Source organism: Leptosomus discolor, chromosome Z, assembly GCF_034619465.1.
Source record: "Leptosomus discolor isolate bLepDis1 chromosome Z, bLepDis1.hap2, whole genome shotgun sequence".
Classification (NCBI taxonomy): Eukaryota; Metazoa; Chordata; class Aves; order Leptosomiformes; family Leptosomidae; genus Leptosomus; species Leptosomus discolor.
Genome location: NC_141419.1, coordinates 48,760,772 through 48,821,191, shown reverse-complemented (window position 1 = coordinate 48,821,191; position 60,420 = coordinate 48,760,772). Strand labels below are relative to the sequence as shown.

The 60,420-nt window shown below is 40.6% G+C and overlaps 2 protein-coding genes across 4 annotated transcripts; both read left to right on the top strand.

Moving 5' to 3' along the window:
* The first annotated feature begins 4,437 nt into the window (after positions 1 to 4,437).
* Positions 4,438 to 33,871, top strand: FSD1L (fibronectin type III and SPRY domain containing 1 like). 2 transcript variants are annotated; one of them, XM_086479496.1, is made up of 14 exons: positions 4,438 to 4,452; positions 8,881 to 8,976; positions 9,902 to 10,033; positions 13,356 to 13,457; positions 16,377 to 16,399; positions 18,812 to 18,933; positions 22,242 to 22,451; positions 22,770 to 22,868; positions 24,631 to 24,757; positions 26,786 to 26,818; positions 30,741 to 30,838; positions 31,314 to 31,565; positions 31,886 to 31,974; positions 33,752 to 33,871. In XM_086479496.1, the coding sequence occupies exons 1-14, from the start codon at positions 4,438 to 4,440 to the stop codon at positions 33,869 to 33,871; spliced, it is 1,518 nt and encodes a 505-aa protein (XP_086335622.1). The 2 variants fall into 2 exon arrangements, with proteins under 2 accessions (XP_086335622.1, XP_086335621.1); XM_086479495.1 differs by lacking the exon at positions 26,786 to 26,818.
* Positions 33,872 to 43,058: 9,187 nt separating this feature from the next.
* Positions 43,059 to 59,646, top strand: FKTN (fukutin). Of its 2 annotated transcripts, none has more exons than XM_086479228.1 (9): positions 43,059 to 43,163; positions 44,450 to 44,509; positions 47,353 to 47,556; positions 49,213 to 49,490; positions 50,938 to 51,070; positions 52,640 to 52,769; positions 53,928 to 54,061; positions 54,996 to 55,123; positions 59,083 to 59,646. In XM_086479228.1, the coding sequence occupies exons 1-9, from the start codon at positions 43,059 to 43,061 to the stop codon at positions 59,294 to 59,296; spliced, it is 1,386 nt and encodes a 461-aa protein (XP_086335354.1). In that variant the 3' UTR covers positions 59,297 to 59,646. The 2 variants fall into 2 exon arrangements, with proteins under 2 accessions (XP_086335354.1, XP_086335356.1); XM_086479230.1 differs by having other exon boundaries at positions 54,996 to 55,147; positions 59,076 to 59,141.
* Positions 59,647 to 60,420: the final 774 nt, after the last annotated feature.

Genomic DNA, 60,420 nt, shown 5'->3' with positions numbered 1-60,420 from the left:
GCAGAGCCTGTTGAAACAATAAATCAGATTTGATAGCCACAGCTTTCTCTGAATGTGCATAAATAAAACCTCGCTCTGTTTCCTTCAGTGCAGTGACTGATTAAAAGAACAGTGGGAAAGCCTGTTTTCCTCTGCCCAGTGTCCTCTGTTCTTGATATGAAGCAGAACACTCTCAGAGAGGTGCACCTCTACCAGTTTGGGAATACCAGGAGACATTTTAATCAACAATTCTCAGTTTAGTTCTTTAACTGCAGCTAATACTTCATTTCCAAAAAAAAAAAAAAAAAAAAAAGTCTACAAGGTGAGAAGGAAATTGCACAAATCTTATATTCCTGAGTCACGATAGAAACACTGCAGTAATTTCATTTAATATAATGAGCCATCACTGGACTGACTTCTGAGGCTTTCGTGTTCATCAAGGTAATGAAACGATAATCAAGCACTGAATGAGTGGCATGTCAAGATGTCTTATCCCATCCACAGCGGCTCCGAGGAAGCCCTGGACATGGCCCAAGAAAACCCTCCTATCCAGCCCTGCTATTTTCAGGTGGCTTGCTGGGAGGAAAGCCAGGGAAGTCTTTTATTGTTCCCAGATTGTTTGGTCAGACCAGGTCCCAGACACCAAGGCATCCAGGATTCTCTGGTGCTCCAACAATCTTCCTCTGACTGACTGGTTGTGCTGGTGGTTTCTGACCTTCTGCTCAAAAAGAAAAAAGATTTAAAAAAAAAAAAAAGAAAAAATTGCTGCAGCAAGGAAAGTCTGCATTAACAAGGAGCCTGTTGGGACAGTTTGTCCGGGACTCGCCCCTGGCTTTGGTACAGGCCCACGCACATAGCCTCAAAAGCACAAAAGCACTTCAGCTCAATGGTGGGAGCAAGCTGCCTTATTTTTTTAAGACACAAAAAGAAGGCCTTTTCAAAGTAACATGTCATGGAGAATTCAAGCTGCACATGGAGAGGGAATAGTTGATGCCAGCACATAAGCAACTCCGATGTCTGTAGCAGTCATCACAGGTCCCAGCCCTTCTCAATGCCAGCACAAAGCAAATACACTGTGTTGTAAAGGCCATCAATGGCCATCTTCCTACCTTGTTATTTTGCTAGCTTTGTTTCTCAGACAGAGTTTTAGTATTGGTTTTAACTACTTCCAAGCTTTCTTCCAACAACCTGCTGCCTCCTCCTCACATGAAACATAGATGCATCTGGCACTGCAAATATATATATGTACTGCAGTCCAATTATTGTTTGAAGAAAATGCAAAAAATGAATTATCTTATACTTGGAGCTGGAAAAAAAGAATATTAATATCATAGTTCTCATGAGTTTCAAGATGGTAAGCACTCCTAGGAGGAGGCCAGGTAAGGCTAAATCTTGCTTTATGCTTCAGATGTTAAACTGTAACGAGTCAGTATGTTTGGTGCCAAAAGAAAGTTGATCTGGGGCAAAGTCTTTCCTTAAATTTCTAAACTCTATTTTAAAGACAAATTTGATAAATAGATGTGCCTAATTTACCATCTTGTGTGGAGACAGATTAAATCCAACCTCTACTTGTATTCTGTGACTACCTGAGCTGGTCCATTCTTTTCTTAGGGAGTTGAAGTATTTCTTCCTCCTCCAAATTCTTGCCCATGTTTCCTTTGAGTCTTCTTGCTGTGATAAATCTTTTTGGCCTAAAACAGGCTAAGAGCCTTAACTTAGAAGATATTCTCTATCCCCTCTACCATCCTGCCAGCACTGTTTCTGCTCATACAGTAGCTTAGTAACCATCTGCTTGTCAGGCACCCTACCTTACAGGTTTTCGTCAGGATGCAGGTTCTCAAGGGCTGCCAAGGACCCACATGTGTTCTTGCTGTGTTCCCTGACTTCTCAGTGTATAAAGCAGTAATATGTCATTACAGGTTCCTTTAGGGCCAATTCTAATAATCTGAAGTATTTCTTCTTACGAGTCCTTCCTCTTTAAAAAATCTCCCATCATGGAAAAAAAGAACACAAACAACTCTAGAGAAAATCTCCTTAGCAGATATTTTGTGGCTCAATCTAGGTTCACAAGAGTGCTGAAGGAACCCATAAAACCCTGGAATTATCTCCCGATGATGACCCTTCCCTTGCATTTGCAGTTTTGAAATGAGAAAGCAAATAGGAAGACAGGTGGTTGAATCTTTCCACACAATCCAGGTGTGGAACTAAGAAGTAGGCCCACAACTTCTGAAATCAATTTAACCACCTGCTCCAACACACTGCAAAGGGCTTCAGAGCCAAATGTGTCCCTTACTGAGGCTGGCGCTACTGGCACCCCAAGTGTCTGACCACAGGCACTACTTCTGACCCAGGTGCCAACTTCTCTTCCAGGCCAAGACATAACAAATCCTTTTGGATTTTAGCATTTTGTTGCTAAACTGTTTGCCTCTTACCTTTGATTCATGGATTTATGGCCATGGTAGGTCTGCAGACTCCCTAAGAAGTTGTGTTTAGAAATGTGAGTACTAAGTTCATTTTAAGAGCCACAGCTGTCTTCTTGAAAAGCTTTAGCGTGTTTTTTAACCCTCAGGAAGATCCGATATGTAAGTCCTGTTCTGAAAGGATGAAACCACTTCCCAACTTTGAAACCCCTTGCTGCCAGTCTGGTATGAAACAGGAAGGATGTATATGAAGGGAGGGTGGCCAGATGAGTTGCAAAATAACAGTCCCAGTTATCACTTGATCCTATAGCTTTCCTGTCTGCCACCACCAGCCACATCCACCAGCAGCTGCAGGCTGCAGACTTCTCTAGCGGCAGCCATGCCCTGTGTGAAACCATTCCAAGAGATGCGTGTGGTCTCCTCAAGCCAAAGGCTGTTGACATTTTCTATTCAGGACCAGCAAAATCAGCAGGTGTGCAGGCAAAGCCAGACCTTCTGCCATGGGTAGCCAGCAGGTAAGTCTTGGGCCCAGCAGTGTTTTTCCTGCAGGTGTAAGACCCCTTGCCTCATGTCAACCTGAGGTGTGGCATGACCAGACATGACTTTTCTTCCTCTTCTTTCAAACAAAGGTTTCAAATGGAAACTACTAGCACAGGCTGTGGGTGTGAATGGGAACAAGTAAGATATCAGGTACCTGGAAGACACAATAAATGTTCAAACTGCAGCCAAGGCCCAGCCCAGGTAACGTAGCCCCAGGACACCTCTGGACAGTGCTGAGAAGACTGAAGCTTTGCATCTTGGCAGGTCATACCACCTTGCTGCTTCCGCACTTCCTCTTACCCTGTGTTTGTACAGCACTGCTGATGGAGAAGGTAAAACCATGGCAAGCCAGGGGTCACAGAGGCATAAATGCCTTAAAAAGACACCTTCACTGGTGGGTGGCAAAATCTCGCCACTGTGATAAATATCCATCCTGGAAGTGGGCTGCCACTGCTGTGTGCCCCGTGTGAAAAAGAGTTGCTTTTTAATATCAGCTCTTTTAGCTGTGGTCAAAGCTGCTATAAAACCGTAAATCTACACTTCAGCCCAGTGGCTGTTTTACAGCTATATCTCTGTCATCATTATGAAATTACTGTTTCTTTTCAACACTGCAGTGAAACCATTTTTTTCTCTTTTTATAAACTGGATTAGCAAGGCCAAGATAAAGCAACGCTGCCTTACAGGACGTCTAACCTAATATACATACATAATATAGCATGATAACATAACATAACATATATTATTGCAGTTTTCGTGTTGCTGCAATCATACGCAAGGTCCAGAGTAAGGGTGCAGGCTCCCCGTTGCACGGCGTCACCTGTAGTGGGGGCGCTTCACTGCGATGCGCAGTGGGAGGTGAGTGCCGGGGGCTGCGCTGGGCCCGGGGCCCGCAGCTCTCCCGGCACTCACCAGTGGTTTCGGGGTGCCAGCCCCCCGGAGCTCGGCACCGGCCTCGGGGTGGGGAGATCCGGCTCCCTCCTGCCGCGCGGTGGCACGCCTGACCCATGCGGTGTGTGCGCTCCAGCCCCCGCCTCCAGGCCCTAAGACGAAGGGACGGCCACAAACACCCGACAGCAGGGCCCGGCCACCGCTGCCCGGCCACCGCTGCCCGGCCACCGCCACCTCCGCCCGGCCACCGCCACCTCCGCCCGGCCACCGCCACCTCCGCCCCGCTCCGCGCCGGCGCCGGGACTCGAACCCGAGATTTTCAGCGCCGCTCACTCGCGCCCTGTCCCAGCGTCAGCCCTCGGCTCTGACTACGTACATGCGCACATGCCCAGAGGCCCCCTCCCTCGGGCGGGGAGCGAGGCACACGTGCCAGCATCGTGCGTGGTGGTGGGACGGGGAACTAGTCAGCGGAGCGCAGCGCGCATGCGGAGCTGCCTGGCCGCGCTCCGAAGCGCATGCGCAGGGGCACAAGGGCACGGCGGGGCGCGGTGGCAGTGTCTCCGCGCAGCTGGGCGCTGCTGCCGGTGCTGGCCTCGCTCCTTCCCTCATCATGGACGAGCAGAGAGTGAGTGCCGGCGGCGGGAGCCTGCCTCCCCGCAGGTCGCGGCGGGCGGGCGGGCGGCCGGGGAAACGTGGGCCTGCCCTCCCTCCCTCAGCTGGCTGCTCCGCTGGGCTTCGGCGCGGGGATTGCGGCGAGCGCCTGGGCAGCTGCCGCTGGGAGCCGCCGAGGAGGCGGGGGGGCGTTTCCCCGGGCTGTCGGCGTTGCCCCGGTGCTCGGCCTGGCTGCCTAAGGAGAGGGGCGGCGGCTGAGGAAGTTACCCGCTACGTTGTGGGGGGGCAGGGAGGCAAGAAAGGCGCTTGCCCCCCTGGGTTGCTGTAAGAGTTAAGGGATGCCTCCTCCTGCTGAGAGGCACAGAAGCAGAGTGGCAGAGCACCCAGCAAGAGGGGCGTCTTCGTGTCTGCTTGCTTTGGGTGCTGGTGTTACCGCTGCAGTTGCTGCATCTTAATGGAGTACGGCTCTGGTGTAGAGCTCTTCCACATAATGTATTCCTGTCATAAGTAATTACGGTGCGTACATAGGCCCTTCTGTTTCCCGTTGGTGTAATCCTGTGTTGAAGGGAACTAATTAATAAAACTGTTTTGTAGGGTTTTTGTTGCTACGGCTGCTGCCCTATAATTCCCTCCTTCCCTTACTTGTCATCTGCCCCCTCGGGGAGCAGAGAGGTGCCCAGGGCTGGGCTTTCTAAAAACTATACTCTCTCTAAAAAGTTCTGACTCAGCCTTTTGGCTTTCAGTCTAGCGGTCCGAAAGAGCTTTTGTGACTATCTCTGTCAAGAGTGTGCATTCATTAGCTTGGAAACTGGTTTGTGAGTAGGGTCGTGATAACTAGCACTAGTTTCTTTAGATTTTACAGGTCACAGGTGTTTACTTAAGTGTTTGTGCACTGCCACTTCATACTCATCCATGCTTTGGAAGGTGAGATGTGAAATGCCAAAAAAGTGTGCTTCTGGTAGATACTACCTGAATTTGAGTCTGACTGCTTTTGCCTGCTTTGTGTGAGATCAGTCTCTCTGAGAAGGTGTAAATGAGGGCTGCAGCTGTTGTGGGTGCCCTAGGTGGATGTTCTTGAGTGGTGTCATTTATCATATTTTAATTTCAGTGCTGCTCAGAGGTTCTGAATACAGTAGTAAAATGACAGTTTACAATACTTTGTTAATTTGCTATTGTCACCTATATTGTCTTAAGTACTCCTTCAAACTCTGGCAACCTCAAAGTGTGGACAAGTGCAGAAGATAATATTAATGGAGGCTAAGTAAGTATGTCCTCTTGTTTGAAATTCAATCTGCACATGAAGGTTAGTATGACATAGGATTTTGTCCTAGGCCTGAGGCTGCTTCAGAAACTCTGTTCTCTGTCCAGTCATGTCATAAGACATCAGTATGACCTTGAGCAAGTTGGTAACTTGCTTCTTAAACAGAATTGATATAATTGTTTAATTTACCAAAGTTTACTCTTTTAATTTTTATGAGGTGCCCATCTGCTTCAACAGGTGCTATATGATCTTAGTAATTCAAATAAGGGTATATTGTCTACTCTTATGCTCCTGGCAAGACTACAAGCCACCACATGTTGCAGCGCTTCCTATCCTTTTTCTTACTCTTTTATGTTTTTCATCCTTGTGCATCCATACTCTTGCTTTATGAACGCCATGCATTTTTTTTTTCTGCAAAGAGTTTATTAGTTTCAGAGGATAATAGGAGATAAAAGTGAAGAACAGTATGAACCTTACTGGTAGCAGCAAAAACGGCTTCTGCAATAAACATGCTATAATGTTTTGAAAATTAATTTGAAACTGACCTCACTTAATACATGCTTGTCAGAGAGAAAACAAAAAGAAAATGGTTTGTCATAGGATTCTATGAAATACTACATCCACCAATAGATTTAAACTTCGTTTGGTATAGAAATACTAAGAAGCTTTACCGAGCTTGGTGCTGTTGTAATTCTTTTATGAAGTAACTTAGAATGTGAGCCTCAACTGTTGCTTATGTTGGTAATTTTTCCAGCACCCTTTTTGTTTGATCTCATTGCAGTGACTTTTCAGAAATTTCTATTAAAGGAAGAAATGCAACAGTACAGTGTTTTGAATTTGACATGTGTCTTGATATGTTTGGAAGAAACTTTTTTTTTCCTTTGGAAAGAAAATTACATTAGAAAATATGTGTTAGTGATCCCTGAAAGCTGACTTTCTGTTTTGGTGGCTTATGCATTCATGTTTAAGAAAAATTCTGTCAACTGCTGGTGGATACTTTTAGGCCTCTTGCATCTGCATTTGTAGAAGGTGTCTGAACTTGTTTGAGTTTCACCAAACCTGGTGGAATTTATTATTGGAGAAATTGGTAGCTTGCTTAAAAAGAGCTGTACTGATCCCTGTTGGTCAGTTGACTTTAACTTTAGATGTAGTGGAAAACCTTGTTTGACAGCTGTCTTCCAGTTGCTGCCATGTATTTGGCTATGTAAAGCCTTTCTAAGCATTCCTCACATGTAGTTCTTTTCCTTTAATCTTATGTAGCTATAAAACCCAAAAACATTGCTCAGTACCATGTACAAGAAGGCTAATTTTTTTTTCCATGTGGTGCAACTGAGTAAGCCCTAAAATCCTAGCTGAAAGAGGATTGGGAGTTTTCTTCTTCATCCAAATTGACAGTTATGTTTATAGGATCTAAGGCTTAACTGTGGGCTGTCTGACATGCAAGAACAATTGCCTCTGGTCAGTAGTGAATGCAGAAGCAGCTGGTTGGACAATGGCATTTTGTCTCCCATTTTAATATGTACAAGACTGTCTTTAAACATTTTCGGTTTTAACCAGACAATGAAAGGATTCTGTAGTGAAGTGATCAAGACTTGCTTATACTCTGTTTCTGAAAGAAGCCAATCTGGTCTTGTTTCTCTTCTTCAGACCTGATTTCAGCCATTACTAGCCAGTCTGTTGTATCTTTACATAACCCTGTCACAACGCCTGTGGTCAAAGCAGTGAAACTTCACTTTCCTCTGCTAGTGGTTTAACTTTGTGAGCATGACGCTATGCAAATAGGCAATGGGATGGAGTACCAACAGATACATCATTGCAGATTCGTTGAAAACTGCAGAGGAAGGGGTCGGAAGAAACCGGTATGAGCATGGCTTGGGACTAGTGGAGAGATTCCTTATACAGGATGTAGTTCCTGTAGGTCGAAATTCACTGTGGATGTTGTGAAGGGAGAAAATCTTTTTCTTGATTTCTAGCAGACAAATGTGATCTAAGTAGTAAACGGTAATTAAGAAATTGCTTATGGGAGGGACTCCTGCAACATCTTTTTGGTGGTCTGGCGGTTTTTAAGGTGTGCCTATTAGCTCCCCACGCCTCAATTTCCTAAGTGTTGTCAAGTAACAATGTTAGGCTGAGCAACTTGAAACTCTGAATCCAACTCATTAATAATGCTTTAAGTATAATTAAGACAGGTTTTACTTTTTTTTTAAAGAGCTAAAGCTAGCATTTTAGCGTCAGATTTGTTTCTAGAACTTTTTATCAACCGGCCTGAATTAAATAACAGAAAATTCTTAGTTACCTCTTCACTTTGTCCTTTATTTTTACTTACATATGCTGATATGCTCTGAGCTTTAATTATACAACTTGACTTAGTTTTAAGCACCACACATTGAAGTGTTTTTGTCAGATTCTTAGAATATGTGACTGACTACTCAACAAAATTAGATTTAAAAATGTGTTTTGATTTGTCTAACAGTTTGACCCACTTAGTATGTGCTTTGTAAGCTGGATCTATTGCTTTTTAGTAGCTGTAGTAGTACACCACAGAAATAACATTGCTTCTCTTTCTCCCCTATCAGTAAGCCTTCCTTTCTGAGGTCACTTTTGATTGGAATATGTAAATTATTCATCAAAATATTTTAAAACTTGTAGAAAAAGTTTACAAATCACTGTTACAGATTTATTCTGTATATGGAATAAACTGTCAGTTTAGTTATTTAACACTAGTTTCTTTTGACAATAGAAGATGCTAATTTTTCTTCTGGGTTAACTTTTACCACTTTTTTTTTTTCTTTGTTGGCACTCTATTTGGTTGCATAAGCACTAGCTTTCTCACCTGGAGAAGCTGTGGATGGCAGAGTGTGGTGCCGGTAGGTAGGCTGGTATAGATGACTCAGGAGTTGCAGTAACATGGGTAGCGAAACATGTGAAATGGTGGTATCATAAAACAGATTCTTGATTTCTCTTAAACTAACAACTGGAGATCTTTAGTTTGGTTAAGTGCTCTTCAACCTTAGATACTCTTTCGTTTTTCTAACAAAATGTATTTCCTGATCCCATCAGAATAAGAGTTGAATTCACCACAATTAGAATGTATATGATGAATTTCCATATATGTTCAAATGGTTAAAAAAATTTACAAGGTTCTTTTACAACTTCTCTCACTTGTTTTTGTAATTCTAGGAGACTCTGCAAAGGATTGTCGCTACTCTAGCGAACAAAAATGATGAAATTCACAACTTCATTGACATGCTGAACCATACAATAAAAAATGTTCAGGTATATATATTAAGGCTTATAGGTTGTAGCTGAGAGGGGAGCAACTTTCCAGTTTTGTCAGTCTCAGGCTGTTTGGGTAGTGTGTAAGGGATGGGCTGTAAGAATCAAGTTTAAAATATATATCTTTTGTGTTGAAACCAGGTAGAAAAACATTTTATTTTTTAAGTCTGCCTCTAGTTGAAAGGTATGGTGGTTTTGCTTTTCATGCAAAAAGCTACTGTAGGATTTGATTTGTGTGGAAGACAGAATTGGGATTTTGATGCAAGATCTCAGACTGCTGTTAGCTGGATGCAGTCTGTCTTTTGCTTGGCAGACTGAAAAATGAGACCATCTTGAGAGATACTTGATAGAAAATTCTTTGGTCTTTCTCTTTTCAGTTGTTGCAAATTGTTGGGCTTAAGTTGAAAGTTAGACTTAATTTTTAGAGTGTCTACACTAGGGTGAGGTTTACATTTGTTTAGCCTATCAATAAGCCATAGGTTGGTTGTTTCATGTTGAAGCTGAGCCAAGTTATCTGCAGAAATGGAAATCATCCAGCAGATCTTTAAGCTGACTTCTTGAGTGCAGTTTTTAGTATCAAATAAAACCATTTTATATGGAACTGGATAACTACTTCCTTAGAAACATCTAGCAATCCGTATATAATTGTGAGAGGAAAATCAAGGCCTTTTGGCATCGAACAAAGTTGCCAAGTATGTTGGTTCTTTGGAAGTTTGAGTATCATGGTATTTTCATGGATTTCAATGTAAAGTCTGCTTGGGAGGTGCCCTAATGTTTTTTTCCCTTTTGAGAAGGTGAGGAGCAGTGACAAGGTATCTAGTGGTTATGGAAAAGCATGTTTGGGCAAACAATGTGATTTTCAGTCTAAAAGGCTAATCTGCATTGTTTCCAATACAAATTGCAGCAGTTTAAATTCTCTTCCCAGGTAAACTCTTCTAATGCAATCAGTGAGTTGGATGAAGAATTTGATGGTCTGTATTCTGTATTGGATGAGATGAAGGGGAGTATGACCAACACTATTCAGCAAGAAGAGGCTCGTAAAATTCAGGCTCTGCAGGTAACTATGTAACTGCATCTGGAAATTTTTGTAGCTGAGTAGAAGCGGTTTTAAACTGCTATTTTAAATCTCAGTGGAAAGTGAGATTTTGGTATTGTTGTAAGAAAGCACTAAGTGTAAAGTAAATGTTTTCTTTGATATAAGTACTTCTCTGGTCCCTTCTTCTAGAGTACTTCATGGTCTCTACCATATTTGTGTTCTCAACATTATGCAGAAAGGAAGTTGTATTACCTGTAGGGCTTATAGGTGGAGAGTGGTTGCACAGGAGCAGGACTTAGATACATTTACTACCTTCAAACTAAGGAACAGCTTCTGGACTGAAATTGGTTTCTTTCTCCAGTTTGGAGTATGAGCATCTGAACATGTAGACAAGCCCAAATGATTTGCTTAGGCTTGAACTTAAAGTTGAGAAGTGCATCAGGTATACTAAGCACAGGGCTGGTCTATTGACAGAACTGACCATCCTCCACTTGTTGAAATCAAGCAAATTGTATATGCACACTGGAAGACGTATGGGAATTGCTTAGGAACAGGTTACACTGGTACCTGCTATGTGAACTTCAGCAGCTTGTTGTTGTGTAATGTCATGCAGGAGAATCTTTCCAATGGGTTTCAGAGCAACAGAAGCAAAACCGTAACTTTCTGAAACACATACAAAGTCTGTGTTTTCCCAGCAGCATGTAGCAAGTTGGCTCTAGCTTTCAGAAAGTCTAGTTGCAGGGGGAGAAAGCACAGTTAAATCTTTTAAGCAGAAGCTGTTTCTCTAGCTTTTTTCTTTAAATGATCCTAGTTGCACCATTCTTCTGTGTAGTTCTTTATGCTTACTCAAAGCAATAAGGAAGATGTTTGTTCCTGAAAAACTTCACCTTCTTGTGTCTAGTCAGTTTTAAAAAGTTCTAGGAGTGTTTTCCTGAAAAAAATTCCCAAGGCTTCCTTATAGGGTCTGTTTTATGTTCATATTTAAAGACTGGGTGTGAAACGTTCCAGAACTTCTGAGTGCACAATGTAAGTTAAGCATTAAGTGCACTTTTCCACCTCCAGTTTAATTTTTGTCCTCATTTGTCTGTTTCAAATCCTTCTGAAGTTTCCTAACAGACAGAGGTCTACCCACATCCAGGGTCTCTTAGGACTTAAATGCTTAAAGAGTAAGTGCTTCTCAATGAACAGCTCACAGGGGAAATTCAGATATGGCACGTATCAATTTTTCTACCTTCTAGTGAAGAAAAACTAAAGTTAATCTTGCAATAAATGATTCTGGAACTGAAAACTAAGTTTTGAGTAGTTACTCATCAATTTTCTGTTAATTCTGTTGATATCTTTTAATTTTCTGATAGTTCATCTAATTCGATCCGGCTCAGGTGTTGTTGAACCAAGTTCTTCTGAAAGCTTGCCAATGTGGTACAGCCATATCAAGAATTGCTGCTGAGTACCTGGGTTGAACAGCTGAGCTGCTGCTTAGTCAAAAGAGGATGAAGACAAGTGGAATGTTACAGATCACTGACACAGTTGTTAAGTGCCCTGCTTGTCTTTTAGATGAGGCTGTTCCTTAACTGCAGGCCCAAAGGACATTCTCTTTACTTGATGACAGACCAAGCTTCCTCTGTAACTGAGGCACTGCAAGAGTGCTTTTCCCCAACAGTGAATCTGCCAAACCAAACTAACAGATGAAAACTGTTGCATTGAATGTATTAATCCAAGCCGTTATCTTTGACTGGAACTGAAAATTAACTCTGTATGAAGAAACCCAGGAACTTCAGTGAGGTCTAAACATCCTGCTTAAAGGAATAGACTTGCTTAATTTATTGTCCTATTAACATGCTTGTGCTGTAGTTAGTCTAGTCTAGTAGTTGACTAGATGCTCTTGTGGAGAACAAGCTGTGACCCGAAATACTGGGGTTACATAATGGTGCAAAAGGATGAGGATTTAATATTAATCTGATCCCTCCCAAATAATTTCTTTGCAAGTTGAGGCTGAAAATTAGAAACTCTTCTTAAACCCTTGCTTTGAAAAATATTGCTTCATTTTGGGGCAATGTATTTTAATGACACTAAAGTATTTTTAACTCCTAAATGCAGATGCATCACAGATGCTAATGGAAGCATTCAGTTATTGTGTGATTTCTGCAAAGGTGTTTGAAAATGCCTGTGGCATTTGCTTCTCTCTTTTGAGGTGTTTGCCTGGGACATTTTGGGAGTATCACTGAATTTGTCAGCATTGGATATCCTCTAAAGAGGAGAGCAGCTGATTAGGTGAATTACAACTTACATTAATTGGGTGTGTCAGAAGTTATCTGGAAACTGTGTACAAACATCTAGCTGTTGGACTGTTTCCTTGTTGCTATTTTGTTCTTGAATAGTAAATCTGAGGGGCAGCTGGCCCAGGTCAACTTGCCACACTTGCCAAAACTAGTTACGCTTCTGAAGTGCTGGAGAGTAGTTTGTTCTCAAAGTTGATCACCTGTTGTCGATTTTGAGACAGTATCTATTTTAGAGCAAGCAGTCTTTCCTGAAGTATTTTAAAGAAAAATAATTACTTGCTGTTCAGAGGTACTATAGTAAGTATTACAAGAGTAGAAAAACAGCTGTAGATTGAATGGTGATGGGAGGTTGCTGGCAGGTTTAAAATGCGCATCTTATTTAACCTACAGTATGATTAGGATCCTGCTGTGTATTCAAAACTAATCTTTTTAGGGATATACCCATCATATGTAATACCAGAAGTTCTCTGTGGACTGTTTTATATACTGGGAATGGTAGCTTACTAATGATAGAGTTTTAGATAACACTGAAAGAAATTTCTCTTCTGCTCTTCTTCCTTGGTTCCTCTTTCTCTACTATACCCATTTGTTGTCCAGCAATATCAGTTTTCAGGATTGTCTTGAGGCAATGCTAGAGGTGGTTGGGGTTAGAATCATTACCTTTTTCAAAGCTACTGCTGCATTAAACAGTATTGGGTTATCAATGAAGCGCAGTTCTGTAAATAGAGGTTGTACTGCACACAGATGTAAGCATTTCTTTGCTTCTGAAATCCTGATGTTGGGAGAAACAGGCCTTAAAATGAAATTTGGCTTTTAGATTAGACTTCACCACTTACACAAATTCTTCCGCTTTGGATTTGTAGAATGTGCCATGTATCACTGTGCACTTGTCAAGCACAATGAAATTCTAGTGGCATGATGTATCAGAGGTAATAGCCTTGATTAGATAAGGTAATAAGTTGTTATAAGTGCATAGCAAAGTCATGTAGTTCTGGTACTAGTTATAAACAAATTTTTTAATGTGAAAACATTAAATTATTCTTACTTTCTGTTTTTTGCTTCAGGATCAGCTTAGCCAGTGTAATAATGCCCTTGAGAGTTCTGAAGAGCTGCTGGAACTTGCTGCGCAGTCACTGGACATAAAGGACTCTGTGGAATTCTTAAAGGTAGAAAACATTGAATGGATGTGCATGAGGCAGATGTTGGTATTTGTCTCAATTTGAAATATCCTTTGCATTACTGTGCTGGATCCTGAAAATTTACCAGAAATACTGGGAGTAAGGAGAGAGAGACATATAAAAACGCAGTTAATCCTCTGTGAGGAGGCCAAGTCAAGCACTATAGTCTTGAATTTTTATGTGATCTCTAATAAATTTTTTTTTTGTACTTAGAGTGAGGGGGGAGGGAAAGGAGTGCCTTCTGGACAACTGTCAATGTTAAGCAAACTTGCACTGTGGTAGGTAATCAAACCCAGAAACGGAGGGTGCGATAAATTTCTGTAAAACTGAACCAAGACTTACAAAATGTGTGCTGGCCAGTACTCAAAGCTGTGGTAAGTGACCTGTCAGTTGCCAAGTGCTGTTACATGACACTTGCAGAGAGTATCCGTATTCAAGCTGCAGCCATCCGTGGATGACCAGGTATGTGTTTTGCAGAACTTCATGCAAGCTGTGGATCTTTAATTTGGAACCGTGAACTCTATAGCTGTCCTCAAAGATCTTATGAAACTGAATTCAGGGCAACTCTTCCTTTCTTCCCCAAAACCTTCTAATGCATTTGTATACTCTGTAGCCAGGAGCCTGATTTGGGCTTCACACTGCAATTCCAATACAAATAATGTGTGCTTTACCACAGCAGACTTGTAGTTAAGGCAACATGTGTCTAACTGGAAGAATATACTTACAAATTAATAAAACAGCTCTACATATACACTGACTGAGTATACTAGGCTTGCTGTAATAATCTTTGTGTTAGTAGTGAGGTCATCCACGCCAAATCCAAGACCCAATTAGTTTTGCCTTTCTGCATTTTAATAGGAACAAGGACACAAATTTTTCTAAAAGAGCAGACAGGAAAGCTGTCTTACTGTGTCAGTTATACCTTTTGGCAAAATGTTTGTGTGCTGTCGTGCTTCCTGAGTGTCAGCTTTGATTTATTTGCCTTGAAGAGTGACAATTCCTAAACTGAATGTTTTTCTTAGGACTTAGGTTTGAGTTGTCCTTTCTGTCTTGTCATAGTGATGTGTAAAAATTAGGTTAGCTCTTGAGCACTATGCAGAATATAATTTTTAGTTTGTTTTAAGGTGGTTCTTTTCAGATATCTTTAATGCTTTTTTGAATCAAATACATTAAGGAAAGTTATTTGAGTGTTTGCTGGGGTGAAAATCTCTTCAAATTTGGAGTCTGAGGCTGGAGATACTGAAATCCAATTCAGTGAACTCTAATATCTAGGATTTGAAACTTGTATTACACTAGCTTGCACTTGTAAATGTGGCTTCAGATGTGACATTTTAAGGTAATATTGCCTTGGCTATTATCTAGCTAAATCTATTGCTCTGCTAACAGGAATACCAAGTGTTCCTGAAAGGGCAGCTCCAGCTCTGACTCTCCTTTATTGGCACAAATTGTCTTTGGATCCTTTACTAAATCAGTTCAGGAGAAACTAGCCTAAGACTGAACTAAGATTATTTTTTTTAATATTTTTTTTTCTATGTTAGATTTTTGATGGCTTTGTTCACTGAATTTTCTTACCTAGAAGTCAAAAGAACGTGAATGGCTGCATTCAGGAAGATTCAGTGGTTAGACAGGATGTGATTTGAGACTGCTGGGCAGCTCATCTGAGATGGGCTGATACCCTTCTTTGTCAGTAGCCTGGGAACAAACTAAATTCAAAGTTAAGCCAGGACTGTCCTGCAGAAGACTGTTCATTGAGTCCTGGCTACCAGATGTTCCACAAGGTTATGAGGAATGTGTTTAAGTATCTCTGGTTTGTTAAGAGTGATTATGTAGGAAAATCAGTCTGTAGTTCCTACAATAACTTTGGTTTCAGGTAAAACAGAGCTACCTCTTAAGCTACATTATTTCTAAACACTTGGGGTTTCTTATGCTTCCCACTTTGGGAGTGTAAAATTAGTTTTATAGCAGGGAGAACTGTGATTTTTCTGTTTATTTTTTATTTTTTCACTGAGTGTGCTTTGTATTTAATGAAAGATTTGGAAGTCTTCCACTTTTGATTGACTTTAAACTGGGAAGCTACCTGATGGTTCTTGTCCCCCGCTTTGGAAGGGGAGTATTTCAGCTGAACGGCAACTAGATCAAGTGGCAATATTAACTCCAAGCATGGATTCAACAGACTGATTAAGCCTTCACTACTTCAACAATAACGTGTTATATTAAGTTTGCAGTTCTTCTTGGTGAAAAATAGAGATTTTGTCTTTCCACATGCCAGTTAGCATTTGTCTTTGAAATATGGCATCACCACTTCTGCATCTGCTTCAGTGGTATCATTTAAATGCTGGGAAAAACTAGTTCTGTGGTTTTGAATAGTGACATATGAAGAGAGCCTTTTAGGAAATGTTGACGGAATGCTACAATAACTTTCAGAGGAAAGTTAGAGCAAGTCCTGTTTTCCTATTTGTCAGATGATATGTGCTATGATGTATAGCCAAACAAGTCAGGTATGGTTACGTGCCACTAAGTACTTTACAGTTTCACAGAAGATACCATAGTAGTTAAATTTTACTGACTTGGTTGGGTGGCTCTCTTATAATATGGTGAAGAGTAACCTTAACTAATTAAGAGAAATCTGAAGAGGCAAGGTCACACCCAGGAAGTTGAGTGATTTGGAATTGGTTTGGTGGGGTTCATGAGATCAGTTTTTCCCCAGGTGATACGTTGTTGCAGTTCTAACCAATACTATTAACATGCTTTATGAAATTATTTTGATGAAAATGTTAAACTCATTTTGATCTTCAAATCTGAGCAATACAGCTAAGATTGTTCTCAGCCTTCTTGCATGTTACTGCAATTGATACTTGCATGGAGATACTAACTACTTTCTCTCTCTTCTCCCTGATGTGCATCAAGGCTGCCAGACAGATCACAGATAGGTACAGTACAAAGTCTACTGCTTTTGTGTCTTTGAATTAATCTTATCCTTGAAAATGCATTTGTTTTGGAAGGGTCATAGTCAGCTTAAATAAAATTCATTGACTTTTTTCTAAGTGTTTGTTGTGACATCACAACTTTTGAGAGAGAACTAAAAACTTCAGTGCTTCTCCTAAGTGTTTTTTCTTGCCAACTGTTGGCCTGTCTTACTTTATTAAAGGGAAAGTTGTTTTTAATGAAAGGAAGTAGAGTTCTGCAGCAGCTACTATTATTTTTTATCTTGAAGTATATATGTGTATCATTAATACATTATATAATTATTATTAATAAACTACCTGATGGCTGAAATTTAATAATGTTTCAAGCTGACTCTGTCCCGTTGACTTATGTGAAAATCTTGATGTTTGTGGTTTTTAAGTACTTACAGACTTTGCTAGCTAATTTTCCTTTTTAATGTAAAAAGTCTTGTAGCTGTTAAAATATTTCTGGTGACATCACTCTGATTAATGTCAGTGAAATTGCTATTTCTGGTAGCTTTTCTTTAAACTGTGTCTTCAAATTATTGTTTAGAAAGCAGAACTTTACTGTTTCAAAATGAACGCTAAGGCTGTTTCTCTTCACTTGGAACAGTGATAACTGTATTCTGAGAGTCTGACCTTCTGGTTCAGAAAACTTACCATGATGTGCATAATATTTTGAAGGACAGCTCACAGGATGTTTCCAGCAGATGTTGCTCTTGGGGACCAAATGGGTTGGCTTTCAATTTACAGGTTTTCATGGAAGGGTCTGATTGTCTAAATTCTCTGAAGTTTTCTGTAAAATGAATAATTGCTAGAGAAATTAAACTTTGCTTTTCCAAGTGTAAAGATTTAGTGTTCTTAACAAATCTGAGGGGTAGTGGCAGTAATAGGAATCTTAATACTTTTTATTTGTAATAAGCATCCTCTTACTTTTCTGGTTTCTTGGAATGCTGTGTGATCTAATCCTTTTGAACCAATTGTGGCTGGTTGTCTGTCTAAGAACAGTGCCTAAACAGAAATTTAAAAGCTGTCTGAAGCTATCTACTCAGTGTTCTCTTACTGATAATCAGAGGATTATTCTTCCTTAAGGAGAGATTTACTTTACCCAGCTGGCTGAGCAGTGGAATCTGCTAGGCAGCCCATACTGAATTTCGGAACGTCAGCTCTGTCTTGGGAAATCAATTGACTTGTCTGTTTTATGATGTTCAGTTCAGTGTTGTAATTGTCTTATCTCCCAAATTTGTAATGCTTGTCACTCCTGACATGCTTATGTCTTGATACTCAGCTTCATATTTCCTCCCCTTCTTCACTACCTGATTTTTTTGGTTTTCGCCATTCTTTAATGTATCTGTAGTTAGCACACAATCTTTCTTACATGATAGTGAAGTACTTAATGCGTATGATTTCCTGTGAGCTGTTAGTTGTTCTGAAGGTTACACAGATCTGTGGGGGTAAATTGTTTGCCGTTGGCTTCTTTTGTGCTGTGTATATTACTTTCTAGTTAAGAATCTGTTTTTTTTAAAGCAGGATTTAGGACCTGTGTGCTATCTCAGTCAGTATTACTCAAATTATGCTGCATGGCCTGCTGTCTTCAGAGTTACAGAACTATACAAGAGACTTATCTTTTTTTCTTTTTAGTTGTGTAATTGATGGAGTACAGCAGTGTCTTAGGAGTATTCAGAATAAGATTTGAGCTAAGATTTCAGGAGTGGAAATGGGAGCTGTGCTCCAGTATATTTTGTAAGACTGATCTGATACTTGCATGTTCCAAAGCAATATGATGTCTGCAACATAAACATTTCTTCGTCCCTGATAAGATCAGAAGTAGATATGAAATTAGAATATTCAACTTGTTCGCTGCTATTTATAAATGCCTGCTGAGTAATATTTAACATGTGCAGATGCACTTTGGAGGTAACGAGTGTATCTTGTTGAGTGGAAAAGTCTTTCGACCTTTTTAAACTAAAGTTCAGTTTCAGATTTCTAAGTATATAAAAGATGATCCTAATTCTGCAGTGCTTTAGATTTTTCATACTTCCTGATTTTTGTGTAAAGTGATACGAGTTTTGTTTTGTTTCACCCAAGTTTTTTCCCTAGTAAAAGAAGTTTTAAGCTCTTTAGTCACTTCTAGTATTTTTTTGCCCAGTAATATGGAACAACTGGGAGCTTGCACCATATTCTCTTTGAGACAATCACATTAGCAAAACTTTCGATTTTGGAGTCTGTGCTAAATGGTAAAGAATTATCTATTAGAAAAATGTTCTGGTCTTTGATCAGTATTTGGCTAACAGTTTGACATTATCCATACAGATTATCTGATTGCTATTTTTGAAAATGGCTATAGGACTTAAAAATGCAAAACACATTTTGCTAATGCTGCTTTCTTGACTTTAGAGTCACAATGGCTTCAGCATTCCGCATCTCTCTGAAACCAAAGGTCAGTGATAGTATGACTCATTTGATGGTGGACTTCGCTCTGGAAAGGCGCATGCTCCAGGCTGTGAAGTTTTTGCCAGGTAAAAACTGTATGCAGTGAATTTAATTTGTTACTTCATGAATATCTTACTATATTTAAAGCAAACAAACACACCTCTTGCACCCGAATGACAAAATTTTTCAGAGTACCTGAACTTATTCGTGGGATGTTAAGCTGAATACCTTGAGGGTAAGAGTTTTCTAGTTTTGTGTTTAATTTCTACATAATACAGCATTTCAGAAAGTAAGATTGATCTCAGAAGTGAGAATGAACCTTCCAGATCATGTTTTTTCTTGAGTTGTCAGCTCCTCTGTACTTCCTGAAGTTATTGTAAATTGCTCAAGACTGTACCTGCTGGCTTGATGCTTAGTGACACTCCAAAGTTCTGGTCATCTACAGTAGAGTTATGCATGGAACTGTGAGCTAATATGTTGCTTACAAGAGTGATGATATGGACTGAAATGCAAGAGAGGGCTAATCTACCAGGGCGGTGATATTACCATAATACAAAATGTGTATTGATGCATCTGTTACTGTTTGAAAATAAACTTAGGTGCAGTATAGCAGTATGTCTCTGCTATGTCTTTTTATTCATATTGCTTTGTATTTAAACCACTTTGCCCTTGAGCAATACCAAGAATATATTGACAAGAATACTGCTGGCAGAGATGTAAATTGTTTCACGTCTAGGTCACTAGTCCAAATCTGTTAAGCATCATGATCTGGCAGCATCAGTTTACATTTCTGCGCATTTATCTTGTATGCTGCAGATACAGTATGTGATAGCAGGTGTAGTAAATTATGAACTTTCTTCCTAGTGGTCAGCTAGCAGTGTCTAGGCAGAAATTCACCTTTTGGTCTTTGGACTCTGAGTAGCAGTCATTGCTCTGTATTTCATAGATAAGAGAACAAGCTAGGTAAGCTGATCACAGTGAACCTGTTTAACAGGAATAGGAGTGTAAAGCTCTAACAGCAAGCATAAACAAATCTTGTGTCTGGATAAAGATATTATACCAAGCTATCAAATTACTCTGACACCAAATACTGATAGCTCAAACTGTTCCAGGCAAGACTGCATTGAGCATTGATAGACCTTCATACATAAGGAAATAGTAATGTCATAGTAGTGTGGGGAGTTGAAAACAGGTTTGGTATTGTGGTAATGAAGGCATTTGAACACTGCTTGCAAGAATTATGCTGAAGACTTGGTCCCTCCAAACACATGGAAGACTCTTTATCTAGTAACTTCTACCATGACAAAAATTATTGGGGTAGGTAGCTAAACTTAAAGATATATGTTCTGAAATATTTGCCCTCATCTTAATTCTTCTTTTGCCTAAGGAGGGATCTTACTGATATTGTTGTCGAATTATTGTTGGATAACTTCGAAATTTGATGGCAAAGGTGTGTGATTACACTTGAGAATTTGTTGTGGTTTAACCCTGGCAGGCAGCTAAGCACCACACAGCTGCTTGTTGCCTTGCCCCTGCTGTGGTGGGATGGGGAAGAGAATCAGAAAAGTAAAAGTGGGAAAACTTGTGGGTTGAGATGAAGACAGTTTAACAGGTAAAGCAAAAACTGTGTGCACGAGTGAGTTCATTTGCCAGTTTCCACTGGCAGACAAATGTTCAGCCATCTGCAGGAGAGCAGGGCTCCATCATGTGTCACAGTTACTTGGGAATACAAATGCCATAATTCTGAATGTCCTTACTTCCTTCTTCCCCCAGCTTTTTATTGCTGAGCATGATGTCGTATGGTGTGGAATATCCCTTTGGTCACTTGGGGTCAGCTGTCCCAGCTGTGTCCCCTCACAACTTCTTGTGGACCCCCAGCCACTTGCTGGTGGGGCAGTGTGAGAAGCAGAAAAGGGCTTGACGCTGCTGAGCAATAACTAAAACACCTATGTTATCAAAACTGTTTTCATCACAAATCCAAGCTTCTATGAAGAAATGTAACTCCGTCCCAGCCAAAACCAGTACAGACTTGAATACTTTTGCTTTCAGTCTCTTCTGTGCTGCTTATTTATCCTCAAGCATTTTAAACAGATACCATCAGTTTCAGTGTAATTCCTGCTTGGCTTAAACTGTGCAGATGTGAGGGATAAAAGGGTGCATTTTGGTAGTGCTAGGTTAAGGTATATGAACAGATCATGAAAGGAAAGTGTGAAGTAGTGTACCTAAAGCAAACTAGGCCTTCTGCTTCTCATGGACCTGCTATAACTAGGAGGTGTTTATGTCTAGATGGTAAAATTACACACTTCTAAATGACCGTAATTAATGTGATTGTCATCAGTCATTGTAGAGGAGAATCATAGCTAACAATCTGTTCAAGAAATAGATGTTTCAACTGCATGTAATTAGGACTTGGTCACTGGGACATAACTATGCAGAACAGCAGTGTTAAGGGTTTGAGTGTTGTAAAAAGGGATGATTTTTGACAAACAAAACTTGCAGGTCTATCAGTTCCACAGATGTACCAGTATTGTACTTTTTTTGATGTTCCTGCTTGATACATTGACTTGTAGGCCACTTTTGTATCGATTTCAAGCTTTTGTGAATGCTGAAACAAAGGAAGAGCTTTTGCAGATCCTTCCTCCAAAAACTGCAAACAATAAAACGTCTTTTTCACTTTCTCCAGCAAAAATCTTCCTTGAAGATACTTTGGACACTATGAAGAGTACGTAAATGCCTTCTTTTGTAAATTTTTCCAGTGACTGAAGTGCTCTTTGATTTCATGGAAATAGACTTCCATTGTCTATAAACAAAATGACAGTCTTTTATTTAGTGAATCTTAAGAATTCTTTGCCCTTCTTTCAAGTCAAAGGATGGAAAGAAAAAAAAACCTAGGTAACTGCTGACTGGCTAGCAGAAACTATTACACTATTAATTGTCTGTAGTGGTGGAAGAAAAGTTAGTTGATATTGTTTGAAGGCTGTAGCTGTACATACCTTCCAAAGACTCAGAAATACAAGTTTGCTTCTTAATGTTCTTCCTGTGTACTGTTTGTTCTAAATGTAGGTTTGTAATTGTAAGTCCACTCTACCCTAGCACATCTTTATTGCTTCCAGAAGAGGATCAGCTCAACTTATTGACGAAACAAACATCTGGAAAATGTGATGCAAGCATTTGCTGTAGAGCTAATGTGTATTTCTTGTTTTGTAAAATGCATGGTAAGTAAAGGTGAAATGCCCAATCTTCTATCACGCTTTGCTAATGGAATAGACCCTCTAAAAAGAATGAGTGTTACTGGGCCAAGGGAAACTTCTGAACTCTCTAAATCCAAGGAAAACAGATTAATATTCAGTCCATTCTCTTCTTTAAACTGATCTGTATGTTTGTCTTTCTGCAGTCCCTAAAGCTCCAGAGATAGATCTAGCAGCATGTCTGGTTGTTGATAACTGCATAAGAGTATCGTGGAGAATGCCTGAAGAAGATAGCAGAATTGATCATTTTGTACTGGAGTATAGGAAAACCAACTTTGATGGGCTTCCTCGAGTGAAGGATGAACAGCATTGGGAACTGGTAGACTACATTAAAGCTACTGAATATACATTATCAGGTAAAGGGTTTGTATACTTTAAAACCAAGAATATTGATGTAACCCTTTATGCTTGGAAGTTTTGCAAAATACCTGTTTTCTTCGATGTAATGGAGCTTCCATTGTTTCACGTTAGTCTTAGATACTTTGTGCAATAATGTCTTTGCCTTTTATTTTGACTTCGAGGTTTTGTAAAAAGTCATGTGTTAAATGAAGTTCACACTGATATTTAAGCTTTGGGTTTTTTGCAGTTTGAGATATGTGAAAGAATAGATATCAGTCTTTTAAAAATTGTCAGTAATTAATATCAATTAAAGTTTCTAAACACTCATTTTTTAGGTCTGAAATTTGATACAAAATACATGAACCTCAGAGTACAAGCTTGCAACAAAGCTGTGGCAGGGGAATACTCCGATCCCGTGACTCTGGAAACCAAAGGTAAAATTTGAAAGACTAACCTTAGATGTAGCAAAAACCCTGCACTTACTGTTCTGCCTTCATATGTGAACTTGTATGTTAAGTCTGCTTCTGCATGAGCAGTGCTGAAACGTGTCCCAAGTGAGAAGAGTAACAACCATTTCTGGAAAGGATTAAGAAGCTTATTGTCACAAAGCTGGCCTGTTAGCGTTCAGACACTAAAAATGAGGTAGTGATGTAACTTTCTCCAACAGAGCTTGCTATTGGTTGTTTTGAACTGTGGATTGACAGTATTTATTATGTTCTGCTACATCATGCCAATGTACAGCAAGAGAAGATGAACGTTGTGGCTGGGTATCAGTAGGACTCTTAGGGCATTTAAACAGCTGGTGTAGTTGGCTGGTTATTGGTACATAGCATGTGACAAGAAATAGCTTTCTGTAAATAGGAAGTGCTGAAAAGAATTTTTTTTTTTTTTTTTTTACTTTGTAGCTGTAGATTCTAATCACTGTCAATACTCAAAAAATAGGCAGCTCTGAATTGCTAAAGATATTAAGTCACCATGTTAGAAATCAGTTAATCTGAAGATGGTGGCTTCCTAAAGTAATTTTGTAAATAAACTAGAAGAAAGATTTCTCAGAAGTGATGTTTTGTGACAGAACACAAATCTTAACTGTTATGGCAGAGATTAGGATCCTGAGGCTTCAATTATAGCCAAGTTGGTAGTGTAAAGGGCAAAATGACTGATACAAACTGGATAATTAAAATATAAATTCTGTTACTTGTGAATATTACTTCATAAAAACAAAAGCTGTATGCAATTTGAATGAGCTGATGGGCATTCAAGTAGCTTTTCCTAAAACTACTTAAATGCTCTTAAGCAACAGTCATTTTCAGATATATAGTTATCTATTTAATAGCCACTTATATTCCTTACTCCACTACCAGAAAAATAATTCTCATTTTGATTGTTTGGGCAGTTATCGTGCTTCCCATATTTTTATTATTGCTGTGTGAACATTTAGTTCACTTTGTTTAATAATCAGCCCATAGAAACTCACTGTTCTTGTCCATGTGCTTACCTTATTTGTTTTTAGACTTGTGTTCTGTTGAACTCTAAACTCTTAAAATCTCATGTATATTTCTTTCAGAATCAGACTACAATACCTGATGGTATTAGGTCACTTACAGGACAGTCTATAAATAAACATATTTAGGGAACTTGGTATATTACTTTTGTTTTCTTGGATGAAGGACTTGTCTGCAACAAATACTCAGTCTCTTCTAGTTGCATGCATTCTCTACTATTCTTGTGACTGCTGTTGACTTCAGAGTTCAACTCTGCCTGTATGTGGTACCTTGTCAATTTAGTATTCTCCAAGTTTGCAGTCCTTACTAATTGTAAAGACCTTGTTGGAGAATCAGTGCTGCAGAGTGCGGAAAATAAGCATATCTTTTTAAATCATTCATGATTGTAAGAATCTAGGGACTAAGCTGTAACTAGCAGAAAGCACTAGCTGATTTTAAGTGCTGGTACTGCAGCATTATAAAGATGAAAAAAACCCTACTTTGATGTAACATATGCACTAAAGGTAGATAATTGGGCTTTATTTAAAGGGCTTCTTACCCTGATTACAAACATCAGACTAAAAAGCTAATGTTTCTGTTAGGTCAAATAGTGCTCTGATACAATTTTACTACTGCTTCTATCATTTTGTATGAATAGCCACTGTTGGGACAGAGCATTATACCATTTCACTATTTTGCATTTTGTCTTGACCAGCATTTGTGTTCAGTTTGGACAGTACTTCATCTCATCTGAACTTGAAAGTTGAAGATACTTATGTTGAATGGGATCCTACTGGAGGCAAAGGCCAAGAAAAAATAAAAGGGAAGGAAAATAAAAGCAGGTAAGGACTCTGTTTTGTAAATATTTATGTTGTCTGGGATGTCTCATCTGGCAATTAAGGAAAGAAGGCAGGGAGGAATTAAAGCACTTGAAGACAGTGGGGCACCAAAGGAATTCTCATTCAGAAGTCTTTCATTGGGAGAAATTTTAATTTTTTTTCCTCTTCCCCTGTCACACTATTAGCAGAGGCTATTTATTTAAGCTATTAGAAATGAGTCTTAATTATTAAATAGGTTATAATTATTTTTAAAGTACATTTCTTAGTGTATCATGCAAGGTATTGAAATAACTTGTAGATGTGGTGGGTTGTCCTTGGCTAGTCACCAGGTACCCACAAAGTTGCTCTATCACTTCCCCTCCTCAGGTGGACAGTGGGAGAGAATGTCTGACAAAAGGTTTGGTTTGTGGGTCGAGATAAGGATGGGGAGATCACTCTGCAGTTACAGTCATGGGCAAAACAGACTGAAGATGGGGAAATATAAATTGATTACCAACCAAAAATCAGAGTAGGCTAATGAGAAATAAGAACAAATCTTAAAATACCTTCCCCACCCCCCCTCCCTTCTTCCCAGGTTCTGCTTCACTCCCAACTGCTCTACCTCCTCCCGCTGAGCAGTGCAGGAGGGTGGGGAATGGGAGTTGCAGTGGGTTCCTCATGCATTATCTCTGCTGCTTCTTCCTCCTTGTGCTCTTTCGGTACTCCAGTGTGGAGTCCCACCCACGGGAGACAGTCCTTCACCACCTGCTCCAATGTGGGCCTTTCCTGCAGGCTGCAGTCCTTCACAAACTGCTCCAGTGTGGGTCCCACATAGGGCCACAGATCCTTCCAGCAAACCTGCTCCAGTGTGGATTCTCCATAGGCTGCAGCTTCCTCCAGGGCACATCTGTCTGCTCCGGTGTGGGGTCCTCCGCAGGCTGCTGTATTCTCACTCCTCTTTGCCTACCAGCCTATCAGTGTTAGGCACTTAGATGTGTGCTATTCAGAATCACTGAATAAATCACTAGATCACTCTACTCTGGCTGAGCCTTACATATGTCCAAGAATGAAGAATGTGTTAACTCGCTGGGCTTCTATTCCAGGCCACCTTCATGGGAGCGGAGTGACATCCTGATATCTGACTGGAATTTCCTGTGGTGCAATGAGGACTGGGTGCCTCTCGGCTATCAGTGTGCACCTCTCTGAAAAAAGCCTGGCCTTATCCTCTCTGTGTCTTCCTGTTATGTTGTTAGAGACAGCAATTAGCTCTTGTCTTCCTGAGGCTGAGCAAACCCAGTTGTCTTCTGGGGCTTCAGTCCCTTAATTGTGTTCTTGGCCCTCCACTGGACTTGCTCCAAGTATGTCAGTGTATAGTCCTGAGGAGCTCAGACCTGGAGCGCCTTCAGGCTCAGTGTGACGAGTGCCAAATCGAGAACAGCCGCATGCCTCGGCCTCGTGGTTGCTGTCTTGCTGCTGCAGCACAGGATGTGGTTGTCCGCCTCTGCCACAAGGGCACAGTGCAGTGTGTCGTCCACTGTTGTTGTCCACTTGTTGTCAGCTCCTGTGGTCCACCGAGACTCACAGCTGCTTTTCTGTAGAATTACTTTTCCATCAGTTGTTCCCCAGCCTGTCCTATTGTGTGGGGTTCTCTGATCTAGAGAACGCTATCCGTGGCTGTGAGCCTGGTGTTCAACAGGTCCTGTACACAGCTTATGGCCCACTACTCAGTCTATATCTCACGTCTTGAGGTAGGGGGATACTGTGTGGGAATGGGTCAAAAGCCTTGCTAAAGTCCAGGTGTGAACAGTGTCCATTGCTTTTGCCTTGTCCATGGAGCTGGCTACTTCTTCCTGAAAGACCATTAATTGACTTTCAACAGGCTCTTTTTGGTATAAATCGCACTGTTTGAGTTAATTTATTAACAAATGCCTTTCATATAGGCATATACTGCCGGAAGCATGGTAGAATAAGTTTTAGTGGCATCTTAAAAATGGGGATAATGTACTGTAGTAATAGAACAGTTGTTTAATGACTACATATTTCTGTCGACAGTGGCCAGAATCCTCTGCTGAAGAGCAATAAAAGGTGATAATATATCTCTTATTCCTAGGATCTAGCACCTAGTTTTGTTGGGAGTCTGTGCTACTTCTCTTTGCTTGATGTAGCAAGAAGTAAATCTAATAGCCTTTATCAGTAACAGTACACATACGCTTTTGAAAATTATTTTGAAGTTTAATTTGGATTCATAGAGATGATGTATGTATTTTCCAGTGAGTGGAAAACAGTCTTTCTGGAAGGATGTGTCCTAGTGTGTGGGAGACTTGATTTGCAGTGGTAGGAAGAGCATTATGTATTCTAGTGTTGATCCAAAGATCCCTGTTGTTTACAGATATATTGATGCTTACTTAACCTTCTGGCACATGATGGCACACTAAATTTTTTACAAATGCAATAAGCGAATTCCTTTCTGAGAAATTTAAAATAATTTTTTTAGGTCTTATTTTTGAATCTGAAACTTTTTGCCTCTGAACTCATGCTATAGCTGTTACTAGACATCAGAGGAAAGGAAATAAGTGGTGGTTTAAACTTTCAAAGAGTATGAAGTTTAGCCTGATGGCATGTGTAAAAATCTTCATGGCAATTTGACTTGCAGAACCAATTTTTCAGATGAGAGCCTCTTTTTTGATATGTAAAGGCAGCTAAAATATTCTCCTGTTCGTTGTGTAATTGTGATTTTTAGTGTGAATTTTTTCATGATTTTTCTAATAAAAGTCCTGTTTGAGAATGTAGCTCCTCCTGGCTTAGAAGTTACAGGACCGAAACAAATGCCCAGGTTCCTAATTTCTTGTAGGTTTTACTCTTCTGTATTTGGCCATCAGGTGGATATATCTTTGGTTTGAGATCAGCAGTAAAGAAAAGTTTGTGTAGGCAAAACAAGCTCTTGAAGTTGTGCAGTGTCGATAGTTGTGCTGCTCAAAATGTATCAGTTGTTGGTAAACTAAGTTTTAAAACTGTCTTGGAGATACTGCCACTTGCTCAACAAACTCTGAGAGTCTTATACCTTGTTCTTTCCTTGTAGTTGTCAGTAAAGTACTTACCTAGTTCTGGCCTTTGCTTTTGTTGGAGGACATGGTCACATGTTCAACTTTGCATCTCAGGCTGATGTTTTCTAGCAGGAGATTTCACTGAGCTTTGATTCTTGCAGGAGCCTTTTGTTCCCTGTTAAGAGGAGCTGTGTGATGTTGCCTGTATTAGAGGGAAAATTTGAAGCTAGTTCCATAGTTGGTGGAAAAAGCTGCAATACAGTTGTTTTAAGCATCAAATGTGCAACCTTCAAGGGTTAGAAAAACAAGATGGCAATAAAATGTGTAATGATCTGTTACACGTTTATTTGACTAGAAAAAAGCCTCTGAATAACTTCTGATATCCCTCCTTGACCTTTTTTCTCTAAAAGAGAATACGTGTTGCTTGGAATGTGTTTTATTTGCTGAAGTTAAGAGAGCTGAGACTTAACTGCAGTCCTAACTGTGAGAAGAGAATATCTGGTCACTGAATAGTGGAAGAAATTCATCAGTTACTATACTAGCTAATGAAGGCTGTGCTGTATTGGAAAATGGGCACCAAACTGACTTTCTGCTATAAAATTTCCTGCCTTTCCCTATTGGAAGGAGGACTTAAGCACTGGGGGGAAAAAAAAAAAAAAAGACCCAGCTCTGTTTTCCAGCTTTTATGCCAAGTACTTAATATCATTGTCTGAACTGTTAAAGGCTGTTAGATTTTGAGTGGACAAAGTACATACAGTGGCCATTTACAGATGACTTGAACAAAATAATTGATATTGAGGACCTTTTACTGTCTTGCTAATGTTGAGAAAATAGTAGCAAAGGACCTGTGTTTTTCTTATAGTGCTTCTCTAAATGGCCAAATTGCTTTCTGCATAACTCACTTATACTGAATCTAACTGAAAAACTCCAGCAGTTTTTGTTGGAAGTGTGAGTGAATGATCTCTGATGCACTTGAAGCAGGATGGAATCTGCAAATGGTGATCGTTCCCCTTGAAATTATGCTTTAATTCTTGGTTTTGCTTTTTTTTCTCATGCTATCATTTGTTACCTTTTTCTTTGGTAAGTAAACTGCAGCTTCCTCCATATTAACAGAATTCAAAAGCATTTGACGTGGTGCACCGGCGCAATATACGCTTACTCCCTTCATGTAACTCTTGCAAGCAATGCAGAAACTTAGCTGTCTTCTGATCAGTACTGGCAAATTTGTGTCAAATGGTGATGCGAAAGTAGGCAACCTTTTCATCCATGATTTCTTGTAGACTGCTGTAACTGGAATAAACCAAACTTAATCGTGAAGATAAACCAGAGATTCTAGCATACTTATGTATGACAGCTTAACACCACTTAGCTTTTGATTCCCATGTGACTTTTTATTTTAATGAAGGTGTTAGGCAAAAGGGACACTTTCTCACCCTTATGAAATGGTATTTGAGAGCAATTCCAGAAAACTTGAAATCAGTGTTGAATGAGTCAGGAAGGAAACAAGTTACAACTTCACTGTATTAGTGACATTTCAGTAGCAATTAGCTTTGCCAAATTGTAGCTGAAGGAAAAATTGGAGAGAAAACTTTCTTTTGTGTGTGGTAACTCTTCTGAGACAAAAGTATGATAGACTGCAGAGGAAGAGGATTTGAAAATGACGTCTCGCATGTGTGTATTGGAGACTTACTTTGTACTTTTAAAATTTTTTTGTCAATGAAATTAAACTGTAAACTGCATAGATATTTCTGGGAAGTTGAAATTCTTTGCTACTGATTGCCTTTAAAACAATAACCAGATGTGGTGCCCTGGCTACTGAGGTTTAATATTCACTATAATTTGCCAATAAGCTTAATTTTGTTTAATGGTTAAATTGCTAGAAGTTATTTTTGTGGGTATAACTGAGGTAAAATAAAATGTTTGAAAACCTCATTAGGTTTAAAATTATTCTTTTATGCAACTGATTGCTCATTAGAATACTCTCCAGAGTGAAGTGTGTGTTCATTTATTTTGCTATTACAGTCTGAGAATGCTTTTGAAAAGTATGTTTTGAAAATCTAAGCCTTTCTTGATTGGGATTAGACTCTTAAATTTTACAATGACTCTTGAGGAATTGCTGTGTGCTTCTCAGCACAATGTGTTGTGGCACAATTTTCTTTTTTGTAGTCTTTGGTAGAGTTAATATAATCAAATAAAATCCTCATCCTTCAATATACTTTTGGTGGTTGATTTTTTTTTTTTTTTTTTTTTTGAGGAGAGCTGTGTTGCTTTAAACTCTGGAAGTCTCACATCCTTTTTTTAATATAAATAGTGTTTAGATTTGACACTTTTGGGGTTTGCATCATCTTCAGTGTGTGTCTTTTGAAATAAAATTGTCATAATTTTATTCCTTTTGTTCTTCATTGCATTATACTTTTTCCTGGTATTTCAGACACTGCTTATACAAACCATGCATGTGCTGAAAAACCTACCTTTAACACAACTGATATTATTTTCCCATTCACTGATATTTAAATTCCAGTGAAAATCAGGCATTTTGGTGTTGAATATCAGCAGTGTATTCATACTTATCTGATTGTTGTAGCTGGTCTACAAGACTTATTAGAAATCTTATGCAGAAAACCAGAAACATGAATTCTCTGAGGTTCTGAGTAGCACAGGCAAAACACTGTTTTATACAGGTGCTCTTTCAAACCATGTGCCACACTTCTGCTTTTTTTTCCTCTTTCCTTTCTCAGCTGCCTCTGAACTTGTTTGTTACAATGTCTTGTATTTTTTCTGGCTGTCATCGCTTCTCACTTGTTTCTTGTGCATGCATACTGTTAGAGGTGCTAAGGTGCTGAACTAACATGTCATTTCAATTAGCTTATGTATGTTTAATTACACCGTAATTGACTCGGGAAAAACTTGTTTGTGCATTTCTGTAACTGCATCCAAATCTTGAACGGTTCATTTCCTCTTAGAAGTGGTGCACCATCTCCAAAGAGGACATCTGTTAGCATGAGATCCTCAGCAAGGGGCAGCAGAGACCGTTTTGCTGGTGAATCATACACAGTCTTGGGTAAGGTGAACTTTTTACTTCTGTTACAGGTATAATGCTGTGGAAGGGCAGATTAGGTAAGAATTTCAGGAAAAATTTGTGATTGTCCAAGGCTGTGTACTTTATGCTGTCCTGCACAGAGGTAGTTTTGCCTATATAACACCAGGATTTCATGCTACAGCAAGTGCCTTCAAGTCTGTTGAAGCTCTTTATTACAAAGCTCTTAGTGACTGACAGTCACTGATATTAAATGTGAATTAATGTTAAATGTAACTTCGTGTAATGACTTTAAGTAAAAACTTTCTCATTCTATTTTATATTTATATTCCATTTTCTTGTACATTAATTTTTTTGTTCCTTAGAGTTCGGATTTATGTATTTCTAAGCCTTCACTTTAAAATAAAGCAGAGAAGACATGACTCTATGTGTGCATGTAAGGAAGCAGGTGTTGTAAGGTACACTTAATTATAGCAACTGCATGTATTTTTTTTGGTAGGAGACACTGCTGTTGAAAGTGGACAACATTACTGGGAGATGAGAGCCCAGAAGGACTGCAAATCCTACAGTGTGGGAGTCACATATAGAAACCTGGGGAAATTTGACCAGCTGGGAAAGACTAATTCAAGCTGGTGCATTCATATCAACAACTGGCTGCAAACCACATTTTCAGCAAAACATAATAATAAAAGCAAGACTTTAGATATACCTGTTCCAGACAGAATAGGAGTATACTGCGACTTTGATGGAGGTAAACTACAATCTTGTGAGATTTAGCTAAAAACTTACTTAGCTGTCTGTGTCAAACTGAAGCAGTACAAGGCTAAAGTAGTACATTACTTGCAGATTGATATAGTCTCTTATGAAAATAAAGCCCAGAGTTGTTTATTGTAATGTCAAATGACCTGGATTCATCTATGTGACAGAGCTACTAACTGAGAATTTTTCAGTCATGTGGACTGTATTTAGTGTATTATGGAAACCTTTCTCTGGAAAAGAATCAATTTTAAAAGAAGTTAAACAGCAATAGCATTTAGACATGGATTTCAACTTGTTTTCTGCCTCTTTTAGGTCAGCTCTCATTTTATAATGCAAACTCAAAGGAGCTGTTACATACCTTCAGAACAAAGTTTACCCAGCCATTATTACCAGGCTTCATGGTCAGTATCTACAAAGTTTCTATCACTGAATTCAGTTTACTGAAGAGTTAATTGTTTCTTAAAGGACGAAACTGGGAGCACTGTTTTTGGGTGACTAATAATTTTTTTATATGTTCAACTGTTTTCATTTTAATTTCATGTGGTGCTTATAAAAGCACTCCAATAGGAGAAGTCTGCACCTGGATGTCTCAGCTATGTAAATAAGTCATTAAATTTTTTTAGGGTAAATTAATAGCACGTTCTGGTAGCTGGTGAGCCTACTATAATAATTGACCCAAACTGATGTAGATAGGACACCAAGATGCTGCAAGCTGTCAGAGCAGGTGTCATGACACCTGCTCAACACCAGATGCTTCCCTCCGAGATGCAAGACTCTAGCTTTCAAATCTTAAAAGCTCAGTGGGATTTTCTTGCCAGTCATTTCACTGGTCTGCATAACTTTTTTTGTATCCCTATGCTAATCAGTGAAAACTGGATGCAACTCTAAAGACTCAAACGTTGGAAAAAATGCACAGGAAAAGGATTAGTTATTGTGTATTGGTTTTGCTTTAATGATTTGAGTAATTTGTTTAAATAACTAGATTTGGAGGCCTCAGCTGCATTATAAGGTGCTGTCATGTGCATCATTGGGAGCAGGGTATAGGTCTGGGAAAACTTAGGAATCTGGAGGAGGCTAGCATGCTAGTTCATACTAGCAACTCAGCTGCCTAGGTGTTGATCTCTAGCCTCTTGTAATTCAGCCCACAGAAAACACAGCATGGTAATTTTAAAGTGTGATTAGGCCAATTAATAAAGTTGTTCTTTTGGGCATGGAGAAGGAATGAAAAAGTAGAAACTTGCCCAGGCAGCTTTACAGTTAGCATTTCCAAACACTTGATTTTTCGTTTGTATCAGACAGAATTCCTTTCACAATTTCTACTGTTGGCTAGATGTACTGACAATAGGAGTCTAAATTTTAAATAGCTGTTTATTTGGAGGTGACTAAGTGAGTTGCCTTACTGATCCTTTTCATCATATGGTCAACAGAATAGCTTCAGAGCTGTTGGGATACATGGGATACATGTGTTAGTCATCCCTCTAGCATTGCTAAGGCTCACTTGTTAAGTCAGTTCCTAAGGCATCCGAGGAAGCATTTGCTCACCACACTTAAGCCTGTAGTCTGCATGTCATATAGCCCCTAGTACTTAGTGATAGCAGTCTCACAGTCACTTGGGTTAGCCTGTACAGTTAAAATAAAAATGACAAGCTACTTAATTACAGCTCTCTAATTTATTCATAAGCATGCAGATACATTCTTTCATGTAATGTGGATGTAGAATAGAGGTCACTGGCACCTGTGCCCCTGAACTTTTGAGAAACTTAATTTTTTTGTTTTATGTTTACATTGACATAATTCTGCCATGTCATACTAAAACTAAGCACTGCTTTCAGACACGGAGCATAGCGAGAGTATTGCTTTTCATTGTCATTCTAACTACTTGCTGCTAGCACGTCGATCTTCAAAGACGTTTTCATATTAGGAGCAATTCTTTTAGTATTACATCTTAGACGTGGTTATAAACTTGGAGTTGTAAGGCATAGTATGTGAAGTACCTTAGACTTTACAGTCATAAAAATTAGCTTCTGTATGATTAGAATGTTTTATAAAGTGCTGTGACTAGAGAACAATAGAGAAGACAAACGCAGCTGCAGGATGTTTTGTGTTAGTTCTGTTGTGGGATGGTAGATGCTTCATAACGTTCAGAATATTGATTTATTATTTTTTTTCCTCCCTTAGATCTGGTGTGGTGGGCTTACAGTGAGTACTGGATTGCAGGTGCCAAGTGCTGTGAAAACACTTCAGAAAAGTGAAAATGGATTGAGTGGTTCAACAAGCAGTCTAAACAATATTGCTTAGTAATGTCTGTTAAACACTACTTTTGCTGAATGGGTTTTTTTCTATGTAGCTGCTACTCACAGAAGCTTGTGAGCATTGGATTAAACTGGGTTTACTACCTACTGCTGTTTAAGGCCTGGGTACTGATAGTGCAAAGGTTGAGGGCTACTGTGAATCCAGACAGAAATGTCAGACAGAAAACTGAACTGTTGCCTGTTTGAAAAATAACTATAACTATGTACTTTCATAATACTGTATTTAAGCAATTTGTTATGGACTTGAATATTAATTTTGTTATGAAAATTATGTTTCTATGAAGAATATAACAAATACAGCTTTCTTAGCTCTTCTAACATGGATTACTTGACTATATGTTTCATTATTACTAGGCTTCCAATTAGAACTTGTGTTATCAAACACACATTTCAAAAGAATATTGATTTGCTAGCTTAGCTTGGCAAAATATCACAGCTGTATAATTTCAAAAGAATATTTTAAGAAGTGTAGGCCTGATACGAAGAAACAGTAAGAGCAGTCTGTGATGTGATTTTTTTTTTTTTTTTTTTTTCCTGATACAAAATCCTCATATTTCCCATTAGAAACTCATTGAAATATCATATATATTCAGAGTTTGGTTCCCATTTATCACAAATTACAGAAAAAGTAAAAATTTAAAGATATTTAAAAACATTCTTTTACCTTCAGTGAAGACATGTTGTGATAGCCAGCCATTGAGCTAGGAGGTATTTCAGGTAAGAGGTTCAGAACCAAAAATCTAGAGCTTTTTAAAAACTACAGCATGGTACTGTGCTCTCAGAAGCTCTTGATTTTAGGTCATCTCTTGGCTTTTGAGTTTTGTGGCATTATTCTCATTGGATTCTGATCACTGGCCATTCACATTTTTCATCAGCTGCAAATGACAAATTGAATCATTCTCTGCTGATAGCAAAGCTGTAGTGCAGCTGGGGCTGGGAACATGGGTGTGAGAGCTTCAGTTTAAATGCATCTCCCTGGAGAAGATGCGGGGGTGGGCGTGTGGGGTGTACTATTGCTAAAACATCTTTCAGCTTTTTCTCAAGCCAGCTTCAAGGCTGGCTAAGACTTCTCAAAGAGCTGTGTCAATATCAAAGCTGACTTTGAGCAGAAGTGGCACTAAATTCCTTGTGACAGGGCAGTACCCTCTGAGCCCAGCTATGCATTTTTGCTGCCCATTTTGACTAGCCTAGTCAGGATTCCCAGAACTTTCTGGATAACCAGAAATTGCATGATTTCTTTATTTGGCAGAAGTATAGCTTGTATATATAGCATCTCACTCTTAACTTCCTAGCTTGAACCATATGCCATGTATATGTGGCTATGAGACTGGCTTTCAGAGGATCATATTCTAAAGGATCTCTGTATAGCCTCTAACTTAACGCCTTTTTTTTTTTTTTTAGGGCAAGGAAAGAGTGGAAAGTGAGCAAATGCTTTGCCAGCTAACGTATGATCTGCTTCTGGATCTGCAGTTATGGGTTTTCATTCGCAAATGAAGTGAAATGTTGAGCCTGGGTGTTCCATCATCTTGGCTCCTAGTTGGAAGCCTAGTAACAATAGTTGAATGATTCGTAATAGTGGGAGAGCTAAAAAAAGTCATGTTATATTCATCGTGGAAAATCCCAAGTTTTCCATGAGAATTACTTGTGTGTTATAGAATGTTTAAGTCTGCTTTCTTCCCTCTAATCAAGTCCAGGAGCCTAGAAATAATTTTCGGATACACACTTGAATCGGCTGTTTCCTTACTGAGGACTCTTTTCTGTTACCATAGAATCATAGAATGGTTTGGGTTGGAAGGGACCTTAGAGATCACCTAGTTCCAACCTCCCTGACATAGGCAGGGACACCTTCCACTAGACCAGGATGCTCAAAGCCCCATCCAGCCTGGCCTTGAACACTGCCAGGGAGGGGGCAGCCACAGCTTCTCTGGGCAACCTGTTCCAGTGTCTCATCACCCTCACAGGAAAGAACTTCTTCGTAATATCTAATTTAAATCTACCCTCTTTCAGTCACCTGAAAAATGTTTCAAATTCATCTGATAGGGTCCATAATGAATTGGCTCCTTTCCTACATGGCTGAAGTACCGTTGCAACCATAAAATTGTGAGCCTCATTAGTGGTTGTCACCCTCTTGGAAAGATCTCAGAGCTTTGCTAGTGAAAGGGGTGAACTCAGTAAGTTCAGTTGGTGATAACTGGGTGTATCGCAGCAGCCTGAGCAGTCGGTGGTGGGGGCAGATGTGGCGACAACCTGGGCAAAACCTGTTGTCTGAAGAAATGTGGCGACCCAGACAGAGGTCCGATGCAAGGACACAGCTGTGCAGGTCACAGGCTGCAGGGTTGCTTCAGCCCGTCACTTGTACCAGAGACAACACTTGTGTTCGATGCGACCAGGCGAATGATCTGCTCAGCCTGGTAGCAGAGCTGAAGGAGGAAGTGGAGAGGTTAAGGAGTATCAGGGAGTGTGAGAGGGAGATAATTGGTGGAGCCACTGCCTGAGGCAAAGGCAGCATGTGGAGGCTCTACAAGGTGCAGAGGATCCCCTCCCCTCTTGCCACCAGGCAGAAGGAGGGGCCCAAAGAGATAGGGGGGAGTGGAAACAGGTCCCTGCTTGGAGAAGCAGGTGAATCCCCTCCCAGCCTTCCTCACCTTCCCAGTTCCCCTTGCAGAACAGGTGTGGGGCCCTGTGGGTGGAACGGACTGATGGAGAGGTGGATAGTTCACCCAGGCCAGAAGTGCCACCAAGACCAAGTTGCCCTAGAACAAGCATCAAAACTAGCTCCAAAAGGAAAACCAGACACATTGTTGTTGTGGGTGACTCCCTCCTGAAGGGAACAGAGAGCCCAATATGCCGTCTGGACCCGCTTCATAGGGAAGTCTTCTGCCTCCCTGAGGCACAGGTTAAGGACGTGTCAGGCAAGCTATCCACCCTGGTGAAGCCTTTGGATTGTTATCCGCTTTTGGTATTTCAGGTGGGTAGTGGTGAAGTGACCACCAGAAGCCCAAAATCAATTAAGAGGGATTTTAGGGCCTTGGGGCAACTGCTTAAGGGATCCAGGAGCGCAAGTTGTGTTCTCCTCTATCCCTCTAGTGGCAGGGATGAATGAGAGAATTAACAGGAAGAGCCATAAGATTAATTCATGGCTCTGGGACTGGTGTTATCGGCAGGGCTTTGGGTTTTTTGATCATGGGTTGATATACAGGACACTTGGCTTGCTGGCAACAAATGGGATGCGCCTGTCCCAGAGGGGAAAAAGGATTCTGGGGCAGGAGTTAGCAGGGCTCATTGAGAGGGCTTTGAACTACTTTTGAAGGGGGAAGGGGATATAACTGGGCCTGTTAAGAGTAAGTCCATGGGAAGCATGCCAGGGCCCATAGGATGGTGTGCTAGCGAGGACTCTCACTCTGCCTTCTCAGTGGAGACAAGGGCTAAACGTATAATGAGGAATGAAGAGGTAAGGGCTGTTGTTGATGTTTTAGAAGTCTGGAAACACTGAGAAGGGTCTTGTAGGAAACGGGGCGCACACCCACAAAAAGGTCTTGGGATCGTTAGCTCACCTGAAGTGCTACAGTCAATGGCTACAAGCTCTTCAGGAGAGATAGACAGGGAAGGAGAGGCGGTGGGGTGGCCCTGTATGTTAGGGACTGTTATGAATGCTCAGAATCTAAGCGTAGTGATGATGGGGTTCAGAGTGTTTGGATTAGGATAAGGGACAAGGTCAATAAAGCTGATATTGCTGTGGGAGTCTGCTATAGTCCTCCCAGTCAGAGCAGTGAGGAAGATGAGATGTTCTATAAGCACTTGGGAGAAATCTCACAGTCACCTGCCGTTGTTCTTGTGGGGGACTTCAACTTACCAGGTATCTGCCAGAAATACAACACAGCAGAGAGGGAACAATCCAGGAGGTTCCTGGAATGTGTGGAGGATAACTTCCTTACACAATTGGGAAGTGAACCGACTAGGGAAGGCGCCCTGCTGGACCTCCTCTTTGTGAACAGAGAAGGTCTTGTGGAGGATATAGCAGTTGGAGGCAGTCTAGGGAACAGTGACCATGAAATTATTAAGTTCTCTATTCTTAGAGGTGTGTGGGGGGGTGGTGGTGTGCAGCAAAACTGCCACTTTGGACTTTTGAAGGGCAGACTTGGACTTGTTTAGGAGGTTACTTGATAGAACCCCTTGGGAGTCAGTTTTGGAAGGTCCAGGAAGGCTGGACACTTTTTAAGAAGGAAATCTTAAAGACACAGGAACAGGCCATCCCCATGTGCCGTAAGACGAGCCGATGGCAAAGGCCACCGGCCTGGCTGAATAGGGAGATTTGGCTTAAAATCAGGGAAAAAAGGAGAGTCTGTGGCCTCTGGAAGAAGGGGCAGACCACTCATAATGAGTACAAGAACGCTGCTAGGTTATACAGGGAGGCAATTGGAAGGTCCAAAGCTCAGCTAGAAGTTAATCTGGCTTTGGAGGTAAAGGGCAACAAGAAAAGTTTCTGTAAATATATTGACAACAAAAGAAAGACCAGGGAGAGCCCCCATCCCCTACTAGATCCAGGAGGTAGTATGGTAACAAGGGATGAGGATAAGGCTGAGGTGCTTAATGCCTTCTTTGCCTCAGTCTTTAGTAATAGGAACACTTGTACTGGGGAAAGTCAGGCCCCCAAGCCAAGAGACAGGGGCCAAGAGCAAAATGCCCCCCCTGCCCCGTCCAGGAGGAGGTGGTCTGGTGAGTGACCTGCTGCTCCACATCGATGTGCATAAATCTATGGGCCTGGATGGGGTGCATCCTAGAGTGCTGAGAGAACTGGCAGGGGTGCTCACCAAGCCACTGTCCATCACTTATCAGCAGTCCTGGTTGACTGGGGAGTTTCCACCAGATTGGAAGTCAGCCCATATAACACCCATATACAAGAAGGGACAGAAGGATGATCCAGGAAATTACAAGCCTGTCAGTTTGACTTCAGTGACAGGGAAGCTGATGGAGCAGATCATCCTAAGTTCCATTGTGCAGCACATGCAGGACAACCAGGTGATCAGGCCCGGTCAGCATGGGTTTATGAAGGGCAGGTCCTGTTTAACAAACCTGACCTCCTTCTATGACAGGGTGACTCGCTTGTTGGATGAGGGAAAGGCTGTGGATGTCATCTACCTCGACTTTAGTAAGGCATTTGACAATGTTCCCCACAGCGCTCTCCTAGAGAAATTGACTGCTCTTGGCTTGGATAGGCATACGCTTTGCTGGATGAAAAGCTGGTTGGATGGCCGAGTCCAGAGAGTTGTGGTCAATGGAGTTAAATCCAGTTGGCGGTCGCTCAGGAGTGGTGTCCCCCAGGGCTCAGTACTGGGGCCACTCCTGTTTAACATCTTTATCAATGATTTGGATGAGGGGATGGAGTGCACCCTCAGTAAGTTTGCATATGACACCAAGCTGTGTAGGAGTGTTGATTTGCTTGAGGGGAGAAAGGCTCTACAGAGGCATCTGGACAGGCTGGATTGCTGGGCCAAGGCCAGCTGTATGAGCTTCAGCAAGGCCAAGTGCCGGGTCCTGTACTTGGGCCACAAGAACCCCGTGCAGCGCTACAGGCTTGGGGAGGAGTGGCTGGAGAGCTGCCCGGCAGAGAGGGACCTGGGGGTGTTGATTGACAGTTGGCTGAACATAAGCCAGCAGTGTGCCCAGGTGGCCAAGAAGGCCAATGGCATCCTGGCCTGTATCAGGAATAGTGTGGCCAGCAGGAGTAGGGAGGTGATCATTCCCCAGTACTTTGCGGTAGGTGAGGCCGCACCTTGGGTACTGTGTCCAGTTTTGGACCCCTCTCTACAAGAAGGACATGGAGGTGCTGGAGAGGGTACAGAGGCGGGCTACCAAGCTAGTAAAGGATTTGGAGCATGTCTTATATGAGGAATGGCTGAGGGATCTGGGGCTGTTTGCCCTGGAGAAGAGAAAGCTGAGGGGAGACCTTATCGCTGTCTACAGCTACCTGAAAGGAAGTTGTAGCGAGGTGGGGGTCGATCTCCCTAATAACAAGCGATACAACAAGGGGAAATGGCCTTAAGCTGCACCAGGGGAGGTTCAGGTTGGATATTAGGAATAATTTCTTTACTGAAAAGGTTGTCAGGCATTGGAATAGGCTGCCCTGGGAGATGGTGGAGTCACCATCCCTGAAGGTGTTCAAGAGATGGGTAGATGTTGTAATTAGGGACATAGTTTAGTGGTGTTGATAGAGCTAGGACAAAGGTTGGACTCAATGATCTTGAAGGCCTATTCCAACCGAAACTGTTCTATGATTCTGAGTACTTTTTCTTCTCTGTATCTTTCAGTCCATAAAAATGTGACCATCTAGTCATGTTAAATCTTGTTAGTATCAATGGGTCCTTTGTGTCTATCAAGATTTCTCAAGAGGTGGAGAAATTCCTTGAAACAACTAGTAACAAACTGGTTATGTTCAGTGGAACACTTAAATTTTCTTCTTAATACCTGCTCTAGAAAGTTTTTATTTCTCTTGAGAAATCATGAAGTTGGCAGGACAGTTGAGCCCTTAATGTTCATTTCATATCTGGAACTTGAGCATTGTCTCTAAATATTTGCACTATGAACAACCTTAGTAATTCCTTTTGCAGAGGAAAGTGCGGAACAATTTCCAGTTTAACTGTACCTTCCTCTGGCAGTTTAGTGTTTGGATCCTGAAACAAAGATACTGGAAGGTGACATCGTTCTTAAATGAACAGTGAATCTGTTCCATGGGTTATCTACAGATGTTGTTATTATCCAAACAATCTGTGTAGTAATTGGAAATATTTCTTCCTCATTTCTTTCCTTTTTACTGCAATGAACACCAGACAGGGAGTTTTAGGGGCTCGGCTGCTGTGAATTCAGCAGTATGTGAAGGGGTGAGACTTGCATGCTTGGACCCTGGTGGTGTTTAGAGAGAGGAGGGTTAAGATGTATGCTTCTTGGTTTGAGGTTTGTTCTATTGAATGTCTGTGGTAAACACATCAAAATAGGCTAGTACCTGTTCACTCTGCCCAGTCATCGGCTTGATCTTGGGTGTTCGCTACAGTTCATATTTAATTTTCCCTTTTTGGAAAGAAAGGGAATGTTTACAGTAAGTTACTGTAGTGAGAAAGAATCATGAGTAATCTCCAGCCCTACATAAGAGCATTTAAATTACGAAGCATTTTTAGCAAGATGTAGTGCAACCTGCAAGGTAAATTTGGTATGCACAATGTAAAAATGTAATTTTTCTTCAACAGTTAGTTAGAAGAAAGCTTGAGGTATTTCCTACTGTGACTTGCAAGTTTTAGTTTAACTGATGTCCTAGATGAACTTAACATGTGACTTTTTACCCTTAAAGGATGAATTTGTTATACAATAGTTTACACAGATGTTAATTTTTTGCTGCTAACAGTTAGTCCAATTGTTTTTTAGTAAATGGGGATATGAAGAATTGCCTTAAGCACTTTAGATTTTTATTTTAGACTTTTTTTCTGAGCTAGTGTCTATCCAGTACCAATATGTTGGTATATTTTGTGCAGTTGGTGCACTGTTTGTACCTGCAGCTAGAGAGGGATGCATGTGGCCTATGAAGTTACTTTTTCCTAGTGGAATCCGCTTCAGGCATTGGAGGGGTTGTTCTTTGGCAGCAGATCAGACCCTTTGAAGGTCTGTAGTTTTCCCCTTTTGTTAACAGTGTATCCCTGGTGACTGATACTCCCCGAGACTCTCTGCTCTGGAGTTGATGCTGTTTGGGGCTAGACAGGAGTTTTCTTCTGTACAGTGAAAATGGGATCTTTTTTTTAAAAAAAAAAAAAAAAATTAAATACTGATTACTGGTAGTCTTTTAGAATTAAAATAACTTCTGAATAACTTGTGAGGAACCGAAAGTTTCCCTTGAGTTCTAATACATAAGAAAACTAGCTTTCATTATTTCTGTGGAAAGCTGTATGAACTGCAGCAGGGGATGTTAATTTCAGAAAGCATGCTTTAAAAGTGTGGAGGTGAAAGGTGCTTGTCTAAATACCAAATACGGATGGCAGAGGGTGACAGGTTTATTTCTTTAGCTGTCCTCTGAAGCAGAAAAAGTAGAGGCTAATGTACAAATCCTGTTTCCTCCTCCCTTGCATTCTCCCACGTTACTGCCGTTTCATATTAAGACTGGGGAAACTACCTGTTTCCCTCAGGAAGAACATCTGACTTAGCCATATTTTAGTCTGACGAGGATCACAGGTTATGAACGTGACGCAGTTTGGCAGACAATGACAACGAGTTGTGTTGATTGTTGCCCCCCTCAGCCTCGCTTGAACTGTCTGAATGCCCTGTTGGAGGAGGAGGTCCGGGCGCGGCTTTCCCTCACGGCCGCGGCACTGGGCCGAGCCCGGGTGATCCTCCATTGCCTGGCGCCGCCGCCGTACATCGCCCTCCAAGGCCTGACCGTGCTAACGCTGGCGGGCGCGGCGTTACCAGCTGTCAGCCGGCCGTGCCTCGGGCCTCCCTCCCAGCGCCTCGCCCCTGGGGAGAGCACCCCGAGGGAGGAGGCCTCTCGGTGCCCGCGCCGAGTGGCAGGGGTGCCTTAGAGCCCACGGCGTACTCCAGTGTCTTTGACTTGTGTGTGTGATGCGAGCTTTTTGTATCAATACAGAAATGTGAAATCTGACGCGCCTCGTTTTGTCTTCCTCCGGGGCGGGGTTCGGCCGCCGGGGGTGGTGGGTAGCGGGGTGTCGGGTCTCCCGGCGGGGAGCGGCAGATAACCTCTCCGCCGCCGGCGGGCCTGAGGCCCGGCCCCTGGTGAGGCGCGGAGGGACCCCGCTGCAGCCCCGGCGCCGGGGCGGGCTCGGCCCCGCCGCGCATGCGCGCACGGCGGCAGGCGGTGCTGTACGGCGGGGAGCCGCACTGGCAGTGGGGGCGGAGAGGCTGGCGGAGCCCGCCGGGGCTCGGTGGGTGGGAGCGGGGAGGGCCGGGCGCGGCGCGGCGGGGCGGGTGACAGTGCCTGGGGGCGCCGTAGCTGAGCCCCCGCCGCAGGTCCGCAGGGCTCGCTGCTGTGGGCCGCTGCGGCCGGTGGGCTGGCAGCGGGGCCTGCGCGGCGCCCCGATCTCCTCTACCGGAGCGCAGGGAGGAGCCGGGAAGGCGGAGGAGATGAGCGGCGCCGCGCTGCTTCCAGGCGGTGACCGAGAGCGCCCCGAACACTAATGCAGAAAATCAATAAGAACGTGGTCCTGGCGCTCCTTTCTCTGACCAGCCTGGTTTTCCTCCTCTTCCAGCTATACTATTACAAGTTCTACCTATCGCAGAAGGTAAGAGAGAACTGTCCTGCACAGGCTTGCGCTTGTGGAATAGCCCAGTGTAGTGCCTGCTCTCTGCAGAGTCCTTTAGCAGCATTAGTGCCGCCCCCAAACTTCCCTTACATGGCTAGCGATTCCTGTAGTATTGAATGAAGCGGGTAGGTAGCCCGAGTAAGTTTCTGGTGGCAGGGGTACAACCAGATTTTAGTTGTCAGACTGACATTCAAGTCATTACGTCAGCCAGAGGGATCCCATTAATTCTAAAATGGGGTGCCGTTTGCTGTTCTCAGCTGCAGGTTTGAGCCACCAAGGCTGTCAATCTTCACAGCCTTCCCACTCTTGTTTTTAAGTGAGTTTTATTGAAAGTGAAGTCGAACCAGACACTATCTTAGGGCTTTTCTAAGGAAACAAGGGAAGCAGCATTTATTGGTTGCATGTTTTTCGACAGTGGTGTTTTTAAAAGAAAACACAGCTTTTTTCTGCAGTTGTCTTAGTGCTTTGCGATTCAGTGTTCACAATTTTCTAGGGATTCTAGATTAAATCGTGCTTTTATACCACCCATGGAATGTTTAGCTGAGTGTAACTTCCTGTAATGGAAAAAGAGGTAAATGTTACTATAAATACTCTTTTTTTTGGTGGCTTCATAGTTTACAGTTGCAATGCAGGTTCAACAAAGGAAATAATTGTATTTTTACAGAAGAACCACATAGGTGTAATTTTTCCTGAGTTTGTTTTATTTTGTTGAGGACATTCTTAAGAAATGCAGGCAGGCTTAGTGCTAGGTGGTACGACAACCTTTGACTTATTTCTTTTAGTTTCTGATTGTAAATAACAGGGCTGTGAATGAGAAATTCTTCAGACTTCTGAAAAGCTGAAAGCAGAGCCACTAACCGCCTTGGCTTTATCATATGAGTATACTCTCTTTCAAATTCAGTTCTCTAGAATTACATCTGGAAAGACTGAGGCATAGTCCTGCTGTCATTCCCCCAGTGGTATTTGCCTAACAGTGTTTGTGTTTGTCATCTTCCTATTTTACATTTGCTGGCATATTGACTTAGACGCATGAGGCCTGATCATACGATCCTTGCACGTCTGGAAGTCTCCAAGGCTTGTGTTGTCCTTCTAAATACACTAAGCCAGAGCAGTTGTTTGTGATTTCACATTCAGTACTGTAGTTGCGCTAACTGGATAAATGCCCCTAAATGTCCTGCTAAAAAATTCTAAGCAGGGATTTAACTGAATTTACATTTTTGTTCCTTTTCTCCCCCCCCCCCCCCCCCCCCCTTTGGTTTTGGTAGAATGGAGCAGTTTTTTCCAAAGTCAGAGGAAGCCAGTCGGGCCAAGACAGCGCTAGATGGGTATGTACAACATTGGTTCATACAGGTCTTTTGCAAGTCTCAGAGAACTCACACCGAATTGCAAACTTAAGAGTCCAATTCTGTTCGCTCTTCACCGGCGATTTTGTAGTATTAAGGACTAAGGGATACTTTCTTCAGTAAGTATGGTTACAAAGTGTTTCAAAACATCAGTTTAAAATGAAATTGAGAAACGGTTACAGCTTAGCAGCTTTTGCCTGTTCGGTGGGTAGCGGTGTTGTTACTGTTTTAAGAAGCAAAACTCACTCTTTCTGATACAGAAGTTTTGATCCAGGCTTTTGTGTTCTTGCAAAATGAGTATTGGAAAGATTGGTTATTTGACATGCAGCTTATCTGATAGTCAGTAGCATGGTAAAAAAGTTGGCTGCAGGTCTCAGGTCACTGAATACCCTTTTGCTTGCTCCACTTGTTTAACCTGCTGCTCAACATTTTCTGTTACTTGCTTATGCTGAGTCATAAAGCTCTTCACAATCAGGAGAAGTGTTACATTTCAGCATTCACCGGTTGCTGTATTCGTGTTCAGGAGAAGTGTTAGGAGTGCCGTTAGATACTTGAAATGGGGACACTTTTTGTTGTGTCTTGCTTAAGGTTTGCAGGATTGAGTGCAGCCAAAACGTCATGTTGGCCTCAGGAAATCGGAAGCTCAGTTATGGTATTTGTAGTTAGCATTTGTTTGGAAACACTTTTACAGAAGTCTTTTGTTAACAGATATCCCAGTGGAAAAACAGCATTGATGGTTAAGGAGAACGATGTGCTGGGAGCTGGCTGTTTTGCTTTGGATGCGATATGCTAATGTTGCTAGTTAGCAAAATAGCCATTTAAATGCCTTGTTTCTGCTGAGCGAGAGGAAAGGCGCTCTGGTTAAGAGCTGTTGTTGGGAGTGATCCAAACCAACTGCTCTGTGGATTGCTTGCTCTCACCAGGAATGTCTCACTATTCTTGGAGGTGGCACCCCTTGGAACTACCTACTAGGTGTTAGGTGACATGATCACACTGAGCTTCCAGTCTGTCAGCCTGTGGACCGAGTTCTTACTAAGCTTTAACTTCACCTTACGAGATCATTAGTAACAAAGCAGAACACTCCATGATCCTGCCAGGAACCTGTTGCACTCTAAGCTTTCTTCAGAGTCCCTGCGTGATGAGTCCCAAATGCTGTGTTCAAGTGTGCTACCCTTAGCGGCCTGACATCATTGCCATCTCTTTCTACCAATTATTTTAAAATAGAGGCATCTGTTTCCCTGGAGAAGTGATGGGGGGGGGGATGTGTGTGTAAGCAGATTATTTTGCACCAATTTCCTTCCTGTTCATCAGTCAGATCTGCTAGTTTTAGTTACAGAAATAATGCTAGCACATCACTTGACTTTTAGCTCCATATAGCTGAGATCACTAACAGAGTGGCCTTGCTTCTGCCTGTACAGCACATGTCATGCTGCTGCCTAAATTCTGTTTGTTGATCCACATTCTGTCTTCGCATTTTTACTTCTCTCTGAAGCCAAAGCCCTGTGCCGGAATTGGAAGTTGGCCTGTGGAGCCTAATTGAACAAACTCAGCAGCTGGACAGGAGGAAGGTTAGAGCTTCAGTTAGAAAGCCAGGGTCAGTTTGCTGGGCAGGTAGCTTGGGCAGTAGGCCATTGTTTTCCCTTATCACACTTCTTCTAGAAACCTTGAAATGTAACAGACGTAAAGCTTGTCAGTGCTGTTCTAAGCAGGCTTTTTTTTTTTTCTGATTAGAAAAAGTACTTTAAGTCATTAAACTTAGCTTTTACAGTTAAATATATCAGCTACATTTTTAATAGCAGAGTGGCTATCACTCTTGTAAATGGCTTCTGTGTGCCATGGACATTTAAATGTACTCGATTAAAATTCTCCACAGAGAAGTTAATAAATCCTCTCATCAGGCACAGGACCTTCTTGCTACAGCTTTTAACCCCTTATGCAATGTTGCCATGGTTGAGTGCCCTGGTTACACTAGTATCCAAAGACTCATTTCCTACCTTCTCACTGAATCACCCTTCATGTACAGCAGGCATCATGCCTGAGGTTTGGGAGTGGGTCAAAAGACATGCTGAAGTCAAGGTATGAAGAGTGTCCATTGCTCTCACCTTGCCCACAGACTTCTTCAAAGGCAGTCGGTGTGATTACATGCAGTTTACCTTTGGCTGGCTTTCACAGTCACATGCTTGTCCTTCATGTGCTTGCATGCGAATTTCCAGGGGACTTGAATGTGACTTTTGCTCTAGAAGCTTCTTGGGGACTGTGATTAAGGTGACGAGAGTTACCTAGATCCTCCTTTTTGAAGATGGCATGAGTTTTGCCTTTTCTCAGACTTGAGGAACAGCTCACGACCTCCATGGCCTTTCAAGATGTTGCAGAGCAGCCTCGGAATGACATCAGCCAGCTCCCTAAGCACCCAAACATGCATCACATCTCATCCTATAATCTCTGATTTATTCAAGTGCTTTTCAACTCAATCTAGAGCTGGAAAGAATCTAGAGTTTAGCCCAGAGTCTGTTCTCAAGTCTTGCAGTCTAGACTTAAGAGTGCTTTAACTTGTAGAGAGTTCTAATTGAAGCTGAAAGGTTTTTACTCTAGTCTTAGAGGCCTGGAAAGCCTGAGAGCAGCCTGTTCTTCTGAAAGAGAAAATTTCTGTTTCCATAATTTTTAATGGAAATAAAGTACACACTGAGAAAATGTATTGGGAGATAAGATTTCTTTCTGTTAGTGGGGTTTCTTTTTTCCCCTTCTGTCAAAGAGTTTTAATGTATTAACCTTTGTACACTTAAAGACTGTGTTTCTGACTTAACATTTTATCCTCTGCCAAACAGCACGTGGTTAGGAAGTTCCTAGGCTTAATATCCAGGCACAATATACCAGTGTATTTGATCGATCCTTTGATTCTGGGACTGGTGGATAAGGACATTGAACAGATCAGAAGTTCTTCTGATGGCTCTAGTCCAGAATGCAAGTATTTTTGTGCTCCAAGAGACTTTACTACATTTGCACTACTGGACAAAACATGGAAACATGAAGTAGGTGCCCTTCCTTCAGTTGACATTTGTGTGTTGTAATGTGTTCAACTGTTCTATGATTTTGTGACATAATGCTTTCATGTTTGTATTAAGGCCTCTGAATTTGTCATGTGGAAATCTTGTAAAGGTATTGGTAGAGGAAGCATTTTTTTTTTAAAAGTAAAAGGTATCCAGGCACTGGCCTGGATGTGTTAAGGGTCATTTAAAGATAACTAAAACTGTTAGGGAGCTGTCTGCAATATTCATAAACACTTGTAGTAAGAGGCCATGCCAAAAAGAAAGTGGTCTGTTAGAAAGGAAGAAGGAAAACCTTAAGCTTGTAATATGGGTACAGCTATAATAAATCTAAAGTTTGGTATTTGTCAAGGAGGAAATGCAGGTATTGATGTGAGGAGGCTGGAAAGGTTATCATAGTCTGCTGGTTTACGTTTCTTTTAGTACATCCTTGTTCTTAACACTATTTTATTTTTGTGTATTGGTATATCTGCTTTTCTTTGGTGTTCTGAGTTTCTTAAATCGATGTGTTAAGTAGCATGTGATGAAGGACAAAATGGAATCCAAGATTATTTCATCAATTAAGTGTCATCTGGAAATATGTATTAATTAATTGATACAGACTGAAGATACCACTGACAAACAGCTTTTTTTCCTCTTTCTTTTATCTCCCCGCCCCCCCCTCCTCTCTTCCCCCCCCTCCTCTCTTCCCCCCCCTCCTCTCTTCCCCCCCCTCCTCTCTCCCCCCCCTCCTCTCTTCCCCCCCCCTCTCTTCCCCCCCCTCCTCTCTTCCCCCCCCTCCCTCCCTCTCTCCCCCCTCCCTCTCTCCCCCCCCTTTCTCTTTTCTTTTTTCTTTTTATTTTCCCCAAAAGCAGGAGACATTAAAATGGTCTGTGACTATTTTACTGAAAGCATACCACTCAAGTGCAGGGTGGTGGCACTCTGGGTCTGATCAGGCTGTTGTTTTACCCATAGCTGTAAAGGAATTAAAGAAACTGAGAATAAGGTTGTGTGGCAGCACACCAAGGTAAATCCATGTCCCCATTCCTTTGTGGCTCATTGATAATATAAAACAGTTCAACAGGGGGAAATTGAAAGGGCCTTCAGGTGCTGATTGGTTCTTTTCTTATCAGCCAGAATTTCATTCTGTTTCTCTATGGAAATATGAAACCCTGTTATCTAGTGCAACATTTGTTCTTTGGTGAGATTTAGACAAATATTTATTAGTGTATTAGTACACTATATACTATAAATATGTATTAGTATTATACACTATACAATAAATATGTATTAGCGGTACCATTATTCAAGGACTTAGGAACATGAGGTTCAGCACAAGAATAACTTTAGAGAACAGTTTGAGGATGCAGAGAAGGGTGCGATGGCAAGGAGCAAACTCAGTCCAAACGTGGCTTGCAACATTTATTTGTTGTTTTAATGAATAGTTAGGGGGACAAAATTTATGACAAGGAACTGCAGTGGTTGAAATTGCTTGTGACTGCTGATCTTTAGGGTCTTAGAAATTTTTGAGTAGTTTGATTAGAAAATGAAAATAGGGAATAGTGTCAGTTAATAATAAACATTTAGCATTTAATTTTGATTTCTTTAATCTTTAACTTCTTTCTTTCTCTCTCTTTCTGTCTCTCCCTCTCTCATTTTTAGGTGGGCTTTTTTAGAACTGCTGAGAAAATGGGGTTCCAATGGCTCAAGATTATAAACAAGGACCCCCGCTTGGATGGGATGGATGACCTGTCTGGGATTGAAATTCCTTTGCACTACATATTTAAGCTGGCATCTCATGCCATTCACCTGGTGGTCTTCTATGAGAGGAGTGGTAATTATCTCTGGCATGGTCCTCTGAGACTCAAGCAACATATGGACAGAAAGTTCGTGCCTTTCCGGAAACTCTACTTTGGTCGCTACCCTGGAGCATATGAAAAGTGGGTTCAAAACAGAGGAGGGAAAAAGCCATAATGGCACCTCCAAAATAACTTCTTTCTCCTGTATATAAAATTACTCTCTTTCCTGAGGTCAGGTTGTAAAACTTAGCTTATGTACAGTTCAGTCCCCAAAGTGCAGGTAATTTAAGGTATGAAGGTATATCCAGTTCTGTTTACCTGAAGACAAGAGCTTCCCACCTTTCATAAATTAAGAATTACATTTTAGAGGAAGTTGCTGCGTAGTCAGGTCAAAGTGGGCAGAAAGATGAGAGAAGTCAAAGAAGTCATGACTGAGGTTGAATGTACCAGAGGATCTTCTGCTAGAGTCAGTGGTTTACCATTAACGTATTTAAAAGTTTGAAATCTGTTGATAGCCATCTGTGCTATCAACACAGGGGTAAAGTAGAAGTGGCAAGAGATTTAGTATTAGCTGATAGATATTTGATGTTCTTTCTATAATGATATGAATCCAAAAGTAGAATTCACTGATATGGAACATTAAATGAAAAGGGGAGAAATCCATTCAGTAACAGTCCAAATAATCAATGTTAAATAACATGAATAAAGACAGGTGACGGTTGTACCACAAAGACATGTGCCAACCATTGCCTCTAACCCATGCTCTTAACATGCTGAGGGGACTAATTTCTTTCTTAAATGTTTAAATTGGTGGTATTATTTGTCCATAGTCTTATGCTTAAACTTTGCATTACATTGGTAAAGTTACTGTAAATGTCTGCATTTTCCTGCAGTTATTTCAGGAAACACAGATCGTAGCAAATCTTATCACTATTTTTGAAGCCAAGTACATACCACTAGGCTTTGAGAACAGTGTTCCTGTACGGTAAGTGCATATGCCGTAAATCAGAGAAAACCAGCCAAACATTCACAGGTCAAAATAAATCTGTTTAACTTTTTTTCCTTAAAATTGACACCATTCTTTTTTCCTTTTAAAGCATGGAATCTGTACCGGTTATGAGCCTAAACATTTGAAGTCGACTGTGTAAGCTGTTAAATACCACATATCATTCATTGTGAAGGCTGAACAGTTTTTACATTTTAAATGCAAATAGCCTCAAAGTACAGGGTAAAATTTGGTTCTTAAGTGCATCCCATACTTAGATAATTAAATAAATAGCCTGAATTTTCAAATACACTGAACAACAGCTCTGAACAAATTCAGTGCAAGTCATGAGACCGTAAAGGAGTTGGTGATCTGACAAACTAACTGTGGGCTTATACGCATAGAGTTTCTTTTTAAACAAAATTTTGACATGTCTGGGGAATTTGTTGAAGCTCTTGTTGCTCTTTTATAATCAGTTTTGGGTGTATTTGGACAGAGGAATCACTGACAGTAGTATGCATTAAGGTTTTAACCTGAGCTAGAGGAAAAAGTGGTTTGTAAAGGAGTTAAATGGGGTAATGTATCATCTTTCTTACCCTGCAGGCCAGAACTTCTGCTTGTTTCCATTGATGACTTAAAAGTTCAAATTCCAAAAAATCCATCCAGTTTTCTAGAGGAGATGTCACACTCTAGATTTCTTGAATGTAGGTACAGAGAAGCTCGAGCTTTCTTTCAGGTTAGTGGTAATCCAGGTAGTGTCTCTGAGATGTAATGTATGTTTTCACTGATTGACCCAAACCTACAACCAGTTCAGTATTTCTTACCTAGATGGGACTGTTCGCATGCATAAAGCTAAATAACAGCCTCCGCAACTCAATCCACAGAGTTTAGCAAGTGGTAACGGAACTCAAAAGAGGTAATCAACACCTCCATCGTTCTTACACATTGTTACTGTTAAATAGATTTCATGTAAATAAGACTAAGATCTTGTGTATCTTTGTGGTTGAAATTGTTTCTGAATAGCAATTTTCAAAGTTCTAAGTAATATTTCATTTTGTATTCTTTTGAATCATGCGCTGCATTTCCACGTTCCTAGCTTGGTTTATTTGATCGGGTATATTCATTCTGAAATGTCTTGATTTCGTTGCTTTTTGACAATGAAAGCTAATGTTTCCACCACTATTTAAAGCATTATTTTTAGAACATTGCTACCTGCTGTAGCGGCTAGTAGAACACTTTCTGCTGCAGTATGGGGAGCATTTTGTCCTAACTTGAAAAGGACCAAGATATAAAGTGGTCATGAGTTACTACAGCTAAGACTATGGAGTCAGAATTTGAGCCATCTCTGATTTCGTGGAAGGGGATAAAAAGAGGACACTAGAGGTTCCATTCTTCAGACATTTGAGGTCTTGGGGAAGGGACTTCTTGGAGAAGGGAAGACTATCCTTTTTCAGCCTAGTAGGCCGTAGCTCACCGTATGTGTAGCAGGAGGGCTACAATACCCAAGGGAACATGTGTGTTGTCACTTCACCTGTAAAGGACAGAGATTGTAAGAATGCTCCACTTGAGCTCTAAAGCCTCCAGGCAGTAATCACCGCAGGCAGAGAATATGTGCCTCAGAAGGTATATTGAACTTTGCTGGAGCTATAATATTGAAATAAGCAGGTGGCATCTGTTTTGAAAATAAGTATTCATTTCAACCATTTGTTGCCCAAGAGCTCTTAAAGAAATCAGTCGTGAAGCTGAGTTCCTGTGTTTAATTTGGTAATGTGTGCCCAGGCTGCTGTGTTGGTTTTGGCTTTACATTAACAGAAGACCTTGCCACAGCTGTAGCTGGAAGATGGGCTTGACTTTCTGTTCGCATTGTTTCAACTCTGTGGCAGAAGTTGTCAACATCCAGCTGTAACACGTGGTGGCGACAAATAAACTCATGTGCTGGAAGTGCTTCTGGTTCTGTCCCTGCCTTCCCCTGCCTGGAAGGGTGTTGACCTCAGCGTGTGCTGACTTAGTGTTTTTATGTGTTGTTACCGAGTGCTGAGAATCACTGTCTAATACATATATTCTTGTTCTATTTTACTGTGACTTTACATTCTGCTAGTTTGGAAAAACTGAAGGTTGATGTTTCAGAGATCAAATTTTAACTTGTCATTCTAGTGCATGTTCTCAAACTGAGCTGTATATGTGAAAACAGTGTTAGGTAAATTAGGTAAATTTCTAAAGGCCATTTTTTTCTTAGGACACTGAAAAATGAAAGGACAAGTTTGCTTTCTGACAGTAGCTTACTTATTCTTCCTTTGCCTTCCAGCTGTATCCTGACGATGCCTCTCTTGATGCAGTGGAGTTCAGAAAGAAAGCAAAATCCTTGCTCCATCTGGCTGCCCTGACACTGAATAAGTTAGGAGTAAAGTTCTGGCTGAGCAGTGGAACATGCCTTGGTAAAACATTTGTGTTATGTTGCATTTTTAAATCTCATCTGAAATTTTAAACATTTCATCTGCTATTGCTTGTGATGTCAGCTGAAGATAAATGTACCAGGTTGAAGGGTAACATGTGGCATGAGCTCTATTGAAATAGGCTTTTTGCTCCTGAAAAAATGCTTTTTTCTTTAGAGACCAGAGCCTTGGAGGTGCTAAGCAAATTTCCGGTGAGGCATTTAATGTTGCTAGCAATTATCTGTTGTGTTGATCACTGCTTAGAAAGTAATCAGCAGTTCCCTAAATTATATGTCTTGGAGTTTACTGAAAGGCTAGTTGGAAAACACAGTGATGGGTGCATATTTCTACCATCCATGCAGACTCTCACCTGATTTTTTTTTTTTTTCCCCGTGCAATTTGGTGCTTATAGCTGATTCTTACAATATAGTTTACATTTATTTATTTATTTATTTATTTATTTAAAACCACATTCTTTTAAGAAAATGTCAGCCTATTAGAGTAGGTACTGCAAGGTTTCAATTCTGTGGAAGATGGAAGTAGTATCTTATTACTGATGAAGATTATTTTATTATTGAAGTAGGTTGTGAAAACTCGTGTGTGTGGATGCACATTTGACTGGTATTTCTTTAGTCCTAGGGAATATAATTTTCTGAATGAACAGTTAATAAAAGCTGCTTTAATGAAACAGACAAAAGGATGTCCCATGTCTTGTCTTATTGTTTTGCAATGGTGATTGAAAGATGATTAACATCTCAGATACTATTTGAAATAATAGTTTCAAATTAAAAGCACAGCTGTAGCCCTGTAACTGTTCATTGCTGTTTAGTTTTGGGCCCAGATAAAGAATCTTTTTTCTTTAAAGACATTTACCTTCGAAAACTGAAGATATTTTATCTTTGAAAGAGAGAGTTACTGTTTTCTCTCTTATTCTTGGCTTTCTGGAAGGAAGAGCTGGCAGTAATATTTGTCATCTTCAATGTGGTTCATTTCATACCAGAGAAAGGCAGAGGTCTTGTTTATGGTCTCGTTCAAAGATCTCTGCCTGGTGGCCTTATGGCAGTTCATTTTTATGTTGCTTTTGTTCTAGTGATATTTTTCTCATGTTCCTGAATTAACTAGTTTGTTTTGTTTTGTTTTGTTTTGTTTTTCCCCCCTCAGGCTGGTATAGACAGTGCAATGTTATTCCTCACAGCAAAGATGTGGATTTGGGAATCTTTATAAGGGACTACAAAGCAGATATCATTCCAGCCTTTCAGAAAGCAGGGTTACCACTGAAGCACAAATTTGGCAAGGTATGTAGATAATGAACAATTTGCTTCGTGTGTCTTTCTGTAGGCTCGTAAGTTTGAGTACAGCTGCAGATCACTTACGTAGAAGTGGGTATCTGAAATCTCCTCAGCAGACATTTACTTGTTAAGGTTTTAACTAAACATATTATCTTGTTGGTTTTTCTGTGTTCTCTTTTACGGTGTGTGAGAAAATACCCTTCTGCATAGCTTCAGCCCTGTTTAGGGAATTTGAATTCCCCCTCAGAAAAAGTTTTTAGTGAGTTTTAAAGGGGTCTAATTGTGTCAGTGGTGTCAGCGAAACTTAAGAATAAAGGTAGAATTTAGTTTTTGAGATTGGATGGGCCTCATCATACAGGAGGCTTGGTGATGGCTCTGAGATTATCTGTAGCCCTGTATGTAAAACTAGCAGAAAGCAAAAGCTGGCTTGAGGTGGGCACTGGGCTTGTTCATTACTAGCTTATGTGCATTTTTTCTAGCTTTTTCAGAGTGTAGGCTGCAGAACAGTAAAGAAAAGCAGAATTACAGGAACATGAAGGTTCAGCCACAGTTCAAGTGACATATCATTACTGATGGCTAGTGCATGTTTTATCACAGAGGAAGTGTGTCAGATGAAGACACCTACTAATCACATGTTTATTCCCAGAGATGATTTTGCTAGTGGCAGAGGACAAGGAAATCCTGTTGAAGTTTTTGGGGCTAAAGGGAGGAAAGAGAAGGTAGTCCTACTGAGGTGCAGAAAATTTCCAATGTTCGCAAGGCATCCAGAAAAAAAAAAAAAAAAAAAAAGAAAGAAATTGCAGAGTGCAGTGTATTTTCTTCAGTTAGGATAGGAGTCACTCTCCATACCTCACCAAGATAAACTTGTTTTCTGAAACATGCTGACATTAGTAGCCTTTTATTTTTATGAATATATACAGTGTGTATTTTTGTCTTGCAGGTAGAAGACAGCTTGGAACTCTCTTTCCAGGGAGAACATGATGTGAAACTTGATATTTTTTTCTTCTATGAAGAGGATGACCACATATGGAATGGAGGAACTCAGGCTAAATCGGGCAAGAAATTTAAGTATGAACTGGATTTGTACCTCTGATAGGAAAGGAATTGAACAAGTTAGTGCTTAGTGTTGGCATTGTGTGTGTCGTTGCCTGGCAAAGTCTGTGCTCTTTGTGGGAAAGACAGTTATTAGAGAAGAATCAGCAGAGAGTTTGCACTTCGAGACCAGAGAAGTAGAAAGAGAACAGTGTTATACCTTATTAGAGAGGTGCTGGGCTTGTCAAATGTCAATTCTCTTGTGAAATTGAAAGCAATGCCGGCATGTTATATATCAAGCAGATCTTATCTGGACTGTGACAAGCTCTGAGTTAAATAGACAGCTAAGATGCGAAAGAAGACTGTAAAACTGTGTTTGTTGCACAAACTAATTTTGCAGTAAAATATGAATCCTTAGGCGTCTGTCTTGATGGTGGAGTGTTATAGCAGAGAGTCTCAACTGTCCTTGCAAAGTAACCTCCATAGTTTTGGATCTTGTAGTAATGATTTGGAATACTTTGTTTGCTGTAATGCTGTGACAGCAACACAGGTGAATCCTGCAGACTTGGTTCTCGTTCATGTTCTGAAAGTGGAATTTTGAGTACGATCCCACATTTGCTTCATGCCTTTCAGTATTAGATTAGCAAATAAGTACAACAGCCTCGTAATCTGCTTAGCAAACTGAATATAGGTTTTGATAATTAAATTTATTTCTTTCCATCACCCACCTTAACTCAGAAAGAGACGGTTGTAGACTAGTTGAAAACCTTGTTGAATTCTGTAGGAATTCATATTCTTTTGTATTTTGCCAGAACTGTATTTGCTTATGTTTAGCAATGGGAACTTAGTGAACACTGTCATCTAGAGGGTAATAATGTCTGAGTCCTTGTCTTAGTTATCTTTGTTCTGAAATGATAAACAAAGATTGTGGAAGATATTTTGATGACCAGAGTCAAAAGGCACACTTACAAATAGACTACGGGAAGAGCTCTTGGGATATTCCTACAGAAAATGTGCTATGTTGCAGAGTATTTAGAATACAGCAACAATTTCATAGTTTTCCAAAGCAGGCTTAATGTCTGTTTTTCCATGCAGGATTTTGGAGGATTTTGTGTGATGCATTCTGTGGAGGAGACTGACCAATAAATTTCTTCCCTTTTCTTTGAGCTAAGTTGCAATAGCTTTTTTCACGCCAGTGGAGTTGATATGCTTTTTCAAAATTCCATTGTAGCATCAGACCTTGGGTACTTGAGAGCTGTTTTTTTTCCCCCTTTGATATGACTGGTCCAACGAATGCAAATAGAAGGCAGATGTGAGTGAACCTGTACTATGCTCCAGCTCCTGTGTCCTAGGATATTACAGCTGTTTTGGAACTCCAGCTTTCATAAACCACTTTCCTGTTCTTGTAGCATAGAATTTATTTATGGTGGTAATTCTTTTCAAAGTTTACAAATGTGTCTTTCTAGTTCAAGAAGAACTAACTTGCTTAGACATAGTAGCGTAAAGAAGCCTATTAATTCTGAACTCGTGTTTCTTAGGCATAGTTTACTGTACTCAATCCATACAGAAAAGAAGCAAGAAAACTGCTTATTTACCATTAAAAAGGCCCTGAGCCCTGCAGAACATGGTGGATCAGAATGCTTAGCCAAATAATTCCAGATATGTATTATTCCAAATACCTTCTCAGAAAGAGAAAAGAAGATCGCAGCTTTTTAGCTGTAAGATGTCATGATTTAGCGTGCTTGATCTGAATGCCTGCAACACCAGCATGACCATCAATTTTGCTTAGTCTTCAGCCCTTTCAAAATTTTGGGGGAAGGTAAAGTGTCAGTCGAAAAAGAAGTGATTGCTTGATCATGCTGAATCCTAAATCCACTTGAACAATTTTAAAGGAATCTCACCAGCTGTTTATGTGGTATCAGAAGAGATACTGATTGCCACTAGGTCGTCACAGATGAGAGTGGGAGTTCTTATTGCAAGATATTTATGTTTTTAAAAATGAAGGGTAGAACTCATTTTCTTCAGAAAGCTAAATATTTGCACAGGCATACTTTCTATACATCTTGCTAAATAAAAGTATGAAAGTATTTCTCATTTAGTCTCTAAAATATTTTTCTGTTAGTCATCTTTAGTCTCTGCTTCCTTGGGGAGTTGGTTTCTAAACCTTAGAAGTCTGTCAATGGTTTGTGTTTTCATGCACTCTTCCTCAACATTGCAGAAACATGCAAGCATGTACATCCTCCTTGTCTTGGAGTTACAGCAATTGAGACCTCCTGTTTGTTTACAAAAGTAATGCTGGACAGTTGCATTCTTGAGCAGAGAATTATTTACAAAAACGTGAATCAAATCTATACTATATGCTTTAATCCTTAAAATGAGTTAATTCTGGAGGACTTTGTGTAAGCATAGAATCTTTTCAGTGCTTTTTTGTCCAAAGACTGGTAATACCAAAATTGGGATAGAAAATGATGAGCAGTGCATATGTACAAGAGTACATAGCTTTATCCCAGTCACTTGGAAGAGCAAATGATGAGCAAGGATTCCAGTAGTGTTAAGCATCACTGAAAGCTGCATTTTTTGTCAGTGAATGCGAACATTTGATTTTAATAACAGTTAAGTAATTCTTTTGGTGAAATTTCCAACTGACTTTTTAATTTGCAGATTAGTTTTTTTTTAAATACCCGTTTGTTCTCCTTAGAGTTATTAGTCAGAGTTCACTCTCTGGAGAATATAGTATTTCAGTGGTTTGCTCATAGCTTTTGCATAAGCACACCCACTGCAGTTCTGAGAGATGAGTGATTTTCTGGGTTAATAACAGCTAAATAGCTATTTGATCATTATAGATCCACTAGTAAAGTTTGTTTACCTTGTTTTCCCTTTGGTAGCTGGCATGTCTTTTGCTTTTTAGTTTAGTTTAGAGCTAATGAGTAGTCCTTGGATGTATATCCAAAAGTGCCTGATCACTTTTTTCCTCTCCCTCCATTTAAGGCGTAAAAGCAAGGTGGTTTTCTGATACGATATGAGCATTCGTTCAGAACTTAGAAATAAAATTAACTTTACCCTTAAAGGAACATATGGGATTTCTAGTTCATGCAAATGCATATATCTTTTTAACCTTTTTTCAAAAGTCCAAGTGAAAATTAATTTTAAGGTCACCTTTTTTCTGTGGAAGACTTCACAGCTTCTGAAATAGAAGAGATCCTCTGCTGGAATATTACTAGGCTTTGGTATTTACTTGTTTAACACATCGACTCTGACTCTGTGCTCCTATAGGATGTCATTTTGATCAAACTGTGAAATTTACCTGTGAACTTCCACTGATGTAAGCATAATTACAGATAGGGTTTATGTTGGCCCTTCTACAGAAAACAACAGGTACAGAACAAGGTCAATTTGGTAGAACAAATTATTTTTAAAAATTGAATGGGCTGAGAAGGTTTCAGAAGCTACAGGGTGGCTGCTGTGTCTTAATTCTCTGCAGCTGCTCCAAGTCTGTCACCATGTTTAAACATGAGACTGAAGGGGAATTGCAAGCTTTGTTTGGTAAGATTGAAGAAAGGTAAAAACTTGTTTTTAGAAAAGGCCTGACTCATAATAAAGTATTTAATGCTACATTTATCAAAAGCTCCCCTTCCAAATCACCTGTGTCACCCTCTTGCCACCCTTCTAAATGAGGTGACTGTTAAATCCAGTTTGTAAGTGGAAAAGTAGAGACAGGGACTAAGTGATTTCCTGTAGGTGGCAGAATGATACGGGAATAAGCAGCAAAAGAATTAGAAGTGCTCCTTCCTAAGAACATGTGGCCAATGTTAACCAGTTACTGTTGATAACACCCTTGTCCAGTATGTAAATAATATTTCATAGATAGGAAGTTATGAAATAAGAAAAAAATTGTTATAAATGTAACATGGCCACTCGCTTGCTTTTTCCACGAACTTATTTAGAGATGTATTTCAGTCTTCTGCCAGTGACTGTGTTCTTTTGTTGTGACACAGGTATCTCTTTCCAAAGTTTACTCTGTGTTGGACTGAATTTGTGGAACTGAAGGTACACGTGCCCTGTGAAACCCTTCAGTATGTTGAAGCCAACTATGGCCCTGACTGGAAGATTCCTGTGAAGATGTGGGACTGGAAGAGCTCGCCATCCAATGTGCAGTACAATGGTGTCTGGCCTGTTGATGAATGGGATGATGTCATTCAAATCTACTGACCACCTGACTGCTAATAGAGCATGCCTGCTATCCTTGAAACTGGCAGTTTGTAATCTATTTCCCAAAGACATCAAGATCTGTTCCTTTTATAACTTCTCATCTGTTTCCTAAGGAGACATTTACTTTTTTTCTGCTTAACAGGTTTTTTTTGTCACCATCATTATGCATTTTCCAGGTAGGAAAAGATTAAAGGCAACTGAAGAGAAGGGAAGCTGAAAAAACAGCTGTGCAAAGGGAATAGAGAAGAAATGTTGCAGTAAACTTATGTGCAGTTGACTATTTAAAGGTAGATGGGGGCTAGGTGGCTTAGACTTTTCCTGGGATCGTCAAAATATTCTGGGACTGTTTACTTCTCAAGAGAGGGACGGGATGGAAAAATCACAGAAAGTTCCTCTTTTTTCAGAGGAGATCCTGTGCATATTCAGCTTTTAAACACCAGAGTTATGAGTACCTCAAATGTGCTTGATTTGAGACTGCTATATCCCTGCGATATGCAACAGGTTGCTCCTGGGAGTGGAATGTTTCTATTACACAGAACCCGTGTGACCCAGCAGCTTTACATGTAGGAGGTATTCGGTAGTGGTGTAATAGTAAATGACTGGAAGAAGAAACTATCCATATTGGACATTTTCCAGTAACAGTTGTTTTTGTGAACTAATCACTGCATGCAATTATGACAAGGAATGTTATCTGGGTTTTATTTCTCTTTTTTAAGAACATGAAGGTTTATGCTGCAGGGATGTCTTTCCCATGGAAAAAATAAATATTCTGGTTTTGATGTCCCAAGTAGTGTGTTCTCCATGTAAAATTTTGGACTAGATTTTAGAAAATAGTAGCTATGCCTGCTTTCTTACAGGTAGAAATGGGGGTATTGATAGCTTTTTGTTTAACACAGGCTCACAGAACAGAGGTCTCAGAGAATCACAGCTCTTTTCTCTAAGTGTAAGCAGAAGCATGTACAAATACCAACTGTTCCATCAAATCTGCAGTAGCATAATTGCAAGTTAAGCATTGGTGTAACTTTAGGCTTTGAATGGGAAGAAGGTGGAAGCCTGACAACCGTCTCCTCCTGCTTCTGCTTGTGCTTTTGGTCAATGAAGTAAGCTTTCTTCAGTATTTTGGA

Coding starts and splice junctions, on each gene's coding strand:
- FSD1L (XM_086479496.1), top strand. Junction 10,034..13,355: donor GTAAAATTCAGGCTCTGCAG/GTAACTATGTAA, acceptor TTTTTGCTTCAG/GATCAGCTTAGCCAGTGTAA. Junction 22,452..22,769: donor TACTGAATATACATTATCAG/GTAAAGGGTTTG, acceptor CTCATTTTTTAG/GTCTGAAATTTGATACAAAA.
- FKTN (XM_086479228.1), top strand. CDS start 43,059: ATGCAGAAAATCAATAAGAACGTGGTCCTGGCGCTCCTTTCTCTGACC. Junction 43,164..44,449: donor AGTTCTACCTATCGCAGAAG/GTAAGAGAGAAC, acceptor TGGTTTTGGTAG/AATGGAGCAGTTTTTTCCAA. Junction 49,491..50,937: donor TACCCTGGAGCATATGAAAA/GTGGGTTCAAAA, acceptor CTTACCCTGCAG/GCCAGAACTTCTGCTTGTTT.